At 29.1% G+C, this 63,288-nt stretch overlaps 2 protein-coding genes across 3 annotated transcripts; both read right to left on the bottom strand.

Moving 5' to 3' along the window:
• Positions 1–2,541: 2,541 nt before the first annotated feature.
• On the bottom strand, positions 2,542–16,179 carry LOC126898523 (inner centromere protein-like). 2 transcript variants are annotated; one of them, XM_050672632.1, is made up of 12 exons: positions 15,984–16,179; positions 13,592–13,719; positions 10,839–10,947; positions 9,842–9,948; positions 9,693–9,759; positions 9,346–9,634; positions 9,020–9,286; positions 7,612–7,849; positions 4,648–4,694; positions 3,721–3,811; positions 2,994–3,099; positions 2,545–2,918 (listed from the first exon to the last, which is right to left on the bottom strand). In XM_050672632.1, exons 2-12 carry the CDS (start codon positions 13,676–13,678, stop codon positions 2,725–2,727), a joined length of 1,602 nt encoding a protein of 533 aa, XP_050528589.1. In that variant the 5' UTR covers positions 13,679–13,719; positions 15,984–16,179; the 3' UTR covers positions 2,545–2,724. The 2 variants fall into 2 exon arrangements, with proteins under 2 accessions (XP_050528590.1, XP_050528589.1); XM_050672633.1 differs by lacking the exon at positions 15,984–16,179 and having other exon boundaries at positions 2,542–2,918; positions 13,592–13,708.
• Positions 16,180–20,376: 4,197 nt separating this feature from the next.
• Positions 20,377–21,273, bottom strand: LOC126898029 (zinc finger BED domain-containing protein 4-like). Its single transcript, XM_050671977.1, has one exon. It carries the CDS (start codon positions 21,271–21,273, stop codon positions 20,377–20,379), a length of 897 nt encoding a protein of 298 aa, XP_050527934.1.
• Between the last annotated feature and the right edge of the window lie 42,015 nt (positions 21,274–63,288).

Genomic DNA, 63,288 nt, shown 5'->3' with positions numbered 1-63,288 from the left:
GCATTTTAAAAGGTTTGCACCCCCCCTGTATAAAGGGAAATGGTCCGATTTTAAAAAAAAGTATGTCGAATGAAAGAAGTACATATAAAAAGTATTTATATATATGTATAATAATATATATAATATATAAATATATAAAGTATATATAAAGTATTTATCATTAAAGAATAAAGTTGATTCATGCATTTTTTAAAAAGTTATAGCAACATAATGTTAAAAAATGTAAAATATAATATCAAGAATTTTTTCACAAAAATAGCATATTTTTGCATACGGTAGTCATTTTCACCATGAAGACAAGTCCAGAGGTCAAATTTTTTTTTTTCAAATTAAAGTATATTACATTAGCTTTAATTTAAGGTATATATAAAATTGTCAGTCTTTCCGGAACATTTTCAAAAGTTAAGTTGAAAAAGTTAATTTTTTGTAAAAAAGTTACCATTTTGAAACCCCATCCTTTGGGCTGTTAAAGGGTCAAATGTTCACAAAAATATATAAAATGATAGGTAATTATCTAAGGTATCTATAAAAAAAAAAATTATATTGATTCGGTCATTTTTAAAAAAGTTATGGCAATTTTAAGTAAAAAAAATTGAAAAAATATCGAAAATTAGCGATTTTTAAATTTGTAATTTTTTGGGGGATTTCCCCCGTTTACGGGGAACGAGGGAATTTTTTTCAATTTTTGAGGGTAATGTCTTCGACTAGATACGATTTGTGATCTTTTGACATATTGTTCATCAAAATCGGTCCAGCGAGAGCTGAGATTGAGCGTTCACAGACACAAAAAAAATAAAAAAACACATCATAGTAAAATTAATACCTTCTCAGCTTCGCATCGAAGCTAAAATATTGATAATAACAAAAAAAATGTTTATTCGTTTGTACATTTTTGTGTTGGTTACACTGTTTTATATTTAAGACTAAAATCACTAAGATTTATAACATAATTATTATGAATAAAAATTAAAAACCATATACATTTTTGAAACAATCCAGAAAATTATAATTATTGATATAGAAATATAATATTTGAGGGGGAAATTTCTATTTTTTTTTAAATTAAACCACGTATACAGCGTATAAAGACTTACATTTTTTTTATAAAATATTGATTTTGCTCAACTGTTATTTTAACTAATTAACTGAAAAAAGCCAAGTTATTTCAATAGAAAATTAAAATAGTTAAGTTTAGAAGTTTATTAGAAAAATAATTAACTAGTTAAGTAGATAAGTTAAAAAAAAATTAACTTTTTAACTAGTTAAAGTCCACCATTGAGTAATTTAAATGATTACTTGCTATAATGAAATATGGCTAAAATAAATAAAGTTTGACAACATTTTTATCAAAAAGAATTATGAATCAGCAATTTGCAAATTATGTGTAAAGAATCAAAAACAAAAGAAATCACAACTCATTTACACTTAAATTTAAATAGTTTACAAAGAATGCATTTAAATAACAAGATTTAAAAAAAACCAACTGTGCTGTGTTTTCTTTAACACATTTAATTGATATTCCGAATTAAAAAAAAAAAGTGACAGTGAAAAAAAAATCACAGTGGGGTCGCGGTACAAAGAGAATGTGGCATTGTTGGGTCAAGTATAATGATATCTGACAGTGATTAAAATCACTATTATAAAAAACGCTTCGTTGCAAATCTGTAGATAGTGATTAATTCTAAAAAATTGTTGGATAATTTCCAAAAGTTACATGATCATTTATTTCCTGATTACAATGTTTATGATTTATAAGTGTAATATATGAATTAATATATAAAGGGAAATGGTTTTATTTAAAAACTAAGTATATCAAATGAAAGAAGTATATAAATATTTTTTCTCAAACAAAATCTTATTGATCCATAAATTTTTCAAAAAGTTATAGCATTATAAAGTTAAAAATATAAAAAAGAATTTTTTTACAAAAATCGTATTTTTTTTTTTTATTAATTTTGATGTCTGTTTTCACCGTGAAGACAAAATTAAGTCCGAATTTTTTTTTTTCAAAGTATATTATATTAGCTTTAATTTAAGATATTAAAAAGATAAAGTGTCAACTTTCCGGAATATGTTCAAAAGTCAAGTTGAAAAAGTTAATTTTTTGTGAAAAGTTGATATTTTGAATCCCCCCTGTGGGCAGGTTAAAAGCAAGATTTATAAAAAAAATATACCAAATGATAGGTAAAGACATCAAGCATCTATAAAAAAAAAATATGTTGATTTTTGAAAAAGTTATGGAAGTTTTAAGAAAAAAAAAATGGAAAAATTACGAAAACTAGCGATTTTTAAATTCGTAATTTTGATTGATTTTGCACCCATTTACGGGGAACTTGGGAAATTTATTCAACTTTTGAGAGTAATGTCTTCGACTAGATACAATTTGTGATCTATTGACGTATCGCTGAAAGAAATATAATAAACTTATTTAATATAAAATCCAAAAATAACTTTATTATTTAGCCAATTAAAATTTTTATTATAATAAATAGTTTTATATCACATTTTAAATTTAAATAAAATTATAAAATAAAAATTTTAATTAGTACATAAAATTTACAAAATAATAATAATAATAATCAAACACTGTTAGCAAAATTTTTTTAAGAATTTAGTTAAATAATATATAAATAATTTATTAAAGAAATAATTTTTTAAGTTTCTTGTAATTTTTATGGCAAATAGAAATAGATAATCAATTTATATAACTGTAATTATAAGATATTAATATTTATGAACATATTCATTATACTTAGGTGGTGTAGTCCATACAGCGCTTGATGTGCGTTGTCTTTCTCGAATATTCCAACCTTGAAACATCTGTTTGAGGTTAATCTGGGTAGGACAGTCAAAAAATGGGTCTCTAATTCCTGAGCTTACATAAGATTGGATTTCAAGTATTGTTATTCTATTTTCTCCTATCAATAAGATTTATATAATTTATCACAAAAGAAGGAAAAATACATTTTAGATTCCATTTTCAAATAACATACGTTTTGCCCATTCAGGAATTGGCTTCCTAGGTCTGGATTCTTCTTCAGAAGAATCACGAGCTGATATATCATTTAATCCATAGTCATTGTTTATTATATTCTCTATCTTAAAAAAAATATAATTTTTTTAAATACAAGTTTAATATGCATAAAATTACATAGTTTCAATAGTTGTTAAAAGTTTATTAGCTTCATCAGCTCAGGAGCTGATGTTCCACTCTTAGAAATAGGTATGATATTATTAAACTAAAATTCGTTTAAGATAGTTCATAAAGTATCAAAAGCCTCAATCAATAGGTATATAATTATTATAGGATAAATACTGTCTAAATCATCATATTTTCTAGATAGTAAGGGAAGATTCATAACACCTAATAGGGGAAAATAGGAAGTTGTCATTATTTTATGGCAAATTAGTTGCAAATATAAATTAAATTTCTTGAGAGCAGGAGTCGCCACTTTATTGCAAAAGTTTTCAAAGGAGTCATAGTTGGTAATTGAAGAAGGACAATTCATAGAAGTTTCAAATTTTTAGCTAGGGACTAAAACTCAAATATGAATTTGAAAATTGTTTTAATGTTTATTAGAGCATATTTTAACTTGAGTGTATTTTTTAGCTTTATTTAATATTTTGGTAGTGTTAAATTTTGATTATTATATAAAACAGCTATATATTATAAATATTATAATATAATATAAAAAAAAATTAATTTGAAAAATAGCATACTTTTTGAGTTTTAGTTTTTTGTTCTATATTTTTCTTTAATGTAGGAGTTGACGTTGTTGCTTTATGAGAAATGAAAATTTTTTTTTCTTGTCTACAGAAAATAAAAATATCATATTATTATAAATAATTATTTTTATATTTATATTAAAGTGTCTTATAAAACACTTAACACTATTAAAATTTAGATCTCCACATAATTACAGACTCTGTAACATAAGAAAGCTTATCTATATATGAGGACCATCCAAAAAAGAAAATTACAAGGCATCAATTTATCATTCAAAATTAGTGTACCTTTAATGTAGAACAATTCATAACAATTAAAATGATTTAATAAATCATCATATATAAAATGTGATTATAGTGTCAATACTATCGAATATATAGTTATATATATATAGTTGACATTTCTAATTTATTTCTGAAAAATATATGTGATAAATTTGTATATGTGAAAGAAATTATAACTGCATTCTGGATTGAAGTTACAGGAATGATTCAAGAACATGTTAAAGATAATTGACACTAATGGAATTTTGTTTAAGACAAACGTACTAAACCTTACATTTTATTTACTTTGAAAAATAAATTATCTTGTAACCTATAAACACATACTAATCTTATTATCTTTATGGTTCTCGTATAATATAAAAATATTAAATGTATACAATAAAGCAGAGATGTAATTGTTTAAGGAAAACAATCAAGTTTACTAAAACGACTGAAGTAAATTAAAGAGGCAAACTATCTCACTTGACACCTCTTCAGTTTCATATCACCACAATAAAAGTATTTTATAATCTAACTGGTAAATAGTCATCTCAGTCAATAAATTTAATAAGAAAAAATTTAATTAGTTACAGTTATATATTTTAATAATTTTAACAATTTTTTTTAACTATATAATGCCAATTTTAAATAACTTACTTTTTTAATTCGTTTAGTTTAGCTAAACGTTCAGCTTCAGCTTTTTGCTACAACATAATATAAAACATTTAAACAACTTGTATTCTATGTAATTTACTTTACATACTTACAACAATTGTCATTTTACCAACAATAATGTAATAATACGCGACTTAAACATTTTTTTTTTAAATGTTTGGAAATACGTAATATTGCACTTAAAATGACAATTCAAAGGGCTTGTTGCAACAACCATATAAGTCTATTTTTTTAAATTTTCAAAAAAGCCATTTTATTATTAAAAGCAATGGTAAAATATTTTTTCTTAATTATCCAACTTAGTACTGAATTCTGTAAAAAAATTATTTTATTTCAAAATTAACAACTATTTATTTTCTAAAAAGGTCTGGTTGTTGCCAAGCCCTCCAATTATCGTCATCGCTAATGTAATACTTCAAAAAATTATTTGACTTAAAAAACTCCACAATGATATATAGTTAAATAATTTTGTTTTTNTCATCGCTAATGTAATACTTCAAAAAATTATTTGACTTAAAAAACTCCACAATGATATATAGTTAAATAATTTTGTTTTTATCCTTTCAAGATAAAAAAAAACTCCCAAATTTATTTTTAATAAATGAGAACCTCTATTTATAACTTAATATGATAAAAAAAAATGAAAAATAAGTTGTTCTTACAATTTTTTTTATAAGATGGATAATTCATCTGGTATAATATTTTAATACAATAATGGGCAAATAATACGAGCAGAGTACAAATACATCAGTATAAACTCAAGGCATTTATGCTACACGGTGGTCTAAAACTAGCTTCTAGCTGGACAAAATTACGATTTTGATGTATGCAAATAAAATTAAACCAATTATGAAATATTAGTTTTGATTTTTAGGATTTAAACAAGAGGAAATTATCCAGTTTTTTTATAAAAGTATGATTGTTAAAAGAAGTATTTATCAAATAATTATAAAAAAAATTGTACTAATCCATAAATTTATAGATTAACCATATATGTTATTAATAAATTTTATCTATAAATTTAATAAATTAACTTATTTTATAAGTTATAGCAATTTAAAGTTGAAAAACTCAAATATGTAATCGAAAATTTTAACATAAAAATTTCATGTTTTTTTAACTAAAGCAGCCATTTATACATAGAAGATAAGGAGTTAGGAAAATTGTTTTTTGCAACTTATAGTACATAACATAAGCTTAATTATAACATATGTTTGAAGCTACTAGTACTTCCCGAACATTTAAAAACTAAAATTTTTCTGTAAAAGTTAAATCTTACCTGTGGGCAAGTAAAAGTTCAGATTTTCAAAAAAATTATGTTAAATAAAAGGGAATTATCTAAGGTATATAACTCATCCATCTAAGCATTCTCATCTCAGCTACACTCATTTTCTGCTTTACTTTCTTGTCAACCGCCCAACACTCTGAACCATACATCATATCTGGTCTCACTGCAGTCTTGTAGAATTTACCTTTCAGCTTCATTGGAATTCTTTTATCGCATAAGACGCCAGACGCTTCTCTCCACTTCAACCACCCGCATTTAATCCTATGTTTTACGTTCTTGTCAATACCATCACTTTTTTGCACAACTTACCCTAAATACTTAAAACTTTCCACCTCTCCAATCACGTCCTCACTTATTGTCACTGATCTACTCATTTCACCTACCTCGTGTTCTCTTGTCAAACTCATACTCTATATACTCTATGTTACTCTTACTTATTCTTAAACCCTTTTCTTCAAGAATTGATCTCCACACCTTTAGCCTTTGATTAATTTCCTCCCTATTTTCTCCTATTAACACTATGTTGTTAACACATGCACCACGGCACCTGTCCTTGTATTTCTCTAGTAATTTCATCCATCACTATAGAGAATAAGTAAGAGCTTAAAACAGAACTTTGGCGCACTCCTACTCTTACCCAAAAACCTTCTGATACTCCTCCTATGCTTTTTACCATGGTACAAGTGCCATCATACATATCTTCTATTATATTAATGTACCTCTTCAAGACTCTTTTTCTCATTAATGCCAACTTTAAAATCTCTCTCAGTACTATATCATACGCTTTCTCCAAATCTATGAATACCATACACAGCTTTTTTTTCCTAAATTTTTCTATAAGTCGCCTCACACAAAATACTGGCTTCATTGTTGGCTTACCAGGCATAATTCCAAACTAGTTTTTAGATACCGATGTTTCTCTTATCTATTATCTTTTCCCAAATTTTCATACTATGACTCATAAGCTTTATGCCTCTATAATTTCCACACTCCTGTATGCCACCTTTACCTTTAAATATCGCCACCACAATACTATTCCTATATTCATTTGGAATTTTCCCTTCAAATAAGATTTTATTTAAAAGTTCCTTCAACCACTTTATGCCAACACTGCCTAAATTTTCTATACTTCTACTGGCACTTCATTTGGTCCTACTGCTTTATTCTTTTTCATTGATGCCACAGTCTCCCATACCTCTTTCTCACTAATTAAATCTACCAATCCTTCATTTCCCCAGATATCCTCTAATGTCTCTTTTGGATACTCCTTATATATAATAAAACACATCATGGTAAAATTAATACCTTCTCAATTTTGTATCGAAGCTAAAAAATTGTTTACATCAAATAAGTAAATTTAAATTTAACGTTTTTTAATATTCAATGAAAAAAAAAATTAATTCTGAAACATTATTTTATTTTGCCATCAACAGTGGCTTAAATCAAAGTTTAAAAAAAGGATTAAATATACAAACAAATACTAGCGTGACCTTGAAACTTAAGGTTATTTTGAAGGAGCATATTTAAAATCAACATTTTATAAATAGTTTAACTTTTTTTATTTATATTAAAATCTGAATGTGCAGCTAGAATTGCGATTTGGACCTCTATGTGTTATATAGGTTCATACTAATATTTTATTACTTAAAACTACATACGGCAACTTTTAAAATTTTGGCTTCTTCAGCTTGTTTCCGTTTAGCGGTTACTTCAGCCTTACGAATTTCAGCCTGTTTTTTTATTTTTATTAGTTCTGCCTTTTGCAACATTTCTTTAACTTTTTTATTCTCTTCTTTTTTCTGTTTCTCTTCAGCCATTTTTTGAATTTTTTCCTGATAAAGTTTTGTTTGTTCTTCTCTTAATTTGGCTGCCTTCGTTTGTAGTTCATCATTTTTTCTTTTAAATTAAAAAATATCCATTAAAATTTTTATGATAGTAAAGAAGTTTATCTATACAATTATAAATTTGAGAAAATATATATAGATAAAAAAAATCTCAATAGAAAGAAATCATTAGGCAGAATTTACGTAAGGAAAGACAAGTCAACATTAGACATTTTTGGTTTTTGTGTTGATTTTGTAGAAAATTACATTCCGAACGTATAAGTAATAATTTTATATCCACATGACCATTCTTTACCAAGTGGTTATAAATTGAAATTAGAGATAAATCATAGATTCTGATGTATGGCATAGTTATGTTATTTGAATTATCTGAAAATTTACTATTTATACTCCTTTACATAAACATTCTTATACAGAGCGATTTTTTATCATAATCATAATCATAACATATAATCAAATTTATATGTATAATACACAAGGGATTACAAATACAGGTAGCCAATTAGTTTTTTATGATGTCGATATTTGCAGGTACACAGTATTTATAATCGGTAGTTAGGCACATTGTTGAGTTTATAAATACACTAACTGGCAATACAGAAAGTATATCTATTGTTAGTGATAATTGACAATAAACTCTCTTGCTGTAACAGCAATGCCATTAAAAATCAATTAATTAGCTGTATTTGTAATCCCTTGTGTATTATACATATATATTAACTCAAACATTTGAAACTTTCAATATTTATATCTAATAAAAGAGTTATAATAAAAATTTAAATGTCATTAACTATTAAATTAAAAATATATGTTCCCATTTAAAAAAACAAAGTTGACATCCTTACAAGGCATAAGGGATGAACTTAAAAAGTATTACATAGTTAATAATTCAAGAATAATGGGTAACTAATGATAACCAAAAAAAAAAAAAATGTTTAAATTATGTTTTATCTATAAGTAATTAAATGGGTTATGATGAAAAAATCACCCCGTATATATACTAAAATCTAGACTAAATTACTGAAGCTTATGTATATACTTATGAGAAAATATTTGTTTAGCAAAAATATGTTTTAGACACTACACTGAAATAAAATTTAATAATACTACAAAAAATATACACATAAGTCTATCATTGTAGTAGTTATGTAACTGTTTGTATTATAAAATACACAATCACATTTAAATAAAATATCATATTATTATATAATATTAAAACTACTTTTGATCTGCTTTCTGTTTAAGAAATAATTCTTTTCTTTTTACAGCTCCATCTTCTCTAAATTGATGAGGCGTTACTGATGTCATTGCGTCTACATTAGCCTGAGGAGTTGATATTTGTTTTTCTAATGGTACATGTATAATTTTAACCTCATCTTCCAATTTTCTTTTTTTTATTCTTGTCATATGTTGTGGCATTAATTCATCAACATTTATATCAATATCTTCTAGTTTTTCTCGTTTTCTGTCTTTTGGGCATAGCAATATTCTATAAATAAAATTTGTAATAGTAAAATTATGTATTTTTTTTTATAAATATTTTAATACTCTTTATCTAAGTCTCCAATGTTTTGAGTTAATATATTTTCCACATTGTTCTTTGGTGACGTTATTTGCTTTTCAACATTCTTTTTTGATTGTTTACTAGAAATTTCACATATATCATCAATTTTGGAATTTTTAGTCATAGTATTTATTTTATCATCAGTTAAAAAGTATTGGTCATCGTTATTTGAAGAGATGTTTTTGTGTTCAACAACAAAGGTCGAATTTGCATTAGGACATATAAAAGGAGCAATATCCACACTGGTAGAAATAGCTCTTGCTCTATTTTCTCCTATTATAAAATATTTTTTAGTATTAAAACTATAAATAAATTTAAAAAAAACTATTACTAGTTTGTTTTGTTTCTGAGCTATTTGTAGCAGACTTTTTTGAATTTTTAATTTTATCAGAAGCAACCTACAACATATATTTATATAAAATAATTGATATGATGAGAAATAATAGAACTATTAATAATTTTTTCTTAGTTATGTCTTACAATTGATGCTAATCTTTTAGTTCGACGAACAATTGGTTCAGACGGTTCTTGGAAATCAGTTTCAGTAACAAATAAGTCTCCAACTTGGTTAGATAAATGAGCTTTCCCTGAAATTAACATAGCAAACAAATAATAAAAATAATAATAAATAATAAAATTATTTAAAAGATAATTTTTGAGTAAATTTGCTATAATAATTATTATATTAATAAAAACTAACAAAAAACGAAAAATAAATAGGGAGACAGATGCTCATACAATATTGCCTGAACACCATTAAAATATAGTTTTGTTTCTACAGTAATTATTATATTAAAAATTGGTAATCATCAATTGTGTTCTAGAGTACATTTAATTTTTTCCCAATAACATGCTTATAAAAACCATTACCAAAATTGATATTTTTTTGAGTAGATGAAAGTACAATTTAAAATCAACATTAAATAGATTTACCAAATTGTAACATTTAAAATTTTTTACAATATTAAAAATACATTTGAAAAAATGCAATATTTAGACTCATATGATTGAAAATCACATACTATATACACTTCTAAAAACAACATTATTTATCTAATTTTGACATCAGTATTTTTATTTAATAGACACAAATCCAAATAATGATTTTCTAGTAGAATTAAACACAAACCAGTTAAAAAATTATATATTTTTTTTAATTTATTTTGCTCTCCTATATTAATTTTTTTAAATTATTACAGTTTTAATGAGTTCTAAAGTCTTAATGTATTATTAAGAAATGGGCGTCTACTGGATATTATATATCATCTACATTTTAAATGTTTCTTTAGTTCTTAATAACTTATTAAATTTCATTGTTTTCTTTATTTGGCTAAATAATTTATCAAAATATTAAATGATGTTAATATTCAATGTTATCTTTCTTTTTCTTTTGAATCACCTAATAAATCTTTCTAATTTTAACTGGTCCTATCAAAATGGCTGAAAAATAACTTAATTAATTTATAATAACTCATACTTGATTGTCTTTTGATTGTTTTATTCCCTGGTACATTTACAGACACATTATTTTGCTGTACAGAATTCAATATATTATTGTATACTTCATCCAATCTTACTATTTGTTCCTGTGTAAAAAAATATTGGATTTTATACATGACTAATATTACAACAAAATACTTTAAAATCAAATGGAACAGAGGTATTTTCACAAAATAACTGGAATTTTCGTTTTTAATAAAAATATTTATTTATTCATCTATATTAATGTTTTTGCCTTCAAAAATGTCCTTATTACACATCCTGTACTTATGCCAACGCTTCTTCCAATCCTCGAAACACTTCTCATACTCCATCTTTGGGATAGATTTCAGCTCATTCAGCGATGCGCTTTTTATGTTATCTATGCTTGTAAAACAACGGCCCTTTAAGATTCTCTTTATTTTTGGAAATTGTCAGTCACACAGTCATTTCTGGCGAATATGCAGGCTGGGGCATTGTTACAGTATTGTTTTTGGCCAAAAATTCATGAACAAGAATGAAGTGTGAGCAGGTGTATTATCGTGATGCAAAATCCAGAAGTTTTTTTTGGATTCATAAAACGCTTCATGCAAAAGTGTTTATAATCATCTTCAACGGCCATCTTGGAAACGCTTATACCACTCGTAAACCCTTGTTTTAATTATGGCAGACTCACCATAGGCCTTTATTAACATTTCATACACTTTTTTACATATTATTTAATTTTTACACAAAATTATATACAAATTCTTCGATAAATTTTTTTTAACAAACGAATATCGCCGAGTTTATAAAAACATGTCTTACCTTAGCGGTTGCCACTGACAAATTAAAAAATCAATCCAGCTAAAAATATAACTTTGTTATAAGTAACAAACATTTTTTATTGAAAAGTATTGCATCAAGTTCTTTAAATTTTTAATAAGCGTTAAAAGTAAAGAAATATGCAACTACTTTATTATTTTTATAATATCTCTGTAAAAATTATAATATTAAATTATTGAATATCAATTTCACATAAAATGTAATAACTATAATTATAATTTATTCATATATTATAATTATAAGTTAAATAACCAATCGGAAGAAAATTAAGGGAATAAGAGTTATTGTTGCTTTTGAAATAATCTACCAATTTCTTAAAATTAAACACTATCTACAGATTTGCATCAAAGCATTTCTTATGATAGTGATTTTAATCACTGTCAGATATACCATCTATCTTGTCCCAACTATGCCACGTCCATACTGTGCCACAACGCCACTGTGCTACCATTTTTTTTTATTATTATTGTAATTTTAAATTTTAGTAGGTATGCAGTAAGTAAGAATATAGTCATATTAATATGTACATTGTGTATTTTCATATATAATATAAATATAAAGAGTGATTCATTCATCATAACCCACTTAATTACTTACAAAATAAAAATAATTTTGCAAATATATTTTTTAAACTTTTTTTAGTTTCATACATTTTTTGATTTATCAATTATTAAGTACCTTGTCAGTTCATATCTTATATATTATAAGGATGTCAGCAAATTTTAATTAAATGGAAACATACTGATTGACAACTAGCTTATAAAATAAAAAATAATCTTCTTTAGAATATTTTTATATTTAGGAGGGAAGAGAAGTACATAGAAATGTCAAATCATATAATTATTATAGCTGCAGTCATCATCAACCCCAGTCCATATTTTATAGTTAAGAGTGATTAACCCTTAAACAGTTGCGTGGGGGTCTAGTATACCCCCACATAAATAAAAACGATTGTATTATATTGCATAAAAGGTGTGCATAGATATAAATTTAGAAAATTGTTTTTATAGTAATATTAAATCGATTTTATAAATAAATACCTTTAAAAAAAAAATGTATAACTTAAAATATTCATCAAAATTGAAATGGGTCATATTTACCCCCACGGGACTTGTAACGTTAAAAAGAGGCACGCGCCTGCTAAAGGGTTAATGATAAACGAAACACCTATATATATATTTAATTTTATTGTAATATTAGTATTTTAATATACAGACTAGAAATCAAGTTTTTAACATTCAATATTTTTTGATTGCAGTCATTCTNTGTAGGCAATGCTATTTTTAACATTCAATATTTTTTGATTGCAGTCATTCTCTATTCTATGTATAAAAAAATTTCAATAACTTCCAAAGTATTGGCCCCTAAAAGTTGTTATCAATAATTCATTTTCTTTTTTATAAGCTAATTAAATATGTATATATTTTGCCATTTAAAAAAATAAAGTTAACACCCCAATACGATGTAAGGAATGATATGTCTAATCATTTAAATAGTCATAGTCGCACTTCTACTTCAATTCATATTTTATAGTAAACGAGTAGTTCATGATAAACGGATCAAAATAATATTTTTGAGTAGTATGTTAAATATTAAATTTTCCCTTTTCAAGAAAACTTAGACGTTGTATTGAAAAATTGATAGTCAAGATTCAATTATGCCTAATCCAATAGATAGACTGTTAAACTATTCAAATCATATTCTTAACTACTACATAATTTAAGAGGCTAACTTATCTCAGTCGGTAATCCGTTGTGCCTTAGTACATTGGCATTAAGGTTCAATGGAGTTATGCTGAATTAGTTAAGTAGGTTTTTACTGACTCACTGATACAAGCAATAGCTTTTAGAAAATACCATAAATAAATATAAATATATTAAATCATTTCTAAAAATAATATGTAAAAAAATGTTTTGCTTAATTTACCTCTGATGTAATTTGTATATTTCTAACACAATCTACAGTAAGTTTTCCTAACTTGCTCCAAATATGAATTAAATTAGTTGAATCCATAATAATTATGGAATCAACTATAAATATTAATTATTTGTGTTCTGAAAAAAAAAATTTGTTATTATTTTTGAAGGAATTATGATAAAATCTTAATATTTAAAGTAATATGTTTGAGAAAATCACTCAATAGTTGGCCATGCTGTTGAACCCTATTAGTTGTGATAAAGTCCAAGATTGCGGCCATTGCACATTCAAATGGTTATTTTTGGTGCTCGCTCACTTCACTTTTTGGTCATTATATAGCAACTATATAAAATTTTCAGTAAATATGGAAACGGATCTATTGATCTCATTGTAACAACTGACCTGTTTATTTACTGAATACTTTGTATGTTTTCTATTGTCATGTTTAAGTAGCCTTTAAATTGAAATATTTAAGTTTGTTTTTTACAAGATTTTCTCTCTATCAAATCTTTTTTTTTGCATTTTTTCTTGTACTTTGCACTCATTACTTGTAGCTAGTGCTGTTACACTTTTGGTAATTCATGTTAATTTTAGTAATTACTTCAATTAGTCTATTTGATTATTTTCTTTCAACATCGTAGTTTTGATCTATTGTTCACTTTGTATTAAACATTCTATCTCTCATTTGCTCATTTAACTTATAATAACCTTATACTTTAGATAGTTCAATATGAATAATATAATTATTTTTAATTTGAAAAATAGAACAAACCACTTGGTCCATTCATTTAAATAAATAAAATTTACAACTATATCCAATCTGATCTCTTGGGTTGTTACTCTACTCTACTAATTAATAACTTTCAAATATTTAATTAGTCTATAAGATCTTAAGTTTGTATAATAGCTGGCACATTGAACAACCAGTTCAAATTTTGGTTTCTACATAAATAAATTTGCCTAATAATTTTATTTATATCATATTCTTTAATTTTGTTTGGCTCCAAGTAGTCGGGGCCGTAGTAGAAGTAATTGCGAAGAAAAATAAGAAGATTATATTGTTTAATTTAGAGTTGCACTAATAGTTAGCTTTTACTTTGTTTATTCTTTAACTGTTGACTATTATTTGTTTATATTCTGCACATTTGACCACATGATCAATGGGTGTATATTTTAATACAAATTTAGTTCATTAGTTAATTAGATTAATATAAGTTTATAATACTAGCAGTCACACGACAATTAAACTTGATATTTAGTTAAATAGATCTTTTTCTCATATTAAATAGTTAAATATTTAGTTAGGAGTTAATTTGAACAGTCTATTGATCTTTCACTTATTGATACTGATTAGTCGTTACCATTATTTTATTTTGTTCCTATATTTTCCTTACCTTTAGTTAATGTTGCATATATATATATAAGTAGATCACACATTTGTTTTACGCCTTTTCTCTTGTTGTTGACATACATATTTTTCATTGTTAATAAACTAAACTAAACTAATCAATTGTTCTTAATTAAACTCTGCCTGTCATCTACCTTATTTCCCCTTTTCTATTTATATACAGACTATTTCTACAGCAGTTATTTAATTTGTAAAAAAATTTGAATTGTTCAAAAGTAAGATAACTTCTCTTTTAAGTGTTGGTAATAACAAATATTTGATTAAGTGTTTGACAATGTAAAATAAATAATAGTCTGACTATTCATTGACATTCATCTATTTATGGAAATGGTACTTTAGTTTTGAGCTTAAATTCTTTAATATAGTTAGTATTAGCTACTATAAGTGTTACTTATATTTATACATTTTTTTGACTGGTAATCAAGGGCTTTTTAACAGTTTTATTATTTATTAAAATAATCTTATAAGTTAACCATTACATAAAACCTGTACTCAGTTATCTCTTTTTATCCATATTGGGACGTTAAATGTAATGTAAGTATTTTTGTATGTACCAATTGATATCTTAGGGAAATAACAATGAAGCATTAATTTAATTTTTATTACAAAAAACAAAACTATAGCAATCAAAAAATATAAATACCACTTAATAGGATTATCTAAATTAACTGTTAAATAGTACAGTTATACTAAATTAAAACAGTAAACCATTTTTGAATATAACTACTACTATGTTTATCAGAAATAATAGAAAAATTATATTATAAAATGCAAATTTAATAATTTTATAAATAGTAAAAGTTATGCAAGGACTGTTATATAAAAATATACTAGAAAGTAAATGAATCATTTACATAAACATAATCCAATAATCTTTATATTCATACCTTTTCTAAGAGGATTGCATAAATTTAGTATAAGATTAATGTTTTAATTATTCGTTATTGTCTTAAATAACAAAAAAAATTTTGTATGAAAACAATCATTACTAACCTGATATTAATAATATTCTATCTTCAATTGTTAATTTACTTATTTTAAAAACAAAGTTTTCACAAAATATTACTCATTGTTACATAATTAAAATAAGACCAATAATTAAATTGTCAAAACTCAAATTTTAGTGTGTTAAAAAATTACATTACACATCATAACTAAAACTAAAATAAATTTAACTTTATTTCCATGCGATCTGTTAAATTGCAATACTTACATAATTTGATTAAAACACTTCGTGCAAAGCTATTATTATTCAAGATTGTTACTTGTTCCAATTAACAATTATCCATTAATTGTTTGTTCCAATGAATACTTGTGCCAAAGTTACCTTTATCCAAATACTTTTGTTCCAATAAATATTTTATCCTTCTATAAATAGTTCCACATTTACAAAAATGTTCATTGGAAAACATGTATAATTTAAATAAACTTTTATTTAAACAATTTTTTTTTTATGTTATTTTGTAAATTAAAATTATATCTTCTCAAATATGTTCTTATACGAAAAATTTTAGAAGATAAGGACTGACAAAAATGTGACATGAATTATTTTAACTTTCAAGATGTATTATAGGGCTTAATGAAACTCATTCCACATTCTAATTAAAATGACTTCCTCGTAAGTGTATTATATACACTGCATAAATAAATAATAAATATATGTTTTTATTTGAGTGTTGTCAACAATGTATACTTAATTATCATTATAGTGAGCCCAAGGTGGTACATAAAATAAATAATAATTGGGCATTTGAGTAAGCTGTACACTTTACACTTTTATTGCAATAAATAACAATTTCATACTAACATAATATCTAGAAAAAATTCAGTAACAGTAGATAGAGAATAAGTGTTATGTAAACAATGTAATGTGAAAGTTGTAATCGAGCGGCGGCAGCATATTAACCCAACGAAATTAAACTATAGCTATTTATATGACGTGTGTGTGTTTCACCATAGAGGATTCCCTTTCTTTGAATAGCATATGTATTATAACAGAGGATCAGCGTTTTACCTCTTTATAGAAGGAGAGATGACGTGTATATATAAATAACCATACTGAGGTGATTATTGTTGTGATATTAAAGTGAAAATACTTATATGTACAATATTTTACTATTTCATATAAATTTAGTTATTATGACTAGAAATGCTCCGCATTTCTAGCAAAGGATAGACTCTAAAAGCAAAGTGGGATCGGGAGCAAGTGATAACGGAAAAAAGTGCAACCCCATCGAGCAAAAGTAAACCCAACAAATTCAAACCCACGTGCAACCTAGCAAAGAGATTCCAAAAGCAAAGTTGGATCGGGATAAGATGATTTCGGAAAGAAAGTCCAAACGTTTCGAACGTACGTCTCGCTACGGAAACTAAGAATTTGCTCCGCGATCTAGAGGATCGTTGGAGAAAGTGAAAAATTTTTGATAAAGTTTTGTGAATGTTTATAATAAAAAAAAATAATTTATTTTACCATAACTTTTAGCTCAATTGGAAGTTTGAAATTGATATTGTTAAATAGAAAATTTTATGAGAATTAAAAAAATTGTATCGTTAACATTAATATGCAGTTAGGAAGTTTTATAATTACTATTTATAGTAAATTTATCAGAGTAGATCAATATTTTTTTGCATTTTTATCGTAATAGATAACTGAAATAGAAATAATAGTAATTATTGCCTAGTAACTTTTGGAGTTTAAAAAGATTCTACAGTTGAAATATTCAGAACTTCATTCATTTTAATGATTTGCTTTAACTAAATGAACCAATCAAAACAAAATTGTCAAAAAGATTTACTCAATTGAGCGTATTATAAAATTTGATTATAATTGTAAAAATTCATTGTTAATTCAGGAGAAACTAACAATCATATTTTTAGAAATGATTTATATAACAACATTAGAGTGGTCCTTAATTATAGATTATGAAAAATTTCTTTTAGAAATTTCTTGATCTCACCCCCCCAATTTTTTTATATACATGTAAAAACGAACCAAAAAAATTTCCCGTCAATCAGACAAGTTTAACCCGTGCCTACTCGGGGTTGAAAATTTGTAAAATAGGGGTAGTTTTCTAGTGTTTTGTACTTAATTTAGAAATGAGCGATCATAGGAAAAAAATTATAGAAAATAAATTGTTGACAATGTTACGGATTATAAGTTTAGTCATTAGACATTTTTTTTTAAACTCATTAGTTTTCGAGCAAAATTTAAAGTTATATTATATTTTATCGATTTGCCGAAATTGGAATATTTACGAATACTATATTATATTTTACAAACATTTAAAGATACGAATACATATTTTATACAAAAATCGTTTATTATTTAATTATTAACAAATTCAGCACAAAAACCGTGGTGGTTTTCTTTAACTTTGATGTCCATTTTCACCACGAAGACAAGTCTAGAGGTCAAATTTTTTTTTTCAAAATAAAGTATATATCATAAGCTTTAATTTAAGGTATATTTAAAAGTGTTAGTCTTTCCGGAACATTTAAAAAAGTTAAGTTGAAAAAGTTAATTTTTTGTAAAAAAGTTACCATTTTGAAACCCTTCCTGTGGGCTGGTAAAGGGTCAAATGTACACAAAAATATATAAAATGATAGGTTAATACTTAAGGTATCTATAAAAATATATATATATAATCATTCGGTAATTTTTAACAAAGTTATTGGAATTTTAAGTTAAAAAAAATTGAAAAAATGTCGAAAATTATCGATTTTTAAATTTTTTGGGGGTAATGTCTTAGACTAGATACGATTTGGGATCTTTTGACGTATTGTTCATCAAAATCGGTCCAGCAAGAGCTGAGATTGAGCGTTCACAGACACAAAAAAATAAAAATAAAAAAAAAAACACATCATAGTAAAATTAGTACCTACTCAGCTTCGCATCGAAGCTAAAAGGTTTTATTCATATTGAAATACATTACTCGAAATATAATTTGAATGCATTAGTATAATTATTATTAATTAATCATCGATATAATAAGAAAATTAAACAATTGCAATTTAAATCGTGATAGAACAATACGTTTAAAAAAAACCAAGACTTTATTATTTTTCGACCTATGGTAAAATATATTGGAAACATATGTAATAACTGAAAGAAAGAAGGGTGATGCTGGAAGGGGATAATGTATACTAAGTGTTGAGAGGAATATTAAAGTCTAATAGTTATTACTTAATAAATGTAGTTAGTGTATTAAAATTACTCTTACCTGATATTCACTGATGTTGATAGAATCTTGATCGTAGATTTATGTTTATTAAGAATGTTGTTAATTATTATATTAGGTATGTTAATAAAAGAGAATCGTATTTGGTTAATAAAAGCGTATTTATTATTATAGAAAATGTTAATTATTTTAACAAATGTATATTTTAAATTTAGCGTTAAAAGTTAAGTCTAAAGACAAACAGTATTAAGAATACGCTTGAGTTAGTTTGAAATAATATTATATTGATTAACTTGATATTATTAAGTGAGAAAAGTGAACAAGAAAGATGAAAGATTGACTGACTGACTGACTGTGAAAGCAGCGTCTCCAGCCCTTATATAATGTACCACGAAAGGCATAAACAGGGATGAAACGTCTTGATTGTGTCTTTTCATAGACATATTGAGTCACCAATCCGTACTACAATCAAAACAAGACAGTTACTTTTTATTACCTTCCCTTATTTAATGCTTTTTGTGGTGCCTCGAAGACGATGAGACAGACAAGGACTCATGGCTACTTTATAGTGACCAAGGTCAAAATATATGCGTAATCGTGTTAGCGTATTCTTTTCTGTGGTCTTAGACATACAAGTAGGGATAGGATATCGAAAGAAAGTATCGATACTTAGTATAGAAACTAGTATCGAATACAAATATTGATATCAGTAAAATATCGAAACAAATGTATCGATATCAGTAAGTATCGAATCATTTTATAAACCTATATTTCACAGAATCAAATTATACTGTATGGAATTATGAAATATTGTAATTTTAGGATTCGATTCCTACTGATATCGATACTAATGAATGTTAAAAATATTTGTATAATTAGTACCAATGGGCAATGACTATAGTCATTACTCTGTTATTTCTATTTCTATCCACTAGTAAAAACCAAATATTTGCAATTATATTTAAAAGCCTAAATATACGTAATAAATTTTAAATACAAATTGTCTTTTATTATTTATTATATATTAATTTATACAAAATACTAATAATATTATAATTTATAATTGGTCATTATTAGCCAGTCTTCGGATAGGTACATAAAAAAATACTAATATAAAAAATATAACTAAAACCAATCTTCCTCTGGGATATCAGCAAACAATAATATTTTTTGAAGACAAAAACTAGTTAAAGGATTCCTATATTTAGTTAATGTTGCTCCAGCCTTTGAAAAAAGTCGTTCGCAAGGAACAGATGTTGCAACCATGGTGAAGTGTGCAAACGCGCTTGTTTATACAAAATAGGAAATACGTGTTTCATATCCTCCCATATTTTAAGAGGATCAGACTTCAGGGTTGATACTGGATTTGATAAGTAAAACGATAACTCGTCTTTCATAAAAGTTGTGGTCTTTTTCTTTTTTTGGCCATGAACCAAATATTTATGATGTGCCCAAAAATCGAAGTTGTCTGTTTTAGAATGTTCTCCTTCTGACTCACTAGAAGAAATGGTGTCCAACTTTGACAACTTTCTTAAATCTGCTATCGCACTTGAACAGGCTACTGGATCATTAAAATGTAAAATTTTAAATCTTGGGTCCAGAAGTGTAGCAATTGCAATTGGTTTGACCTGTTCAATCATTCCAAATATTCGAGTCAGTTCAGCATGTAATAAGTCTTTAATTTCACATATTACCTCAAAATATGGTTTAATTTGTGTCAATTGTTTTTGCAAGTAGCTGATCATTGGTATGACTTTGGAAATTGTAATGTAATTTTTCCCAGAAGATTCTTTCGTCACAAATTCCATTGGTTTTAATAAATCCAACAATTGTTTGAGCGTATCCATTTCAATCGCCGTTAGCATCACAGGAGCAGTATAATCTTTGATTAGTAATGGACTTATTAATGTTACCATCTCTACAAATCTACTGATCATATAAAAAACAGAGTTCCAGCGTGTTGGAACATCTAATATTAATTTTTTCATTGACCCTTCTGGAACTCCGTTTTCCGACTGCTTCTTTCTTAAAAGATCACTAACTCTCACGTTATTTTTCACCCACTTTACGATATTTCGAACTTTAGAAATAATAGGTTTAATCATTTTTTTTTGCCTTACTATATGTATTGAAACTAAATTGATGGTATGAGCAAAACAAGGAATGTGTCAGTGTTTACCAAAAGTTTTGTGAACAGCAGAAACAATATTTGCACCTTTGTCAGTCATAATACTTACAATGTTTTCTTGATTTATTTCCCAATCTGATAAAATATTTTCTAACTGTTCACTAATATATTGACCAGTATGCCGCTCTTTTAACTCAGTAACTGCCAAACAAAATGATTTCAGAGAAATGTCTTCTAAGAAATGTGCGGTTATACCAAGCAACTTTTTTCTGACATTGTCTTTGTCCATGTATCGAATGTCAGAGATACATTAGGTGAATTTGACAAACGCAATTTTAATGCAGCTATAATAACCTCATACTTATTATCAAGGGCATTTTTTATAGTTTTAACAGAGGGAATTTTGTATGATGGTGCCAATTCTTTAATGAACCGTCTAAATCCTTTTCCTTCTACTACAGAAAATGGACGGTAATCTTTACAAATAAAGTAAGTAATACCATGGTTATTTTACGAAAATGATGACCACCTTCTGAAATATAAAAATAAAGTATCGATATTAATAACATAAACAACAATAAATTATGCTGATAAACATACCTGCATATGAGCTAATTTTTTGAAAAGCTTCAACAATAGGGTGTTTTAGCCGTTGTAGAGCCTGTGGTGGATCGTCTACACATTCCTAAAAACAAATTAATTATTAGATACAAATCTAAGAATAATTATATGATAATTTAATTTTGTAAAAATAGTTATGTATTCATCGCTTACCAAAGTATCAATAAACCAGTCCGATGATAATTATTTTATATTTTTAATGTGTATACCCAGTTATTGCCGTACCACAGAAAATTAGATGCCTATTATATAAATACAAATACACAAACACACTATATATATAATTATACAACATATATAATAATTAATAATTATTACCTCTGGCTCAGAGTCTTCCATACAAAGCGTTAGTTGTCGCGACTGAGTTTTTGATGAGCAAGGTTCTGGCAATGTAGGNTATTTGATGAGCAAGGTTTTGGCAATGTAGGCAATGGCGAATCGCATTGGCATTGGCGATACAGAACTACAGAAAATATATAAACATCAGTGTTTGATAGAGTAACATTACTTATAATTGAATCAGTTATTTTAAAAACAACATAAGTCATAAAATTGAAATTTTANAACAACATATGTCATAAAATTGAAATTTTACACAAATTATAAATAACTTAATAATAACTTCATAAATTTTCATTTGTTTGTATATTCACTTATACATAAATTTATTTTGCGAGTCTGTGATATTCATTATTTATGGTTTTAAATAGTGTATTTTTAACTACATTTATAAAATAGTGACATGTTGTTTTTGAAATTACCGATTCAATTTCAATAAAAAATAAATAAACAATTTAATAAGTTACTTACTTTTGAGTGATAGTCAATTTTGACTGTTTGACTATGGATGATTTAGTATTAGTCAAATTTGGATGTTTTTTTAAATGTTTGATAAATTTGAAGTATTGCCACAATAGCGTACATCTTGTGAACAATGCTTGCATAATGCAAGAACAGTGTCAATTTTTTTAAAATATATCCAAACTTTACTCTTTGAAGGAGACATAATTTTTTGAAAAATAATTTAATAAACAAAATATTTAAAAAATGTAAAAAAGAAGGAGCGGTCGCACACGTAAATAAATAAATCGAAAATTAATAACGTACAAGGTTAATAATGTAAATAATAACTTATTATTGTTATTTAGAGCATTCGTGTATATCCCCGATTTCATAGTACCTGTCTATATCACAGACTATATGAAAATATATGTATATAGTCTGTGCGACTGTGCCTATACGGCTATACAGAATGTTTGATATTCCTTGCCTTCTCAGTAAACGGGCATTTAATTACACCGATTAGGAAATCTATTGTATTGTGATTTGTGGTCGGTGGTTCAAAATAGATTGTTCGATACGAGTACTTTTAAAACGTTATGGTGGTTAATGATTCGATACTATTTATTCGATACCAATACTTTTTTATCGATACTTTACTCGTATCGGTAGTATCGCAACGTCCCTAGATACAAGAGGTATTGATTTTATTAATATTCCAACGGAGAATGTTACACATAGGATATTAGTTTCTTTTAAAAATAAAAAAATTAATGTTTCTTTATTAATTAATGTTTCTTCAAGATGATCCGGAAATACTGCATCCTTTAACACATATGTTAAATTAAAGCTAATGTTATGTACTATAAATTAAAAAAAAAATTTGTTCCGATGATTTATCTTCTATGTGAAAGGTTAAGTGACCATTGGGATTCTCTATGGCACCTAGCGCACCATAAAGTATACAACCTTATCACAGTATCGAGCTCTGCTATGATAGACCTTTATTTCTCGACTACTCGTGAAAACAATATGAATAAAAACATACAAATAGCACAAAATAACGAACTTGGGACGAACAGGGATCCTATGGACAACCTGTCGGAACAAGAGCGTGAACTGGCGGCTCTTCGCAGAAGAATCATCGAACTTGAGAATCTCAATGTGAAAAATACCTAAGTAAAATACTTAGGTATAAACTTAAAAAGTAATCTAAAATGGAAATCACATGTTGAGTCAAGAGTTAAAAAAGGAATAAATACACTATGGATTTGCAATAGAGCTCTGGGAAAGTCATGTGGTTTTAAACCAAGAGTTATGTATTGACTATACACTTAAATGATTAAACTTATGATATTGTACTGTACCTTACTCTGGTGGACTAGTACAGCACTCGTTACAGCTACACAAGAACTTGGTCGTATACAGAAAATGGCTGTCATATCCATCATTAAGCAATAAGAACTACACCAACGGTCGCATTAGAGGCACTAATCGAATTTACTCTTCTGCATCTAGAGGTTAGACTCACGTCAAAGCTACAGCACAGTCACATCTTAGGTACTAGGACTTTGGAGAGCGACATAGCAGAACATGGTAAAATAATAACAGAGATAGACCAGGGCTTTTTGGTATACCCCTTGTTCTATATCATACCGGTTCTTAAGGCATCTGAATACCGACCACTTTTTAGTCAAAAACAACCCGATTTTGTCCTATCAGAACGACGAAACTACTAATGCGATAAGAATTCTGGAAACAAATCTGAATTCAGCATCATGTCACTTAAGTATCGGTCAGACCATTTTTTTTAAATTTTTGATGTTTTTAACCCTTAAGTACAGTTCACATTTTTGAATAGTTTTAATTTTTTCAAAATAAATTTTAATGTTGAAGGAATCACAATTTCAAAAAAGTGGCCTGACCGATACCTATGTGAAGTGATACTAAATTCAGAATTCTTATCGCATCAGTAGTTTTGTCGTACTGATAGGACAAAATCGGGTTGTTTTGTACGTTCAAACTTTTGGTTTTCAAACAGTATAAATTTAAAAATATAAAATCGAGAATTTTTTCACGGAAATCGTACGTTTTTCTTTAATTTAGATGTCCGTTTTCACCATGAAGAACAAGTTCAGAAATCTAATTTTTTTTTTCAAAATAAAGTATATATAAAAGTGTCAGTATTTCCGGAACATTTTCAAAAGTTAAGTTGAAAAAGTTCTACTTTCTATACGCATCTTTAATGGTTTGAACCCCCCTCCCCTGTATAAAGAAAAATGGTCCGATTAAAAAAAAAATATGTCGAATGAGAGGTATATAAAAAGTATTTATCATTAAAGAATAGAATTAGATTCATGCATTTTTTAAAAAGCAACATAATGTTAAAAAATGTAAAATATAATATCTGACACGGTACCGCCATACGCTCTATGCTGGCGCTCACCCGTGTCTCTCTAGATATCAGCCGTCCAACTATTAATATGACAATCGGTGTCTTCCGGCCCTTAACAACGTGACAAGGCCACCGCCGAATATGGATTACTGATATGCGTTCTGTTCCGTTTCCGACGTTAGCCTTGACGGGTTTGTTTTTTTTTGTTTGCGATTATTCACTAATTAACTTGTATCGAACTATTGGTATATGTATAAATATAACCTATCGTGTAAAAGTGTATTTTATGCAATTAAATATATAAAGACATATACATATATATTTTTCTTTGTGTTCATACTGCAACTCTATTGCAGTGTTAAATTTTCTATACAGGTATATAAATATCTTGTGCGGTGCTCACGGGATATTTGGATATGTATTAACTGGCTCCCCAAAAGGAATCCAAACTGGCCGAGAGAAGTTAAGGTAAGAGGCTTTGAGCCCATTCAGTTTTATTTCTAATTATATTAGATTTTAGTTTTAATTTGGAACAGTGAAGTCTCCCTTACAAATATTTATTATCCAGATAGTTACTTGAACGAATTTCACTAGTGACAGTAGTGAATTTTTACCTGGATTATTCACAGTTGCGCGTTAACAGGATTAGATATAGCCTGGTCTCTGGGAAATATTTATAAAAATAAAGTTTATCTAATACAATCCCCTGTAATTATTGTCGTTAAAAAGTGTTGGTTACAGTTTGTTATAAAGACCTTATTGATATCAACAAAAAGTGAATTTCCGGCCGATAGTTACAGTCTTTTGGTAAATAAAAATAGTATATTTTCGTCTGACCTTGCCAAAGCGGCCGATTCCCAGGTAATCGTTATTATTATTGTTCACTTGCTGCCATATTATACGCGGCGGCCCCGTACCATCTTATTGAGGTACTTTATAAAAACAATAGCAATAATAATAACACTTGTTTTTTTGCAGCAGTAGCATTTTTGACTTACACGGATATATTGTTAATCTCCGCTATTAACATTTAGCTACATTTGATTATTAAGGTATGCGAATAAACATATATTCACGGTCAATATGTTGGGGAAATCATTAGCACAAATAAATTGCGCTGAACACGTGGTGAATGCGCTTTTAGATAACTACGTAATTTTTTTCCGGTAAAAAAATATCTCACATCACGACCGTCGCGCAGAACATCGAATCTAACGGCCCTTACGAGTTACATACCGCCAACGATCTTGGTACTCTTTCGGCACTGCACCCTCCTCATTGGAATGGAGGGTATGCCGCGGTAAATTCGGATGTAATCAGAGTATCGGAGTTCGAACACACTGCCGATACGACCGACAATAGCGCGAGTCAGGTATTCAAAATTTTTTCGGACACAACGGGGGAGGGGGTGTCAGTCGACCCGGCAAATCTACTAATGACAGTTAACGCTGTCAGTGAGCAAACCGTCATTACCGTTANACTAATGACAGTTAACGCTGTCAGTGAGCAAACCGTCATTACCGTTAAAAACCAGCTGCCCCCCGTTCGAACCGTAAAACACCCGAGTAATGGCCAACGAAAATGATCGCGTAGAATTACTACTCCAGTAGTCGAGTTAGAATTCGAAACTGGCTTCGTCACAGCTTTACTCGACTCACAGGCGCATAAATCGTATGTAAAACCAGTAATTGCTCATAAATACAGAACTGGTTATAAAGGACACACGACGCGGTTAGACTAGCGGACGGACACATCACCACAACGAACGGTGCCACTGCGTTTTACAGCGGTTATTTTAGACGAACTGTATTGCGACGTATTACTTGGCCATGATTTTCTGATTGATCAGAAAGTCGCCTGGGACTACTCAGCAGGAACAATACACTTAGGCACTAAAAAATGTACAACCGCTTGTTAGAAATCAGGCGCACGACACACGATCCGCAAACTAGTTATATCTGACGCAGTTAGATATAACCGGCGACCCACGAACGTGCGCATTATTAACACAGACAATATACGGTATACATACGCAGCGGTTTTTAACAACATGGTGAGTCGTACAAAATTAATCGAGCACGATATTCTATTAAAAGACCCTCTGTACAAGCAGGAGATAATTGACGATGTAGTTAACGACATGGAAGCACAAGGGTTATTAGAACCGAGTGAATCGCCATGGTCAGCACCGATCGTGCTGGCCAAGGAGAAGGACGGGACTTTTCGTTTATGTATAGATTATCGATGACTAAACGAAGTAACTGTTTCGTACGCGTACCCATGCCTAATCTAAACGACATGGTTAGAAACATGAGAGGGACAAAAATTTACACGACTCTCGACTTAAAATCGAGTTATTGGCAATGCTCTTTAAATCAAAAAGCCCGTAAGTTTACGGCATTTAGAACGTGGAGGGGCTTGTTTCAATTTCGTGTACTACCATTTGGACTCAAAAATTTGTCTATGACGTTTGTAAGACTTATAAATGAAGTACTTCGAGAATACCTAGATGACTTTGTTCAAGTTTACTTGGACAACATAATTACTTATTCAAATAGTTTAGAAAATCATTTAGAACATTTAGGCAAAGTTCTAGAACAATTAGAACGATACGGGCTGACATGTCACATAAAATAGTGTAAAATAGGTTTTTCCAAAATTTTCTTTTTGGCATATTGTACACGGCGAGAGCATAGACAAGCAGCCTGAAAAACTTGAGTCTATTCGTGTCCTATCGGTCTCACGGAACATCAGGGACCTACGTAGATGTCTCGACATATTTAATTGGTATTGTCAATTTGTCGACAACTATGCCAAAATAATAGCGCCACTGACTAATCTATTAAAGTGGTTATGGACGGAATATCATCAAAGGGTTTTTGAATAGGTAGAAAAAGCCCTGTGTGAGTCCCCTCGACTGAGCCCTCCTGATTACGCGAAAACTTTCTGTCTTCAAACCGATGCAAGTGAAATGGGTGGAAACGCAGAAACGTTACGTCGCCGTAGAGAATTATATGAGTGACTGATAAATTTCGCCCGTATTTAGAGTATTCTCCTTTCGAATTGTTTACGGATAATTCCGCGTTGACTTGGCTACACAGAGCAAAGAACAACAATTCAAAATTAACTAGGTGGGCGTTACATCTAGGTAATTTGAATTTCACAACGACACATGTACCCGGGAAGCACAACGAAGGACCGGACATGTTGTCACGTTATCCAATCGCAGGGCCCCCTGTTGACGAAGAGTTACATGACGACAATCTAGTGGGCGCACCGACGACCAGAACATCTGATAACATGCGGGACACTCTTGATACTGTTTTTGTCATAACCGAAATAAACGGTGCGTCAGATAACCGGTCATTTACGAGGAGGGGAATACAGGAGTGGCAAAACGACGACCCGTTTCTTTCATCCATCATGAAAAAATTGATCAAGGATAACGGCAGCAAAAATGATAAGGAGTTCAGCAAGAACAACAACGAATATTTCATGTTAGAAGGACTTAAACGCATTCGTATGGGCGTAGACACACCGGCCGTAATACCGGTAGCCAAATCACAGTGTGTGATTTGGCGTGTCATCCAGGATGAAAAGTAACCTACCGAGCGATCAAACAGCGTTTCTATTGGAAGGGCCTGAAAAACATAGTACGCGAGTACGTAAAATCGTGTGATATTTGCGCGTGTACGAAGGCCCTAAATAGGAGTCCGAATGATCCTTTAACTTCGCACAAACCAAGACAACCGTGAGAGGTCATTAGTATCGACTTAATGGGTGAGTACCTTTTTTTTAATTTTTTTTAAACGATCGGCAGTACTGTAGGCCACTTGGAACTGCCGTTAAGCATTACTTCAAAGCGGCCCCCGCCGTCTATATAATTCACACCACCACGTTGTGAATCAGCTCGAAATTAATCAAGAGCTGATTCGCCACGTGGTGTGGCTTCCTCCCGTTAACCAGATACCAGAGTAGGAACTGTTAGGGAGGGTTGGCAAAATATAGATAATATAATATAATAAAGAAGATAGGTTGTCGGGACAAATTTTTTTTTTTTTTTATAGTACATAAAATAAGCTTTAATTTGATATATGTTTAAAGGACGCAATATTTCCGGAACATTTTCAAAAATTAAGTTGAAAAAGTTATGTTTTGTAAAAAAGTTACTATTTTAAATCCCCCCAGTGAGCAGAATAAGTGTTAGATTTTCAAAAAACATTATATCAAATGAAAGGGAAATATCTAAGGTTTCAATAAAAAAAAATATTATTTTTATTTGTTAATTTTTGAAAAAGTTATGGCAGTTTTAAGTACAAAAAACATCCCGATAAAATGTAATTTTTATCGCAAACATTACATTTTTTTTAAAATTTTCGACAGCCATTTGCACATAGAAGATAAGATGTCGGGACAAATTTTTTTTTTTCATTTGATAGTATATAAAATAACCTTTGATTTGATATATGTTTAAAGGACGCAGTATTTCCGGAACATTTTCAAAAGTTCAGTTGAAAAAGATCTATGTTTTTTACAATATTTTAAGTTTTGAACGCCCCCTATATAAGGGGAAATTGTCCAATTTTAATAAAAAGTATGTCAAATGAAAGATGTACTTATAATGTATTTAGAAAAAAAAAATTTGTGCTGATATATACATTTTTCAAAAAGTTATAGCATTTTTAAGTTGAAAATTTAAAATCGAAAATCGAAAATTTTAACACAAAAATAGTGTTTTTTTAACTACGGCAGCCGTTTAAATGTAGAAAAAAAAGTGTCGGGACAAATTTTTTTTTTTCATTTTGTAGTACATAAAATAAGCTTTAATTTGATATATGTTTAAAGGACGCAGTATTTCCGGAACATTTTCAAAAATTAAGTTGAAAAAGTTATTTTTTGTAAAAAAGTTACTATTTTAAATCCTCCCAGTGAGCAGAATAAGTGTTAGATTTTCAAAAAAAATTATATCAAATGAAAGGGAAATATCTAAGGTTTCAATAAAAAAAAATATTATTTTTATTTGTTAATTTTTGAAAAAGTTATGGCAGTTTTAAGTACAAAAAACATCCCAATAAAAGGTGATTTTTATCGCAAACATTACATTTTTTTTTAATTTTCGACAGCCATTTGCACATAGAAGATAAGATGTCGGGATAAATTTCTTTTTTTCATTTGATAGTATATAACATAACCTTTGATTTGATATATGTTTAAAGGACACAGTATTCCCGAAACATTTTCAAAAGTTCAGTTGAAAAAGATCTATGTTTTTTACAATATTTCAAGATTTGAAAGCCCCCTATATAAGGGGAATTTGTCCAATTTTAATAAAAAGTATGTCAAATGAAAGATGTACTTATAATGTATTTAGAAAAAAAAATTTGTGTTGATATATACATTTTTTAAAATGTTATAGCATTTTTAAGTTGAAAATTTAAAATCGAAAATTTTGACAAAAAATAGTGTTTTTTTTAACTACGGCAGCCGTTTAAATGTAGAAGATAAAGTGTCGGGACAAATTTTGTTTTTCCATTTTATAGTACATAAAATAAGCTTTAATTTGATATATGTTTGAAGAACGCAATATTTCCAGAACTTTTTCAAAAATTAAGTTGAAAAAGTTAATTTTTGTAAAAAAGTTCCTATTTAAAACCCCCCTATGAGCAGGTTAAGTGATAGATTTTCAAAAAAATGATATCAAATAAAAGGTAAATATCTAAGGTTTTAGTATAAAAAAAAATTATGTTGATTTTTGAAAAAGTTATGGAAGTTTTAAGAAAAAAAAGTGAAAAAAATGACAAAATTTACCGATTTTTAAATTAGTAATTTTTTTGGATATTTCCCCCATTTTCGGGGAACGAAGGAATTTTTTTCAATTTTTAAGGGTAATGTCTCCAACTAAATACGATTTGTGATATTTTAACGTACTTTTGAAAGAAATCGGTCCAGTAAGAGCTGAGAAAAAGTGGCAACAGAAAAAAAAAAAAAAAAAAAAAAAAACACTTCATAGTAAAATTAATACCTTCTCAGCTTCGCATCGAAGCTAAAAAATTATAGGAGCAAAGTTGTTTTGATTTTAAATCATAATAGCAAATTCAAAATAGGGGCTACCATTAAAGAAAATTCAAGTTAATGTTTTTTAATCGTGAAGTGTTGAAAAAAATTATGTTTTTACTATCTATTATTGTAGAGTTTTTTGAATCAAACAATATTTTCCTTATCAACAATTTAAAATTTGCAATAGTTACCGAGAAAGTTAGTGTCTTATCTTTAATGAATCACCCTGTGTATAAGAGTGTCAGTATTTCCGGAACAATTTCAAATGTTAAGTTAATTTTTTATGAAAAAGTTGCCATATTGAAACCCTCTTTATGGGTAGATGAAGAGTCAAATGTTCACGAAAATATATTAAATGATAGTAAAATACCTTAAGTATCTATAAGAAAAATTATATATTTTTAAAAAATTGTTCATTTTTAAAAAATTTATGGAAGTTTTAAGAAAAAAAAATTGAAAAAATTACTCATTTTTTAAATTGTAATTTTTTTGGGAGATTTCCCTCATTATCGGACGACGAGGTAATTTTTAAAATTTTTAAGGTAATGTCTTCGACTAAATATAATTTGTGCTCTTTTGACGAATTGTTCATAAAAATCGGTCCAATGAAAGCTGAGATTGAGTGGTAACAGACACAAAAAAAGCACAACATAGTAAAATGAATATTTTCTCAGCTTCGCATCAAAGCTAAAATTTATGTTTAAGAGTAATAATATCAACTAAAAGCCATATAAAATCAGCACAATAGTCTAATTCATTTCACAACAAATTTAAAAAAAAATTATCTATGGATGACAATATACAATGCATTAAACAAATCAAGAATAATTCTAAGATTGATAATAATGTTCTTATTCATTTTGTAGCCCTATAAAGTTAAAAAATCAAATTATTGTTTTTTATTTATGTAAAAAATATATTATAAAGCTATGTAATGATCATTCTGGTCATTCTGATAAAAACAAAACTTTAAACAAGATGCGATCAAAATGGCGGAAAAGCACAAAAAGAAAAGATACAGATCTATGTACAAGATTGAATTACTTGTAATTGGTCATGTGTGAAAGACCAATTCTCCAAACATTGTTTGAAGTTATCTTTTCTAATTATTTAAACCTACCACCACGAGCACTAGCTGGTAATCAATATATACGACATGCTACACGTTATTTAAAAGCTATACCTGCTCGGTCAATATCATCACAATTAACCCATTATAACAAGATATAATTTTCAAATAAAAAAAAATAACAAACATGTGCCAAGTATGATATTCAACATACAACTACATTTCCTTACACTTTTCAATTTAATTATTTTGTTGACTGATCATAGCTGTTATCTCAAAATTAATTTTAGAAAACATTAACGAATGTAATATCTAATTAATAGCACTCTAGTCATTAACATAACACAACTAAAATTTTCAGCCAATTTTGCACCATTATATTTACTTCACAGCTACCAACCAAGAAAATCATCAAATGAAATTCATGTTTATGGATATAAATTTTTTATTTTTATGGAGATGATTTGTAATATTTAAGTTAAAACTGATGTTACCAGTCTAAAATAATATATTTTATAATATAAAATGATAAAAATAGATTTATTTTCTTTAATTGGTGAAAATAATTGAAGTCTCATTTAATGTGTCGGAATAAACAACTAGAGTATCATAACAAAATGCCTGAACTTTTTGGTCTATAAGCCTATCATTAAGTACAGGAAATATAAATTGGATTGTTCAGATTCCTAGTCCAGTATATTATACTGGCATTTTGATTAATTGTTCGTTACCATTACAAGAGGTCACCTGGATACTTTGAAATCATGTTCGAGATTATAATTTCAAAAGTAATTATTTTAATAATACTAAAAAAAAAAATGATAAAATTGTTAAAAGTAATTTGTTAGCTCTCTCATAATTTTTGTTGTTTGACCAGACCTCTGATGATTAACATAATAATACAGCAGATATATTAAATTTAATACACTTAGTATATTAAACCTTTATCTTTTTCTGTAAAAATGATATTTAAAAAGATCAAAACAATTAAAAAAGCATTCCAAGATAAAATAAAAATTATTGGTTTAAAAGTAATATATTGTTTCTCCACAATACGCCTGACGAATATTATACCGGATGCAACTGGAAAATATTTGGTTATTGTCTGCTCCCATTCCATTGCTTTTTCTATCGACCATGTTGGCCATATTATACCTAAAAATTAAGATTATTCAAGTGTAGCCAAAAATTACCATTGATTCTTATAACTAGCACATTATTGATTGTGAGAGTACTGGACTTTAAGTAAATACGCTACTAATGTGGGGTCCATCTTAAATCATTTATTTTTAACTAAAATGTATTAAATTATTAGTAGATTATTAACTGACGTATTGAAATGACTGTCTAATGGGTTATTTTCATTGGATTTTTTTTTTTTAATTATACCAAAAGCAACATTAACTTCCATTTAATTGTTTATATTCTGATTACTAGTTTTAAGACTAATAAGTGTAATAAACGAATAATTACTGATTATGGAAATAAATTTAGCATGAAATTGATAATCAATATTTTGTATAGTCATTTTCACAAAGAAGTTATAAAAATTACAAAATAGTTGTAACACCGATAAAAAAATAAAAATAAAAGAAAGTTAACTTTCTTAATTTTAGTATTTCGATCTTTAAAGGTGTATATAACTTAGAATATGTAACTTAAGCTTTATATAACATATTTTTAATGCTCGAACTATTTCCAAAATATATTCAAAAATTAATTTGAAAAGTTTAACTTTCATATTATTTTGTCTAATTTCAGGGACTTTTTATGTACTTATAGTACATAACATATAAGATTTATTTTAACATATGTTTAAAGGACACAAAATTTATACAATATTTTCAAAATTTGAAAAATCTTACTTTTCAGGAAAATTTTTATATTTTGTATCCCCTCTGTAAAAAAATAAAGGGCCAATTAAAGATGTTTTAAAAAATTATAAAAATATTTGAGGTATTTATACAAAAAAAATCATTTCGATTCATCCATTTTTCATCAAAAAACTGTTTTAAGAAAAAAAGAAAAGTTTTAATAATGTCAAAATTTACCGATTTTAACATCATAATTTTTTTGGTGATTTTAGGAAAATTAAGAAATTTTTTAAATTTTAAGGCTAATATCTTCTATTAGATACATTTTGTAATATTCTGACGTATCGTTTAAAGAAATAGGTCCATTGAGAGCTGAGAAAAAGTGGAAACAGTCATAAAAAAAATTACATTATAGTAAATTTTATACCTTCTTTATCTAGAATCGATGCTTAAATATAGTTATTATTATTAATAATTAAAATATGATCTTACCTGATAAGCATAACAACGAAACAAATGTTAAATGCAAAAGCACATTGATACTAAACATATTGTAATTCATTATTCTGCACAATACATGGCCTATGAAAAGACATTCATTAGAATATATTTTTTACAATTAATTATCGTGCTAGTTTATTTTATCTTAACCATAATAAATGCCACAGAAACATTCAAAAATCAAGCACATGAAAACACTTAACAAACCATACATATCCGAATAATTTAGATTACTCAGATGTCGTAAATAAATTACAGCATATACACTCCAAATTAGAGCCACTATGCAATTAATTGATAATCTTGATGCATGCAATTTCCATTGAGATATTTTATACGAGTAGTAAAAGTCTGCCAAAACTGGTGAGTTATCAATCATAATTAGATAAGTAGCCAAATTAGTGTGAATGTAAAACGTCAACCTATAAGAAATTTAATAGTATTAAGTAATTTACTTCTATAAAAACAAAAATTTAATACTGGTATTGCAATGAACATAAAAAGGACTTAAAAGAGGAGGAGATGGGATGACCGATTTTCAATAAGGTAATATGAATCTAATCTACATTGAATATACAGTTACACATATTTTGAATATTTTGCCATTACAAAAACCTTGAATGGTGAAAAAGGACATTGAAAATTGTATTTAGTAATAGCTCTTCTTATCTTCCTACATGCACAGCGACTTCTTAATGAGTAGGTAACAAGTGTACCTGAAACGCAAAAGGTGCGTGGTTGGAGTGCCACGTGGAGGAGGTACACTTTTTGTACTTCTATCTTAATTTTTTAAAAATATTTTCACAATTGATATTAGAACTTTATGAATTAAAAAAAAATGCTAACTATTATGATTTTGTTTATATTGTTTTGGATAGATTAGTTGAATAGATTGTGCGAATTAAGATTGGTAAAATCGACTATTTTATATAAAAATTATGAAAAACAATTAAACATTGTGTTAAAATTAAAATATCATTCATTTATAAAACAAATACTTTAAAAATTAAAAAAAAAGTACACCGCCGCTCCACGGGATTCGAAGAATCTCGTATCACTATTGCTTGAGTCATATGCGTTATTAACTCGCGTTAGTTGGAGAAACAAAAGAGCTATTTAAGCAAGTTCAAAATTTCAAAGTCTTATTTCCCTGTTTAGGAGCTGCATTAGCTAAAAATTAAAAATAATTTTAACTATATTCAATGTAAATTAGATTCATATAACTTTTTGAAAATTGGTGGTCTCATTAAAATGTCTTGGTATGCTGTAATGAAAATAATATGTATATATTAAATTGAATCTCTTATTAGATTAAGGCCAAATTCGGTTTTTTCTTAAAATAAATTTTCTCTTGTGATACTTATTTTAAAGTTCAGTGATTTCATTAATATTAATATAATTATAAATAAAAATATAAGACAAACACGAACAAATTGGTATTGGTATGGTTAGTATGGTCTAGTTAGTAGAAACGTATGTTTCCAAGCATGTGGACCCTAGTTTGATCATGATGTCTGGTCTTTTGTACAAATTGGCCATAATACCTGACTCGTCCATCATTGGCTTAGCCAAGAACTATCTTTGACTTCCTAACATTTGAAAGTGAGTTACCACCCTTTTTATAATGTTATGTTCGGGACATAGAAGAATTTAAAACTAATAACATTTTATTTTTTATTTTAAAGATAAAAAATTTCAATCCATGAGTATAATTTTACCATTTTTATAAGATTACTAAAGCTAACTAAATAAACCATTATACAATTTTTTATCAATTTATATAAATTAAATGAACTCATTATATGGTGAAAAAAATGTATTGATATCTAGAATTAAACATACAAACTTACATGAACAATATATTATTAACTTTTTAGAAAATTACTAATAAAATATACTTTATTTTATAATTATAATTTTATATTATTATAATTAAAACAATTGAATAATGTAAAACTAAAATAATGTAAACAATTTTCAAAAAGTAAAGGTATATTCTTAAAACATATTGTTTTTTTCATATATATATATATATATATATATATTAATTTTTTTGTACATCAAACAATAAAATGCCCCTTGAAACTTGAACACACTTACGGAGTACGTATATCATTAAAAATTTCACTATTTGTTGATAACAGAATTTTTGAAAGATATTTAGAAAATTTAAGTTTAGTATTTAGTTTTTAGTCAACATTTTTAATTGTATACTTATTAAGATAGTTACAATCATTTAATGAATTATATATAAATTTTACTATATTATTAACTAACATAACTAACAATCCAACATTAATGTATGAGGCGTATGTTTGATAATTATTATCTTCGTAAGTTCTAATTTTTTCCTGAAACATATTTACATATAATTTTTATATTAATTATGGTTATTTGTAAAATTAATATTACCGTTATAAAATTAAAAGAAAAATCCATTCGTTTGAGTTTACGAGTATATGTTGACACAAAGTGTGAATAAGAATCCAAAATTGATCTTTTTATGTAAGCTGTTTTATGACCATCTTCCAAAACCAATAAGATACTAAGTTAATTTTTATTTTAAGTATTTGTGTAAAATTTTGAGTTTATTTTCGCTTATATAAAACATTGTTTATAATAAGTGTAAAAATACGTAGTATATGCATTATTTTTCTATTAAAATTAAATAAAGGTTAATTTATATATATATATAAATTTACTAAATACAAAGATATCTTAATACATATAATACAAGAGCATACAATGAAAACCTAGCGCAACTTGGTAATTACACAGCAAAGACGTGTTATAGTTGAGACAAGTATAGATGTCAAACGACTATCATAAAAAGACCCCTCAATGCAAATCTGTGTAGTGTTTAATTTTAATAAGATATTTCATTAGAGGTAGTATGACGGGTATCAGAATGAGGTCAAGAGTGATGACGTTATCAATTTTGTTCTATGATTATCATAACGTTATTAATTTTGTCTAATGATTACCATGATGTCAACAATTTAGTCCTTAGATGGTTATGACGTTATAAATTACTGCCTAACATTGTACAGTGAACTTGATAGCTCTCGTGTCAAAATCCATGTGATGGCTGCATTTACGTCATCGTGTGGCCTTTACTACTGTTGATCCTAGTCTTCGGATATACTTGTCCTTACTAACGTTTACCTTACTACGTCTATCGTAGCATCCACCGCAGTATGGCTACTTGAAGTGCAAAAAATATATTTTGCCTACATTGATGCCATTGAGTTGATTACGATAAAACTCACTGGAAACCTTTATGATGTTTACTGCACATTCGGTCCATACAATTGTGGCAAAATCAACCTACACCCAGAGAAAAACCTCGATCTATATAATAAATTCATTGTTCAATTTGATAAATATATCATTACTATTGAATCAATGATATATTTATCAATATGATATTTTTTTCTTGTCTTGAACAATAATTATTTATAAGAATAGTTATTTTGTTCGTATTAATAAAACATTATCATAAATCCTTGATAAAATTTCTCTTTCAATTTTTATTGAGGTTTTTCTTTGGGTGTACTGACCAATACGAATGGTGTAAAATTTGTAAACATTTACATTTACATTTACTTTAAATGATTGGAATATTAACTGTTGATTAAAATAGTAAAAGGATTTGAAGGAATAAGGGTATTTACGTTTGAGAACGGCGATAATGTACTACCTGTGAACTCTGTTCTACCGTACTTGGTGTTTATATTCAACGAGATGTGGTCATGGAAGAATAAAACGTAATGTATGATTATTTTGCAGGTAAACACAAGCAAGTCGATGTGTTTTTCTTATCACAATTTTTTTGCGTATATAAAAATAAATTTTACAAGACAATGCAAACGTGGTGAAATTGATTCCACAAGACGAACTCAACTTACGGCACGCATATGATGAATATGTTTGCTGTGATATAAAATTTAAAGAGTGTAAAGAATTTTTTTACATGTTGTTAGACACATGATAAATATGGATTCTCGGTGAATGCATAGATTATGAACGTGATAGTGGTCGGTACAGGTACAAGTTTGATACGTACGTTATAATATGAGCGGTAAAACTATACTTGAATTGTTGAACCGAGTTCGGGATAATGTCAGACGAAAATACGTATAATTAAAACGTGTTGAATTAGATCCAATGATTCGTGTACGATTATTACGGACCGATTATCAATCCGTTGAATAAAATTATCGTTACTATACAACAACAACAACGATCACAGGAAAAAAGAAATGGTGATGATAAAGTTGATGGTAAAAATATTCCTTTTAAATATCTAATAGAACAATATGCGAAGAATGTCGGTAGAGATAGTGTACGACCCTCGTATGCAATCGAACAGTACACTGACCATGATCCTGATAACATAAATGTAGACAGTGACACCATCTAAGTGTTCGTTATGAAAAATTTAGGATTTGTAATTGTAGTTGATTACTCGAAACAAAATGATACCGTAATTTCGTCTATTGTAGATTTGCGACTCGATTTTGAAAGCTCAAAGGAATTTCCAGATATAACTTTAATATACTACATCATCATACACGACTGTTAAATAGTAAAAACACATTCATCGGAAAATTATGCAAATTGTAATACATATTGTTTGTGTAAAATTTTGTTTTGCAAAAAAAAAAAAAATAATAAACAAACAAACACTTATACTTATGTAAATATAATTTATTTTTTGTAATAAAAATAATTTTTTTGTAAATTTCCGGTTAAATAAACTGTATTTCGATTTTTGCAGCTTTAGATCATCTAAATCATCCGATGAAATGCCAGATTGTTAATCTGGTAATACTTTCCGCGTAAATTGCTAAGTTGTTGGTACGCTTTAACCGTAGGAATTAAATTGATAATCATATCCAACTCGAAATTAATTTTATCCGCTAGATCCATGTTGCTGCTATCAGCGTAGTCGTTGTTACTATATTAACAAAATACTGAATGATTCATTTTTGTGTATTATACATGTAAAAAGTTTTGATGTACTTTTTTTTAAAATTTCTTAATATTTTTTCCTCCTATTGTCAGTTTTCTTGTTTATATCAAGGATTAGCACAAATTTCTTTTTCTTTTCCAATGTCTTTAATTGAATTAAAGTGGTTCAAAATATTCAATTTGAAGTAACAAATTAAATTCTAAGCTAAAAAATCTATTATTCAGATCATCAATTGAATAGTATTAAATACTCTTTCAACTGATGATCTGAATAGTAACTAAACATTTTTTAGTTGCTACATCATTTATGTTTTTAATTTTTCTAACATTTTTTAGCTTGAATTTCAAACAATAACCAATTACATTCATTACTAACAAATTTACTGACACTATAATATATATAATTATGTACTAAATATTTATATGTTAAAAATATTTTTTTTGTATGAGATGTCCATCATTTTATGCTGTGTTTTCTGCAGTACACAATATTATTTTAAATTATATAGTGATTAGTGCAGAGACGATGACTGTGACCAGTGTAACACTTACTTATTAACAATAGCTATGCAGAAAATAACATGTATGTTTCGTATATGTAGTGGTAAAGAATACAGAGGCGGCACACGTGTATTTTAAAGAGTATTTAAGTGAGAGTTTTAATACATAAGACGGTGACGCATCGTTGTAAAAAAATACATTATCGGGTTGTGTCATGCGTTTTGTGACTGAATTTAGCTGACCGGGAGGTAAAAAACCAAATCAGTATTCCCCCGTGGATAAGATTAATAAAAAAATAATACCCTTACACAAGATTTAACCACCCTTTTACGCATTCCATAAAACGCCCCCACGTAAAAGATTCTATCACATTAACCAATCTTATATAACAATAAATATTTCAAGAATGTCACCAGAGATCGCTAAACCAGTTTTGCGGCCTATAAAAAGGCCATTTTCCCCCAAATTCGGGTGGTTCTGAACATCCCTCTCACTGACGCTGTGACACTCTGCCTCTTTGTTCTAAGGCTCTCTGGAACTCTGGAATTCTCAATCAAGATATACAAATGGAATGTTCGTGAGTGTATGTTTCGCTCTTAGTTACAATTTTATATCAAATCTGCACGATTTCTATAATCCTTTCGTAATCACTGGGATTTACAAGACTAGATTGCATTATGTTCTATTACTTATTGAAGCGCCACAACTTGGCTGGACAGAGTACTGGCACAATAATATCATAGTTAACATTCCAACTAATTAAAGCGTTCTCTAAAGTATCTCTCCACTTGTCGACTAGTCAGTCTGATCTCTGCCACAGTGCGGGCCATCGGATTGTAGGACACTAGTATAATCTATTGTGCAAAGAACCGAAATTGAGCTCGCATCTACCCTAGATCACTCTTTAGACGACTGAAAAGACGTAGGCTACTTGGAAATAGTTTATTGCACAGGACAGTTATGTTGTTTAAAATTTCTTTATTGGTTTTATAAATTATTAAATTATAAATACATTAGTGTAAAACACCACACCCAAGGTTAAAGACTATACCACATAAATATACAAAGGGTTTTACACAAAATACCAGAGGTATAATAAATTTAAGTTTCACCTTGAGTAGATTTAATATAGAATTGTACTAGAAAAGTACTTATACGCGAGTTAGTAATAATATAAATCGTATAATTTAAAATGCGTATACCGACGTATATACGTACATGTCGATAATTGTTACATCAACTATATGATTCATTTCAAGAGAATATCTATCTTATCAGGATAATCAGAGGTAAGTGAAAACATTTATTTATATAATAAGTCTATAATAAAACCTTTACTGAACAATTTTTAGTAATAAACAATTAGAGTAAGATAGGTCATGATATGACTTACGTCGCAAAAATGTGGTCGACACTGGTTTTGAGGGTAGAGACCCGTGGGCCGTTAATTAAATGAGCGACAACAGGTTATTTTACCAAAAAATAAAACAAACCGAAAAGATAAACACAATAATAATAATCTCCGCAGAATATCGCGGCACTTTCGATGGCGTCGATGACTTATCCGGCGTGATCCTTGGGCGACAAAAGGTTAGCAGCGTTATAGGCGACGGTGCGCGGGTGCGGATCGGTTGGTCGACGTTGTCGCTTTCACAACGGGGAGAAGACTCCCGTATTTACTTGCGGCGGGTCGTCGTCGGATGTGCGGCACTTGCTAGACTTTGCACCGTAGCATATGACACGTTGTTTTTGTCAGTCAAATATTCATAGTAGGGCGACGGCTGATAAAGGTGGTACGAGTCGCGGGGCATCGTGTATAACGAAGCGACGCGGGCCGTGTCAGTCATCGAGAATAAACTAAAATACTTTTACAAAGAAATACGATATTAGTCACTCGCCAGAAATTCATGTACGCGTTTCTGTGCAGAAGCTAGGTAGTGACCCTTTGTTGTAATTCCATCTTATTCATATATTAGACGTGTTCACGCAAGCATACATACCTCGAGATCCCTTTCTATTTCATTTTATTAGTCACTGCCCGGTACCTATAGCCACTCTTACTTTCCATTGCTGTCCATCCTTCTTTATACTACGCCCGCTACGACTCTTATTTCTTCATTGGCCACTTGCGTTACATCTCTTTTCTTTCCCTACTCCAAACATCTGTATTACTTTTTGTTTACTACAAGCGTCTCTCACTACTCCTTTCTCCTACCGTCTTATCTTTATTTCTTTTTGTTTATTACACTTCCTCTACCTCTTTTTCCTTCAACATTCATTTCTACAACTGTTCTTACGGCTTCCGATTCTTCTCTCCTCATAACATTACCAAACCATCTAAGTATATTTTCTCTCATCTTATCCACGATTGACGCTATACCTATACACTCTCTTATATGCTCGTTCCTTATCCTATCTTCTCTAGTCACTCCACTCATCCATCTAAGTTTCTCACCTCAGCTATACTCATTTTCTGCTCTACTTTCTTATCAACCGCCCAACACTCTGAACCATACATCATAGTTGGTCTCACTACAGTCTTGTATAATTTACCTTTCAGCCTCTTTTATCGCATAAGACACCGAACGCTTCTCTCCACTTCAACCACCCGCATTTAATCCTGTGTTTTACGTCCTCGTCAACACTTCCGTTCTTTTGCACAACTGATCCTAAATACTTAAAACTTTCCACCTCTCTTATCACGTCCTCGCTTATTGTCACTAATCTCCTCATTTCACCTTCCTCGCGTTCTCTTTTGTCAAACTCATACTCTATAATATAGAGTATAAGATAATATAAGAAAGAATATATAGAGTCTATATACTCTTTCTTATCGAAAGAGTCATTGTGTGCCAGATGGCTTTATAGATGGTAATATATTTTATACTGTCGCACTTGAGATAAATACAGCAGATGACTTAACGCGGCGATGTCGTCGTTAATTACATTAATTGTTAATATACAAGTTAATAAGCTGCGCTAATCGTATAGTGATTAATAAATCAGCATTTTTTGTCGACAATATATAATAAAAATATCGATAGTTCAAGTTTTCTTATTATGAGATGTTTAGCAAAGAACATCCTTATATAAACGATACTACCGCCGACGTCGATGACGATAATCGCTGGAACATATATTCTAATGATTATAATATTATTATAATTATTATTATTATTATTTGCATAATTCTAATACACTTATCGATTATAGTCATATTTTGTCTGAATTATTACTGGTATCCCTCACATTGTTCTAAATAATTACTGTAATTAACAACTTTATTTATGAAATAATAGTTGTCCGACGGATCGCATTCTACATTCGTTAACGCATATGAGATGGCAGGCAGTTATAATTTTTACAAAGGCATCTGTTTTAAATCCAAATGACAAGTATGTATAAACATTACACTTGCGTTTAAGACTGAATGTTTTCACGCTATTATAAATAACGATTCAATTTATCAACTTGTATTTTAATTTTCTTGGGTGATTTTTATAAAAATGTAATGTATCACGTGCTGTATAACATGTAGAAACCTGAATACTTTTTTTTCTCAGACCACATGATATACTTAGATCATTTTACTCGCAATATACGATGTACTTGTGCAAATGTGTTTAATGACTGTCATCTCCCTCAAAGATGTAGCGGATAATATAGTAAGATTTTATTCACTCTCTGACTAAGCGTTATTAAAGGCTCGCTAACATATTGCTTAAATATATTCTGTTAAACGTATACAAATACTAGTATTTATTTATTTTGTTTTTATTTAAATTTAAAATCGAATAATAATGTCTGATGTACATTTTATTGGTGCTGGACAAGGTAAGTTTTTTATATTGTTTATTGAATATTTCGATATTTTCGACACTTATTTCAAAAATTGTTATATACACATTTTTTCATAGCTACCTCTTCCGCGACTGTTCCACACCATCATTCGGTTAAACGTAGGGCTAACAACAATTAGGTAAAATAAAAAAAGTTACGTGTACAATTGCCGGACACGAAAATTTTCATCGAGATTGATTCCGCATTAGAGCGGGAAGCCGTTTGGTTTTATCGGAAAAACATGGAAAATTCCGCGAGCTATCGAGATTTTCTGCGTGCTGTTAAATCCGAGCTCATCATATATTCCGGCCCACCAAAAATTTTCCATAGAAAGGCAATCATCAACCCACAAAACATCGATCAGTTCTGTTTCAAGTGGTCCATTTTGGCGATGGATGACCACAAATATCACGTTGGTCAAAAATATTTTAACGAGCAACACAAGTATGATTTCACAGGATTGATGTTACCCACATCTGTGTCCCACATTATAATATTTGAACGGTGTAATCCTAACGTGTCCAGCTTGGAACGGGACGACGTTAAGATAAAATGATTGGTGTATACGCTAAGAGTAGCCGACGAAGAACAACAAAATCATTTTGACTTGTTGTATATCGGTGACTCTAACAAGTATCATTATGCGTACATTTCAGATATTTCGAGGCTCGTACGTAGCCAAAAAACTCAACACAAATACCGCATATCTACTTGCAGAAGTTGCTTCACCAGTTTCAATGATATGCCAAAAAGCATACTCTTCTAGGTCAACAAGCGTTGAAGCAACACAAGTTGATATGCGGCAAAAATAAACCAATTTTACCCGTTATGCCGGTAGAAGGCAACAAGGTCGCTTTTGATTCGTGGGTAAAGAAGCAATGGTTACCGTTCGTTATCTACGCTGATTTTGAGGCCTTGTTGGAACAAACAGATGATCGTATGAGTGCCTATACTAGAACTATCCATAAACACCATCAAAATAATATGTTTTAATGAAGGGCGAAGCGCATTAAGGACGAGCTTTTCAAAATTTTTTTGAAATGTGAAACGGAACAGAAATAGATCTGTAATCAGACACAAAAGCAGATCTGTCGGTTTTGGGAATTGGTGTAATAGAACTTAATTTAAATAGGGAAGGATAAATGCCTTCATATAAGGATTTACTGAAAATTAGCCATAGAATAAAAGCAATAATGGATCTCAACTGTAAGAGCAACTCACCACATAATCCATCCGGACCAACAGACCAATTCCCTTTCAAGTAATAAGCTTCTGGTAAACATCGTAAATACTTAGATTGATCGAACTGCGTAAGTCATATTGTAAAATTCCTAGTTGTTCGGTATCAAGATTTATTTTATTAAAATAGTAGGTATAGGAGAAATAAGAGGAAAAGAGACCAACTACTTCCTGTTCATTTAAAGAGATTATGCCATTAAGGGACAATACTTTAGGAATACTATTAGAAGTCCTGATATTATTCACAAACTTTCAAAAGTGTCTAGGATTATTTTTAAGCGATAGTTCAGCAATCTCAACGTACTTACAATAACATTTTTTTGACTCATTTAAATTTGGCACGCGCAAAAAGAAAATTGCTTGTAATTAGAAGCATTAGTGTCTGATTTATACAACGCATAGGGCACGTTTCTTTTGAAACAGGATAAGTTTAAGCTCTTTAGAAAACCACACAGGGTAGGTAGAAACACTAAAGCGACGCTTGGATCCAAAATCAAGATTATTCAATTATTTATGTTACGCATCATAAAAGACATTGGTGGCTGAGTCAGCGTCAAAAGGCTCTAAAATAGATTTCCAATTAAATGATCCAATAAAAGAACAAATATTAATAAAATTTGAATTTTTAAAATAAAAAAATTCATAAGAATTATCACAGCCAGTTAATCGTTTATTAGAACTAAGGGATAAACATAAAGCAGGATGATAAGCATCGAGTGAGACTAGAGAGTCAAGACTGTTATCTACTGTAAGATAGTTATTGTTACAAAATATTAAGTCTAGAATAGAGCTATGGTCATTAACTACAGAATTTTTTTGAAAAAACCATTCATAGCAAATGTTTCAGGAATTGAAGGACAATGAAGAGTTGATTGACAGAAGTATAAAAGTCCATTATCACCGTTATTCCAAATTATTTCAGTTAAGTTGTTGTCATCACAAAATATATAAGTATGGTTAGAATATTGCTGAATGATATACATTTAACTCAGAAATTTTTATAAGGCTAGAATTAATATCTTCTCTTATACCAATAAGGACACCACCACCACGAGAACTAACACTTGATAAACTACATCTATCATATCTATATACATTATAATTTATAAGACCAAGTTCACTACTCAATATTATATCAGTTAACCAGGTTTCAGTTAAAACTAAAAATAAACAATTTAAGAAAGATATATTACAATTAAAAATATTAATTTTATTACGGAGACCACTACAATTCTGATAGAATCCGTTAACAAAAAACTTAGAAGATTAATTTTCTTGGAATGGCGATGATTTGAATGTCGATCCGCTATCCAGTTTTTTAACCCTGATGAAGAAATGCCAAGCATACCATTCTTATAAACATTTTTCAAATCTTTGTCTCCATTAGAAGTCCTCTGATCGAGTTCTTCATAACATGCACGCAGCAGTTGACTTTCCAAAGGGGTTTTATCACGCACGATACGAAAATTAACAGCGAATGTTACATCAACACGTTTACTCGAATTATAATCCGTTAAAAGTTGAACTGCTAATTCTTTCATCTCAAAGATAATTTTCAGTGGGCGATTGAAATTCGGACGCGTTTTATATAAACAGCCTTAAATTTCGATGGAACAGCTCTGCCAAGAGACTTAAAAAGAGCAACCAATGCCTTTATATCATCACTGATACGTTCAGGCATAGATGAAGATGAAGACTCCGGTACTGCATAAACAATAATGTTAGTCGAACATTTTTCTCTTTCAAATGATTCCTGTAGTATTTGACTTACAATAGTAGATGGTTGAATTGTAGCATTACACGTCTCTAACTTGATTACTTCGTTATTTAAAATTTAAAGTTCACCACGCAATTTGATATTTTCAATTTTTAATTCAGATATTAGATTCAATAAATTTTTAAATTCTTCTTCAAGTCCATTAAATTGTTTATCAAGACGAACAAATAAACTCTTTTTGGCTGATAGAATGTCTAATTTGAAGGATTTCATTGCAGACATAAGATCATCATTAGTGATAGAATTTAATAACGATGAAGTTTTAACACTACTGCCAGTCTGGCTAGAAGTTCCTTTCAAAGCAGGTAAATGAGAATCTCCTTTACTATTCATAGTTTTATAGACAAAAACAAAACTCACACCTTGTGATGTTGATGCAACCAAATATATAAATGTAAATACGTTGGAGTTATTGATACTAATTTAGTTTATAACCTAGCGTTTAAGTCTCCAAAATTACTAAACAAAGAGTAGCATAAAACAGCTGTTTGTAAAATGATAGTGTATGAATATTTTATGCTCATCAAAAAACGATGTATATATATTCCAATTAAAATATAAAAAATACACGTTAAAATAGTATAAATTTTTTAGTACAACGATTTGTAACTTAGTAAATATTAAGTGTTCTGTTGAAAAACGCAAACTAACTTATACAGAACTAAGTGATAACTTTAAAATAATTAACTGAAAAACTAACCTGTTATCACAATATGTATGTTATTGGAGTAGTACTCAACGGTTTGCTCTTGACCGAAACATATATACACAATAACACACGCGTAAGGAGGCTCGCATGTGTGTTGTACAATAGACATATATTACGGGTTAATTACGGTAGTAAATTGTATAAAATAGTATTTAATATTGTTTAACAAGGAAAACTAACAATAATAACAGATTTTTCCGTTAAACAAACATATATTTATTTGTATTACTGTAATAATAATAATTAGTATTATTATTATTAATTTATTTAAACAGATGAAACCCCCAAAAAAACACAAAACAATATAATATGTACATGTTAAGTAAATGAATTTAACATTAGACACTTATTTAAAGTGTTAATATTATTATAAATATTAGCTTTAGAGAAAATTAAAATTACGTTTTATTTTAAAAATTACATTTCTGCATAGTAAAAATAAATTTACAAAATTTCAAATAATTAAAATATGTTAAATATATTTATTATATATTGTAAACAATTACTAAAACATATTGATTCTAAATTATCAATAACTATATTTTTTTTTATTGCTACAATTATATGATTAAAAATATTAACAACGTAAAAAGAAAAAAATTTAAAAATATATCTTTGTTAATCTCTACCTTTAAATACAAATTTAATGAAACTTGATCCAATGTTTTCATTATAATTTATCAAATCATCGTCACTCATTATAACTCTTTTTGGTAAAAATACATAATCTATGAAGTCTTTATTGGATACTGTAATCATAACTGAAGTTCCAAATTTAGTTTTTTTTGTTTACTATTACTAGTATATCATACTGCAGCCCAATTTTCAAAAAATCCATACGAATATACTTAGGTTTGATGTTTACTTGTTGATAATTTTTGCTTGAGTGATTGCATCTATAAAAAATATAAAAGAAAATCGTATAAATGTTATATATATATATATAGTTCGACCTGGAAATTTTTGTGACTTCGTATCAACGAAGCAGCGTATTACCGAAACATACAATTTAACCAGTAACTGTTTATTTCAACAGTACTAATACTTGACGTTTTATTATCCAACATTTATTCTATATTTTTAGTTGATATTCATAAATTATTTTTCTTGAGTTCTGTACAATTTTAACGTTTATTTATTTCTTTTATTTGAAGAAACTGGTTAGGCTGTACATTTCGATATAAAATATTATTTTTATTAAAGGAATTATTCATTTAATAAATAAAATAAAATTTAAAATTATACTTACTTTTATGATAATAAATAACTGATTACACACTAATAAAATGAACACAAGTTTTTTGTTGAAATAACTGTAGTGACGAAACACGATCATGTACACTGATTAAAATTCTCCTAATGAATATATATATATATACATCAAATATAATTCTAGTGGGGATAAGGTATTTTCATTAATAATATATAATTTAAGTTAGACTATAATAATTAAAGATCCTCTATATTTATGTTACATTAATGATCTTAGCTTTCATACATAAATTAAATTGTTAAGAAGAGGACCTTTACATTTTTTCCCACAATCATTTCAGATCATGAAAAAGATTAACTTTTAAAACGCGACAAGGGAAACTTTAATATTTATTCTCTTCCTAAATTTTGAGGGAGGGATGAGTGGCGATAATCATAATCAAGTGTGTGACTGCCACGTGTCCGAACGGAGCCGTGGGAATGAACCCCAGTTGGTCGTGGTAAACGTAACTTATGGGGGAGTCGGTAGTCTTTCACCACGTGCCTGAACGGGATCGCGGGAATTACCTCAGTTGGGTATTGGGGAACGTCTCTAAATTTGAATGCGGGTTGTGGTCAAGTCCATCCATAACAGCAATTCAATTAACTATTGGTTAACTATTGGAGTAAAAAAAAACCCAGCACAGTGGGGTCGCGGCACAGTGGTGACGTGGCATAGTTGGATCAAGTATAATGATATCTGACAGTGATTAAAACCACCATAAAAAAAAACGCTTCGATGCAAATCTTTAGATACTGTTTAATTTTAATAAATTGGTGCATTATTCCAAAAGCTACATAATCTGCTAGTTCCTTATTAATATCCTGATTAAGATGTCGTTTGAAAAAGGGATTATTAAAAAATAGTATTTCTACTAGAAAAATGATGTTGATCCATACACTTTTCAATAAGTTATAGCATAATAAAGTTAAAAATGTAAAATACAAAATCGAAAATTTTCACACAAAAATAGCATTCGTTAGCCATTTTCATCGTGAAGATAAAATGAAGTCCGAAATTTTTTTTTTTCAATAATAAAGTACATTACATTAACTTTAATTTAATATATATATATATATATATATATAAGTGTCACTTTCCAGAACATTTCTAAAGTCAAGTTGAAAAAATTAATTTTTTGTGAAAAAGTTGTCATTTTAAATCCCCCCCTGTGGGCTGTTAAAGGGTCAGATATAAAAAAAAAATATACTAAATGAAAAGTAATGATATCATGCATCTATATAAAAAAAATTATTTTGATTTGGTTATTTTTNAAAACCCAGCACAGTGGGGTCGCGGCACAGTGGTGACGTGGCATAGTTGGATCAAGTATAATGATATCTGACAGTGATTAAAACCACCATAAAAAAAAACGCTTCGATGCAAATCTTTAGATACTGTTTAATTTTAATAAATTGGTGCATTATTCCAAAAGCTACATAATCTGCTAGTTCCTTATTAATATCCTGATTAAGATGTCGTTTGAAAAAGGGATTATTAAAAAATAGTATTTCTACTAGAAAAATGATGTTGATCCATACACTTTTCAATAAGTTATAGCATAATAAAGTTAAAAATGTAAAATACAAAATCGAAAATTTTCACACAAAAATAGCATTCGTTAGCCATTTTCATCGTGAAGATAAAATGAAGTCCGAAATTTTTTTTTTTCAATAATAAAGTACATTACATTAACTTTAATTTAATATATATATATATATATATATATAAGTGTCACTTTCCAGAACATTTCTAAAGTCAAGTTGAAAAAATTAATTTTTTGTGAAAAAGTTGTCATTTTAAATCCCCCCCTGTGGGCTGTTAAAGGGTCAGATATAAAAAAAAAATATACTAAATGAAAAGTAATGATATCATGCATCTATATAAAAAAAATTATTTTGATTTGGTTATTTTTAAAAGTTATAGCAATTTTAAGTAAAAAAAATTGAAAAAATTTCGAAAATTAGCGATTTTTAAATTTGTAATTTTTTTGGAGGTTTTCCCCATTTACGGGGAACGAGGGAATTTTTTTCAATTTTTGAGGGTAACTTCTTTGACTAGATACGATTTGTGATCTTTTGGCGTGTCATTGAAAGAAATCGGTTCGGTGAGTGCTGAGAAAAAATGGTAACAGACACAAAAAAAATAATAATAATAATAAAAAAAAACACATCTTAGTAAAACCAATACCTTCTCAGCTTCGCATCGAAGCTAAAAATTACAATATAGTAGTATACTATATATAGATTATAACAATATTATAAACAGTAGAGTATATACACAAATAATATGTAGGTAATCAAATTCAATTATTGAATTTGATTTATAATTTAATAGATAATAGAGGAGAATTTATTAGTATAAAAATTTTATCATCATATTGATATGCACACAATGTTACAATAACATCCGCAGTGTTAGTCGTGGCAGCTGTTTGCAGTATATGCCTACACACAAACGTTTGTACGCGGTTACAACAATGTTAAAGTCGGTGACGGCGATTGCAAACAATTAAAAAAAAAAAAAATTTAAGAAAAATATTAATTATCTTAAACAAACGCGTTCCAGAAACAAATGATGTTAATGGTCAGAGTAAAAATAATCAATCAGATTTCAAAACATATTTGTCTAAAAGAAATCCTTGTACACAAGAAATGTCGACAGCACACGGCGTTTGTATAAAAACCATCCAGTGATTATCGTCGGCAGTAGTAGTGTTTATTTAAGAATGTGTTTTGCTATAATAAAACTTCAACTATTGTAAGTATTATTATTAAAAATACTGATTTATTATTCAATATACGAATAGCACAGCTATTATATACTTGTATGTTAATAATTAATGTAATTGACGGCGACATCACCGCGTTAAGTCATCTGCTGTATTAATTTGAAGTGCGATAGTATAAAATATATAATCATCTATAAACCCATCTGGCACACAATGTTACGACACAAAAATGTTTTTTTTAAATTAATATTTTACGTACGGTTTTTAATTTACAAATATATACATTAGGATGGAGAACCATTTTTTTTTATATATTCGTTTCGGAATACCCGTTATAAGTCCTGTTATTGCTCAAAAATTTAATTAAATTTAATTAATTAATTAAAATTTGTATGTATACAAAATTTTATTTGACACATGATAAATTTAGAGGAGCCTCCAACATTATGAACTTTTAAGAAATTCACAATATTTTGTCAAAAAATACCAACGTCTAATATTGTTAAATTAATGCTAAATCATATTCTGTGTGTCTCCCCGTTGGTTGGCAACAGTTTAACCTTGAATAGTGCGCGGATAGATACGGTGGTAAACATCGAAAGCAACAGTTCAAGCAATAATAGCGTAGCTTCTAGTCCTTATCAATCGCCAAAATAAATAGCTGCACCACCACCACCAAAGAAAAAGAGACTAAATTTACCATCATTAGACCTCGCCTGTGATCGTACAGGAGTATCTGACAGAGTAGCTGCTATTATACGTTCTTTTGTGTTAAAATTGGTTTGACTACATGTCAGAATATTTAAGATTTTCCATACCATACCCAAGCCGTAGAACGCTATATTAAATTGATGACAGAAACTTCAAGTGCAGTTTGTGGAGAAAATAAACGAGACGGTTTCATATGGGCAAGACTATTATCATGACAGCAAATGCCTAATTTTGAAACAAAAAAAACAATTTAATACCAAATAATCTGATTATTTCTGATATTTTTCATTCCTTGATAATATATTTTTTTTAATTTTTCTTGATAAGAAACATTAAAACAACTAATCAGGCTTTTATTTAACGTATCACAATGTAGTTTGTTTTATAATGGACTGGAAATTTAGAAAAATACTATCATTAAAAATTAAATCAAAATTTTTAAAAATTTTGTATTTTTCTAATTTTCAAGTAGGTTAGGGCACCTCAAAACATCAAGATAAATAAACAATATTTTTTATTCTGAATTTACTCATTAAAAGGCAACTTTGTATCGCTATTCCATTAAAAAATACAAAAACATTTTTTCATACACTATCACACTACCCTAATATGCATGTCACATATTAAAATAGTGGATTCGACGTTTATAATACGTATTTTTCACCGTAACTGTATAGCTTACCTGAAAAATGCATTTTTATTTTATCAAAAATCCGATATTTCGTATATAGCCGCTCGTTGTGTGATAATCCACGTAAATAATTACATGTACAGTTTATTAACAAATTAGTCGAAATCAATATATTACAGCGATTATCATTGGCAGCGGTCGTGTAACAACATATGCGATACGGCAATGTACTCGAGGGTCATAGCAGTAAGCTTTTACATATGTGAGAGGGCCCAGAGTCTTCATTTTTACCCTACTTACCCTATAATTTNCACTACCCTAATATGCATGTCACATATTAAAATAGTGGATTCGACGTTTATAATACGTATTTTTCACCGTAACTGTATAGCTTTTTTTATAAGATTTTATAAGATTTCATCCATTTTCACTATCCTTTACCTATAAATATTGCCCACGAGTATCTATCCCTCTAATATTTTATTGTTTAAGAGACATTGAAGCATTAGAATATAAATTAGTTTACTGTTAATTGTTCATAATTTCATTAAATTTCATGTATTAATTGGAAAAAAATAAGTATCAAGCACTCCCTTTGACAGTTTTATAGAATATAATACAGTTATTAGTTTAGAAATGATTAGGTGAGAATAGTGAAAATAAATAATAACATTCTTCAATATAAAATTAGTCTAATGGAGAATAATTAAAAGTAAAATCCATTATAATAACGTTAAAATGAATTATTAAGTCTAATTTAATACCACTTGTAAGTATAGTTATTATTATGACACTATTGGAGAAATCATCTTTCTTTTTTATAATTCTTGCAACTCTTTTTTTTAGAGCTTCTGTATAATTTTGTCTAAAACGAACTATGTAGTTAAATGACCTATCAGTAAGGCCAACTTGTTCTTCCACCATATATATCTATATCACGTACAATATTATTAATATTACATAAAATTATTTATTAAAAATTAATTACAAAAAATCATTATTTAATTTGGTTAGTCAATGTTATTTGTAAAAAAGCAATTAAACTAAATTAAGCTGTTATTTTGAATACACTCTGTGAGCTGGTAAAGAATCAGATTTACAAAAATAATGATACAAGGTGGCCCATAATTACCTTTCACATTTTGTTTATAAATAACTTTTGTTCAAAAAAAGGTAAAGGAACGGTAAATCCAGTTCCAGATAGCTAGACGATGCCTAATTATGTTTCATTGCGATTTTATCATAATGGAGAAGTGGACGGGTGCTCATCGTGCGTTTATCGTAAAAACTTATTATAAGAATAATGACTCTTACGTGAGTGCAATTCGAAAATTTCGTAAAAATTTTAATCTTGACAGAAAAAGTGCGGTTCCATTGCGACCAACGGTGAATTTATGGATAAAAAACTTTGAGGAAAGTGGTGATGCGTGTAAAAGAACACTGAGTGGTCGAAAAATGTCCGTACGAACTCCAGAAATGGTGGAAGAAGTGAAAAAGTCAGTACAGATTAGTCCCATCAGACCAACGTGAAAAATGATAATCAAATTTGAGTATTTCATGGACTTCTCTGCAGAGAATTTTGTCCAATGAACTTAATTTCCATGCTTAAAAAATTTTAATCATTCAGAATTGGAAGCATCTGATCCAGCAACAAGAAAATCATTTGGTCATAGTATGCTCCAGAAACTTAATTCGGGCGAAATTCCGTTAGACTGTCTACTGATTACTGATGATGCTCTTTTTACCTCAATGGCAATGTAAATAAGCAAAATATCCGGTACTGGTCTAATGAGAATCCAATGCTCGTGCAAAAGAAGCCTCTTCATTCTCCCAAGATAATAGTTTGGATGGGTGTCGCCTAATATGGTTTTGTGGGGCCATACCGCCCGCCGACCTGCTCGCCGAGGAATGCGCCACCGGGCATGAGCTCCGCCGAGAACGCGGCCGGTCTCTCGAACCCGAGGACCAGCTGGCGTTCAGGCGGATTCGCCTCTCGGAGGAAACGACGAGAGGCGAGTGGACCAGGTCCCTCATAGGACCCGATCAGCTGGACAGGTGGGTGGACCGGACTCACGGTGAGATGACTTATCGTCTCACCCAAGTGATGTCCGGCCACAAATAAAATAAATTTTAGATTCTTAGCGTAGCGATGATTTTAGAATGTCGTGTAGGTTTTTCTAATGCTTAGATAATAAAGGTTAGATTTCACGGAAAATACGTCTATAAATAAGATATCGTATATAATCGTTAATATTTTATTAATTAATACATTGATAACATGATAGTCAATACTATATTTTTATGAAAACAGTAGAGTTATAAATTTGTGCACGCTTTATTTCTAAAGTGACTAACACCCGTTCCGTAAGGTTTTGTTGAGCTCTGGAAGTCGATTCAGCCTGCCTAACGCGGTGTTTGGCAATTTATTCAGTTCTTTTTTCTGCGACTTATTGTGAGTATTGATCATTATTTCTGTTCTTATCATTTTGTTTTTGTTCCGCACTATTGCCATCAGCTGTTTTCCGGAGACTTAAACGCTGGGCACTGCCATTACACTACCACTACACGATACCAACATCAACCTATCGTTTGGAGACTTTAACGCTGGTATTAAGTATTGATCAACATAAGTAACTCTAACTCGCCCAAGACCTCTTCATGTCAAATTATTACAAGATCAAACTCTGCTACAGCTACCAAAGTTTCAAAAGTTACGCCTCCTTCATCTGCCCCTCCTTCATCTACCCCTCTATCTGCGGAAGAATTTCGGCTAGCCTTTGCTGAAATACAAAACACCCAAAAGCAATGCAAAACCTTGTGCTCTTCACTTAATAAAATGTTCAGCGAACTGAAAAATAGCGTTGACTTACTTTCATCTCAATTAGCAGAGATTCGTGCTGGAAACGCTGTCATTAAATCTGATATTTCTGACCTTCAGGAAAGGGTTTCTTTCCTTGAATCTGCAACAAAAAATGATAGCCTTCTACCAAATGTTTTAAATGAAATTTCAGAACGAGAAAAATCTCTTCTCAACATCGTGCATGGTCTCCCAGAGTCATCAGAAACTTCACCTTCCTCTCGAGCAAACGACGATATTACAAAATTTAATGAAACCATCCACCTACATCAATGTCCATTCCTTCTGATTACAAACTTTTTAGACTAGGACGTCCTATTAAGACAAAACCAAGGCCCCTAAAAATTATTTTTCCAACTAAAGAACAAGCATTTAACTTTGATGTTGATTTTAACGCTGCTAAACGCTCTGTAGGAGCTGATAATAATTTACAAAAAATACAAGTGTCTCGTGATCGCACCCTCTTAGAAAGACAGGAAATTCGCCGTGTTTACCAGGAACTTGAAAACCGGAAAAATCAAGGAGAACTAGGCATAAGTATTAGATATAGAAATGGATTTCCTCATATTATTGCAAATAACCCTACTACCAGTAGCGCTTTCAGGACTGCAAAAAACTAAATGCGACTTCTTGCCCCGTCATCTCTCAGCAACACCAGTATTTGTCTTTTATTAACTATCCATCGCACACTCGCTGTTTACATTCTTACTGTACTTATTGTCACTCAGCTCAACAAAATTTAAACTCTTTTATTTTGTTTTTTAATAATTTTAAAACTTCTTTTTCTAAACCTAATGTTAATCATAATATTAAAAACAATAGTTTATGTAATAATGCTCTTAACTTCAATCTAAAAATATTCTATCAGAATGTACGTGGTCTTAAAACTAAGTTAGTCAATTTAAGATGTTCCTTTCCTTCGTTCCACTCTTATGATGTAATTATCCTTACAGAAACTTGGCTTACACCTGACATAAGTGATAGTGAACTTGGTTTTTTTGGTTATCAGGTTTTAAGACTTGATACTTGNTTGGTTTTTTTGGTTATCAGGTTTTAAGACTTGATAGAAACCCAAACAATAGTTCTTTTAAAAGAGGAGGTGGTGTACTAATTGCCTTCAATAAATCTCTTAAATTCCATCCTATTACGCTAAGTATTTCGAATGTTGAGCAAATCTTTGCTTATCTGACCATTAACTCTCACCATCTATTGGTAGGTGGTGTATATATACCCCCTAATTCTCCTCTTCCAATAATGGAATCCCATGTCACTTCTGTTGAGCAAATTATATCCTCGTACAAACCTCATTCAGTTATCCTTTGTGGTGACTACAATCTCCCAAATGTTACATGGTCGTTTGATGAGCTTGGGTTAATTGCAATTGATGATNCTTGGGTTAATTGCAACTGATGATCATAATATTGTCACCACAACTATTATCGACTCCTTTTCTTATTTAAATTTCTTTCAGCATAACCTCCTTCCTAATAGTCATGGCAGTATTCTCGATCTTATATTTTCTAACTCCAGTAAAGTCACTACTAGAGCAGCAATAGAACCACTTGTGATTCCTGATCCCTACCACACACCTCTTCACATTACTTTTCCTTTCCAAAGTGACGATGTAGCAGATGATACTCACACTTACAAGTACTTCAAAGTTGCAAACTACGCAGCTATTTCACAATTTTTTAACTCATTTAACTGGGAGGCCACCTTATCACAATATTCAATTGATGATGTTGCCTCTATTTTTAATGACGCTCTACTTCATTCCATTGAGCTGTTTGTCCCTACTAAAACCTATAAATCACCGAAATTTCCTCTCTGGACCTCTTCTACACTTAAAAATCTTATTCTACAGAAAAAACGTTCCCATGTAATTTTTAAACATTCTAAGTTGCCGAGTGACTACTTAGTTTTTTCTGAACTTCGAGCGAAATGTAAACGGTTATCTAAAATAGATTATCAGTCCTACATTAATTATACACAGCAATTGCTCACTCTCAATCCTTCTTCCTTTTGGAAACATTTTAAGGTTTTAGGCCAACACGTTACATTGCCCTCTACCTTGCATTGGGATAACATTACGGCTGATAACCCTCGTGATAATGCTAATCTATTTTCTGAGTACTTCTACTCCGTGTATAACTCTTCTGTTTCTCCTCCTTTTATTCCCTCTACAGATAATATTTATCCGTTTGAACTTCCTTCTAATTGCCACTTTACGCTTGATGATGTGCAATTTGCACTCAACTCACTACAAAATAAAAATTCCAATGGGCCTGATGGTATTTCCGCACGTCTACTTTACAATTGCCAAAATTCTCTAGTGTACCCTCTATTTCTTCTCTTTAGGCGTTCACTCGATGAGGTCATTTTTCCTACTGTGTGGAAAACGTGCTCTATTACTCCTGTTTTAAAATCTGGTGATCCAACACTCGTTTCTAATTATAGGCCTATTTCTATCCTCCCTCACATATCTAAACTGTTTGAATCCATCATATACAGGTGTATTAAAAGAAGTATTAACCATATACTAGTAAGTGATCAACATGGTTTTCGTCCAGGCAAATCTACTAACACCTGTACACTAGCTCTCACAACGTACATATTAGAAAGTTTCGATGATGGTTGTCAAGTCGATGCCGTATTCACGGACTTTAATAAGGCCTTTGATTCGGTAAGCCACAGACGTCTTATCTCTGAATTGGGATCGTTCGGTATTGGTAATCCTTTACTATCATGGCTCCAGTCATATCTCAGTTCAAGAAGGCAATTTGTGAATATCAATGGTGCTACATCGGACATAGTCATTACTCCTTCTGGTGTTCCCCAAGGGGGACATCTTAGTCCTCTTTTGTTTGATATTTTTGTTAACTCGATTAGTAGTTGCCTTTCATTCTCCAAAGTCCTTCTATTTGCCGATGACATTAAAATTTATTTTAAAGTTGATTCCATCTCTGACTGCAGCCAGCTTCAATCAGATATTGATTCTTTTTTTCGTTGGACCCAGCATATTGGCCTTTCGCTCAATATAAGTAAATGCCACACTATTTCCTTTCATAGAAAACGAACTCCTTATTTTTTATCAATATACCATGAATGGCTCTCCTCTTGAACGTGTCACTACCGTTAAAGATTTAGGGTTCCATCTTTCTCAATCTTTGTCCTTTGAGCAGCATTTAAATATCACAGTTGGTAAAGCCTTGAAAGTTCTAGGTTTCTTAAAGCGTAATACTAGTCTTTTTACGTCCCATGCTTGTCTACGCTCTCTTTATTTCACTCTTGTCCGGTCTATTCTGGAGTATGGAATAGTTGTTTGGCACCCATATCTGGCCAAAGACCAACTACGCTTGGAAAGAGTGCAAAACCGATTCCTATCCTACGCCGCTTTTTTATTTAATACTGAACACCCACCTCATGATTATTCCTTAATCATCCTTAAACATTCCTACCCTATCTTCTCGCCGATTAGATGCCGATATTTCATTTATCACCTCACTTCTTAGTGGTTCAGTCGATGGTCCTGACCTTTTATCTTCCATTTCTTTCCGAGTACTTGTACATTATAATAGATATCACTCTCTTTACCTTGTTCCCTCTCACAGTACTAATTACTCCAATAATCATCCTTTGCATAGAATGCTCCGTGTACTTAATAACTCTTAGTATTAATTATTATATCTATATCTGCTATTATGCAAACATATATTGTTCATTTTCTTAATTTATATTGTGCTCTAACATGTAATGTTTATAATCTTATATATATTTGTTGTTGTAAATACTATCATTAACCTTTAATTTATTGTATATATTGAAATGCCGTTGGCGTAAAATAAATAAAATATTTACCGCGACGTACGTAAATAAATTTTTATTATTTTATATCAGTACTAAATATTTTCTCTTTCGCCTTTTACTTTATTGGTGCTAGTCAATATAAATAGTTCAGTTTATGTCTTTAAAATTTAAAGACATAAATATTTATGTTCTTACTTGACTTGTGTCATAATTATACAATTTACAACGTACATTATTTTATATCAGTACTAAAGAAATAAAAACATGGATAAGTGGTTAAATAAATCTACGTCTGAAAACTGTTCAGTAAGTTCTACTTCAGGTGCAAGTCAAGATGTGAATAATCGCAAGAAAATAAGAAAATTTGTAAGGAAATATGATACTGAGTATATTAATATTGGATTCACGGTAATAGACGTAAGCAATGAGTCTCGACCTCAATGTTTTATCTATTTTGAAATTCTTTCTAACCAAAGTATGAAACCGTCCTTATTAAAACGTCACCTTTCTACCAAACATTCGACGTTAGAAAACAAACCAAAGGATTATTTCGTTCGCAAATTATAAGAGATGAAAAGCGCGAAGAAAATTATATCATCTGTTAGTGGTAGTACTGAAAAAGCAGTGAAAGAATCTTTTTTAGTGAACTAAAGAATAGAAAAGTGTGGAAAACCTCATACCATTGGTGAATAACTGATTTTACTAACGGTAAAAGATATCGTAACTTGTATATTAAGTGAACCGTCAGCTAAACAACTCGATATGATACCACTGTCAAATAATAGAGTTCACCGCAATATTGAAAGTATGGCATTGAACGTTAAAGAAAAATGAATTGATTAAGTGAAAATTAGTGATTTTTTTCCATAAAACTTGATGAAAGTACAGATTTATCAAACTATGCTCAGCTTATGGTTTACGTGTGGAATGTATTTTATACTTTGATTAAAAAGGATTTTTTATTTTGTAAAGCACTATCAACATGAACTACCGCTGATGAAATATTTAAAATGTTGAACCAATTTTTTGTTGAAAATGGATTAAACTAGAAAAAAGTGTGTTGGCTTCTGTTCTGACGGTGCTTAAGCTATGACAGGTAAACATGGACGTGTTGTGACTAAAATAAAATTGGATACAGAATATTGTACTTTCATACATTGCAGCATCCACAGGGAAATTTTAGTAGTAAAGCATATGTCAGAACAATTTAAACTAGTACTCCAGGAAGCCAAAAGGGTAGTCAATTTTATTAAATCTCGGACTTTACAATCTTGTTATTTACAAAATTGTTTTCCGAAATGAAAAGTGATCACATTCAATTGCTTTTACATACAGATGTGAGGTGGTTTTCTCGAGGAAGAATGCTTAGCAGGTTATTTGAACTACATTCTGAAGTTCATTTATTTCTAAGGGAGACCCATTTTGAACTGAAAGATAAATTGACAGATAACCTGTGGATAACAACATTGGCATACTTATCAGACATTTTCAGTAGTCTCAATGTATTAAATTTAAGTTTACAAGGTAAATCAATGAATGACAAAATTAAGGCATTTATTAAGATAATTGAAATGATCAGTAACAATATTTCGAATAAAAACCTGTAGTCTTTTCCTAATGTGGAACAATTTGTGACACAACGCGAACTTCTAGTGGAAACTGATCACATAAAAAATATAAAACAACATTGTAAAATGCTAAAACCAACATTTGAAGAATATATTAAAGAAGATAATTCTGAATTTTTTTGGATAAGAAAACCATTTATTTTGGATTTGGATGATATTCCTAAAACACTAACCAACAATGAAAAACAGTCTTTGATAGCATTATCATGTAATGAAAGTTTGAAAACGGAATTTATTAAATTAGAATTGGTTGAGTTTTGAATAAAGATTAAAAACAAATATCATTTGCTGTCTAAAAAAGCAATATCATTTTTATTACCATTAACAACCACTTCTCTATGCAAAACTTGATTCTCCTCAGTGATCGAAGTAAAAAAAAAGTTTTGAAACATACTGAACTAGCTATTTCATCGCTAATATCATATCTACAAATTGACGGTTCTCATTGAAAATTTGTTATTTAATAATTAAATAACAAATTAAGATATGAATTAAATTTTAATTCATATCTTAATTTTTGAACACAAAAAATTTGTATTAATAAATAAATAATAATTATATAGTAATATTTTATTGCAATTTTGTTTAAAATAAATATATTTAACTATGTAAAGTTTTAATCGTTCTATTTTTAATCATCATTGATACGCGACTGATTGATAATATACTTAAGTGATACGCGCAAATAAAAGTTTGACGACCGCTGTACTAGAACATTAATTAGAAATGTTCAAAGGAAGATCGTGCTTCTATAAAAGCATGAACATTAATATTCATATAAATTGATCATTTTAATGTTCATGATGTAATGTTTAAATTGTGGTATGTTATATTTTGAGTCTATTCAACCTAAAATCATTCAACCATAATAATTTTTTCAAATCAATTTTCGTCAAATTTAAATAATTATTATCCAAATAGTATAAAATTTTTTATAAATTTAAATTTTAAATAATATGTAACTAAAAGTAATAAAACAAAATTAAATAGATTATAAAAAAAAATCACTGTATAACAACTCACTGGATGAAAAGTTTTAGCTAAATATTCTTCGATATACACACAACTTGCCATATTCCAACCATAGCGAGAACGATTACGTTTGTAAGAGTCACAGTTCGTGAACTTATTGTCTTTATTTAACAATTGTATTGCTACTTTTAAACTTTTGGGATATGTGTCAAAAGCCAAGTTTATCAGTAATGGTAACAATAATAAGCTTAACAAGATTAAAATGGATGTCCTATAAGACAATACTTATTGTATTCAGTCACGTATTATGTTAAAATAACTATAGGTCATTCTTTTAATAGTCACTCAATTTCCCTTAAAATTTTATTATGGCTTTTAGCTTCTATGTAAAGCTGAGAAAGTATAAATTATATCATGCAGTTTTTTTGTATCTGTTGCCACTTTTTCTCAGTTCTCACTGGACCAATTTTGATGAACAATATGTTAAAAGATCATAAATTGTATCTAGCTGAAGACATCACCCTTCAAAATTGAAAAGATTTTCCTCGTTCCCGTAAATGGGGGAAATCTCAAAAAAAAAAATTACAATTTTTTAAATCGGTAAATTTTGTCATTTTTTACATAAAACTATCATAAATTTTTCAAAAATTAACAAAACAACTTAATTTTTTTTTATTGAAACCTCATATATTCCCCTTTCATTTGATATCATTTTTTAGAAAATATAAAACTTAACTTGTTCACAAGAGGGGATTTAAAACAGCAGCTTATTTTTGAAAATTAATTTTTTCAGCTTAAGTTTTGAAATTGTTCCGGAAATACTGCGTCTTGATTGACATAGAATAAAGTTTATAAGACACAAGAAGTTAAACTTATTTAAAATTTTTTTGCTTTTTTAAAGTCGAAAAAGTAACTTAAAAATTTGAATTAGCTTAAATTGCTAATTTTATTGATCGACAAAAGTGACGAACAGTTGACGAATCGGTAACACTTGTGTCTATCACGCTTAGGGTACGAGGTTCGAATCCGCCTGTGTCAATTAATAGTTAGCATTTTTTTTGAGTAAGAAAAAATTTACATATTCACAAAAATTATTATTTAATAGTTTATTACAAAAACGACTGAC

The sequence above is a fragment of the Daktulosphaira vitifoliae genome, unplaced genomic scaffold (genome assembly GCF_025091365.1).
Source record: "Daktulosphaira vitifoliae isolate Bord-2020 unplaced genomic scaffold, ASM2509136v1 Scaffold_2, whole genome shotgun sequence".
NCBI lineage: Eukaryota > Metazoa > Arthropoda > Insecta > Hemiptera > Phylloxeridae > Daktulosphaira > Daktulosphaira vitifoliae.
The sequence above is the reverse complement of the archived record's forward strand: the minus strand, read 5'-3'. Positions and strand labels throughout refer to the sequence as shown.

What these genes read in the sequence shown, in the direction of transcription:
- LOC126898523 (XM_050672632.1), bottom strand. Translation starts at nt 13,678, where the DNA reads ATGGATTCAACTAATTTAATTCATATTTGGAGCAAGTTAGGAAAACTT. An exon ending in ATATACAAATTACATCAGAG is followed by an intron (nt 10,948 to 13,591) that starts GTAAATTAAGCA and finishes TTTTTTACACAG; the next exon opens with GAACAAATAGTAAGATTGGA. An exon ending in ATTGGAGACTTAGATAAAGA is followed by an intron (nt 9,287 to 9,345) that starts GTATTAAAATAT and finishes TTTTATTTATAG; the next exon opens with AATATTGCTATGCCCAAAAG.
- LOC126898029 (XM_050671977.1), bottom strand. Translation starts at nt 21,273, where the DNA reads ATGATTAAACCTATTATTTCTAAAGTTCGAAATATCGTAAAGTGGGTG.